This window comes from Bidens hawaiensis, unplaced genomic scaffold, assembly GCF_021521415.1.
Source record: "Bidens hawaiensis isolate Kalapana, Puna unplaced genomic scaffold, B.hawaiensis_p1.1 tig00008375_1, whole genome shotgun sequence".
NCBI classification, from domain to species: Eukaryota; Viridiplantae; Streptophyta; class Magnoliopsida; order Asterales; family Asteraceae; genus Bidens; species Bidens hawaiensis.
This window is the reverse complement of record NW_027491593.1, coordinates 251,293-322,679: the sequence shown is the minus strand read 5'-3', so window position 1 is coordinate 322,679 and position 71,387 is coordinate 251,293. Positions and strand designations below refer to the sequence as shown.

The window sequence follows — 71,387 nt, the reverse complement described above, 5'->3', positions numbered from 1 at the left end:
ATTAGAAAGGAAATTATAACTCATTTGTCAATATGGTTTTGCTCCATAACCCATGGAAGATAGGATGAATAAGAAGAGAGATTATGCCTAAAATGAATGTGGGATTGCCACATCATCTCATTATTTTCTTTTATTAGTATAGTTAAATTAGATTAGATATATATTTGTGTGTATTTCAATTACGTGCATAATTGTTGGTCAAAGAGTTTTCCTACAAGCAATTATATCTTTGAATAAACATGTATAGGTGACATTATGTGATCTTTTGCTTTAATGTAGGCCATGTTGGTCTGTCTTACTTAAGCTTGTAAAAAGACTTGTAATTTATTAATTTTTTGTGGGTATGGATTCGCTCTTTTTCCAAACCAAATTAGAACCAACTTTTTTAGGGTTTCAATCAACAATTAACCCAATAGATTTTAAAAGCATTGTGTTTTATTAAAATGAGGATTAATAAAGTGAGCTCTTAAGATATATAGTAATCTTAGTGAACAAGATACCTAATACAATTAGACAATTGATAATAATTATAAAAATTAATAATAATAATAATAATAATACGTGCCTTAGGTGAATGGCGTAGTCATACACAGGATATTGGTTGAAAACTTTAAAATCTATCCGCCGACATGACTGCTTGTACATATGTACGTCTTCACCTCACAATATGATGTAATGCAAGAACAATTGCAACAAGCGAATGAAAAGTGGCAACAACAACAAGCAATAAACGAATAGAATCGACAATAAAATCAACATACGCAACAACTATGATTAAATGAACTACTTTCACCGTTAAATTATTAAAAATATGCACGGTCGAGACATGAAAGTGATTAGGTAGTCCGGTTTAACTTGTATTTATGAAATGTATTTCAACAATTTTACAATCATTTTAATTATTTTAATAATATGTTATGGTAATTTGCATTAGATTCGAACTTATTTTGTATTCATTTTTATAGTTTTGTTATTTAAAATGGTCCACATGAAAAAAAAAGAAAAAAATTGCATTGAATTTCCTGAGACTTGTTGTCACCATAGCTTGACCTAAGGCGAAGACTTTTCCACCAACAATGACAATGCTATGTCGAGGACATGCCGTTGGGACACCCTGTAGCGACGACTTATGTCGTCACCATATTAGATTCTTGTAGTGACCTATGAACACTTTGGTATTCATGTCTCGTCGTCACTACTAATTCTTCTTCTATTGTAGGTACCACATATGAAACATATAATTTGGTTTATAAGATCGATTTGGGGCCGTGAAACGATGAAATCCGCAAGAGAAACGAGGTTGGTTAATTGGCGTAGTATGCTATGAGTAATATTCACATATAAAATCACAACCCCAAAATCGATCTAATAAATCAAAGTTTGACAGGATTATACTCTTGTTTACAATAAAATCAAATAAATGAAGTTACACCCCTAAATTACTCTATTGCTCAGGTTTAAATATGAGACCTCCCGTCTAAGAGGCATGCGACTTTACCAAGTAGGTTAGACTCTGACAAATAAATTTCAATTTATAACCCTTTCTTAACATATCAAACATGCATTTCTATGTGGAATTAAATTCAATTCTAATGAATACCATGAGTGAAATAGGAAGTTTTCTTTAAAATTACATATTTAGTTTTAACAAGGCTTAGACTTGGGTCTCGAGTTAGGGTTGGAAAAAGTACAATAACTCGAAACGAAAACTATAGCCTTTTTTATGTTCATCCAACTATCTAAGCATGTTGATTTACCCAGATTAGAGGATTTTTTTATTGGATCAATCACGTATTACTAAAATACAAATAACCTAAAAAAACTTTTAATTGGCTAAAGAAATCAGATGTGAAGACAGAATTACATATACACTAGACCAACTGCTTCGAACCCTTCGATAATTCATTCTCTCCCATTAATCTCAAGCATGTGATTGAAATCAATCCTGTAAGATAAAATTCAATCCGGTAAGATAGAGCATTGTGAGCATGTGAGAATCAACACTTGTATCATTCTTTTCCATTAAATAAAGACGAGAATAATTGTACAATTGAGAATGAAAGCCTGCCTAAGTTCCCTAACTTTTGTGCTACTTATAGTAGTAGATAACAGGGTAATGTTATTGATCGTGTCGATAATCCCCACATGAAGGAATGGCCTAACGAAATATGACAATGACTTCTTGTATTTCCTATTAGTCGATAGGAAGCATTCTTTTTTTCCTTTGGGGAACCACAAGATCGTACATTTAATTTCATGTCAGGTCCAGGTTTACCCATGAATCGAGTGATATCTATTCAACAATGTTATGAAATGAAGTATAAATTACACAATGGTAAATTTAGTGATTTAAGAATGAAGGGAAGGGCATGACGGGAAAATGAAAGCCTTAAAAGAAGCTACACCTTAAACTCCACGATATATCCATCTTTAGAATCTCAACCCAACGTTGCAAACAAAATTCCTTAGATGCCCCTTTAGTCCTTTTTCTTTTTAACGGTGTTAAGAACCACCCTCAATATCTGAGTGAGTCTTCCTAACAAGTGATGTTAACCATTCATACTGATTTTGATGATGCGTGCCTGACTCATTCAAGAACACCATGAAAACTCCCCTTTGAGTCAGTTCTCAAACCTGAGATTTCAGGAATCCCAAACCTTAACCAATTTAACACAATAGATTACCTACTTGTTTTGGGTATAATATTTAAAGCAACATGAACAAATAAAGTATACGACTACTCCTGACATATTATTGGTTTTGAAATAAAAGTCCGTCCCTCAGTGTATAAAATATAAAAGATAATTAGTTAAATGTGCTTCTCTTAAAATAAAAATTTAGGTTATAAGATTTAGTAATAATTAAAGTGGCATTGTTGAAGCTAGGGAAGAATATTAAAAAGAAAAAGGTGGCTTGGCTTGTGCTTGAACTACGTCTACAGCTAGCAGCCCGAATCTCCTCGAATTTCGAGGCCTTTTTGCATGTATATATATATATATATACCCACAATCCCTCAACACACACACACACTCACTATCTTCCTCAAGGTTACACTCAAAACCCTAAATTTAATCACACACACACAGTGTACATATATATATATATATATATATATATATATATATATATATGCACCTTACTTAATATATAACTAACATTTAGTTTTCTTTTTGCAGAAGTACTTAATTAAGATGAGCAGACCAGGAGATTGGAACTGCAGGTCATGCCAGCATTTGAACTTCCAGAGGAGGGAGTCTTGCCAGCGCTGCGGGGAGACGAAGCAAGGCGGCGGAGGTTTTGGCGTTACTAGAGGAAGCATGATCACTGCTTCTGCATTTAGCTTCAGTACCGGGCCTGATGTCAGGCCCGGTGACTGGTACTGCAATGTGGGCAACTGTGGGGCCCACAACTTTGCTAGCCGCTCCAGCTGCTTCAAGTGCGGTGCCTTCAAGGATGACTTGGTCTCTAGCGGCGGCGGCAGTGGTGGTGGCGGTTTTGATGGTGGGAGGGGTTTCGGCTTTGGTGGCGGAAGTACTGGTGGCAGTGGCGGTGGCGGTGGCCGCTCAGGGTGGAAGTCCGGTGACTGGATATGCACCAGGTAATTAATTAATTATTTAACTTTGATCTGTCTACTTCATGCACAATATAATAAAGTACGTACATGCATGAAAATTAACATCCTTATATATTATATATAAGTTTGTATAATTATTAATTAATTATTTAGCATATATATTTGAGTGTGGATCATATACAAATTAAATTAACGTGATAACTGTGTATACAACATAGTGTAATGACACTACGTTGTAATTACATATGATTCGCACAATTATCACGTTTTTTTTTAGTTTGTACGGTAATTTTCCCCAATATATTTATGTCTTGATTTTTGTAGGCCCGGGTGTAACGAGCACAACTTTGCTAGCAGAATGGAATGCTTTAGATGCAATGCACCTAGGGACTCTGGCAGCCATTCTTCCTTTTAAGCCTGCAGGTAACACTCTATATTTGTTTTCTCATTGATTAATACTAAATATTAATAGTTAATCTACAGATTTAATTAAATTATTCATGTGATGTTATAACTTAATTTCAGGTATTGTTAGATTTGCTATCTACTACATAATGAGAGATTGATCAGACATAATGAAGAAAGAAAGAGTATCTTATTTGCATCCAGTTGATAGGATCCATATTCTAAACCAACCCGTTTTTCCCTTATTATATGCAATCCTATCTTCAATTTAATTATCTTTGTTTGTTTTCGTTCGTTTTTTATTTTTATTTTTATTTTAATAGTAACGGTCTTTCGATTTGCTAGGTAGGTGAATTATGGTTAATTTGATTAGTAAGACTCATGTTTGATTTTATGGCTGATTAATCCCTCATTTTGTGAGGTTCTTCCTTAATATTATGTGTTCCTTTTGTTCTTTAATTATCTGCTATCACTTAAAATAAAGTTACACAAATGTTACAAAATAAGTAAAATAATAATACCCTTTTCAAATATCACAAGCTAACAAATTATATTAATTTCAGATGGTTCATGAGCAAGAACATATATACATGACAACATAGGATTCCAAATTAAGCTTTTGAGTTTAACATCTTTTTTGCACCTAGAAATCTGCAATGCTGGTCAAAAAGCTAAAACACACATTTTTATTAATTAGTGATCTCCTGCTAGCCATTATTGTTTAGCTTTAACAAGATTCTTACAAAAAAGAAGCTTTATAATTTACCTTAATATGCTACTTGGTCAAGCACTAATAATATGTCATTATCATTTTAGTCTCCACAGCAAAATTCTTTTCCCCTAATAAATATCTCATTTTCAGCCTCACAATCTTGTAATCTACTGGCTGAGTCACTCACCACTTTGAAACTTTATGTATTATTTAAAATAATGTTTCAATCTAAGGTTACTATTACATTGCAATTGTATTTGTATACACAACCAAGTAACAATGTGAGAAAACCAATAAGTTGATGGATGCAATCATATAAGATCATGAAAGGAATACAAGACAAGCTTTTTTTTCTTTTTTTGTTGTAAAAGAAAAACCAGAGAAACTTTAATCATGATATGAAATGGTGATATTTCAAGAACTGATGGTCCATTCATTGCCATTAGTTGCTTTATGGGGTGAAATTATTAAAGGAAGTACTGAAGCATAAAATAACAAAGGTAAAGTAAATAATCATATGGAATCTAAATTGCATGAAAGTTAAAAAAAAGCTACGCATTCATAGTTTTCAAATTCCACTTCCCGAGTTCCAATAGTACATGGAAAAAAGCCTTTGTGTTAGTTAAGTTTTGCTCAAAGCCTATCAATCTATATATTTTACTGCTTGCCAGTTGGTTAAATATTTTATCACTTTGTCATATAATATAAGTACTTGTATATTTATTTATACAATTTATGTATTACTTAAATCACGTTTGTGTTTGGTGCACTTTGTAAAGTTTTGCATAACAAACAAATAAACGTATCTAGTAAAATCACACACGTAGCCAAAGCTATTAGTAGAGTCCAGGGAGAGTGTGATAAAAGCAGAGTGTTCCGCTATCTCAAGGGGTAGAGAAACTATTTCCAATATGAACAGTTGTTAAATGGTAACCACTAAATCATAGTTTTCGATACTCTGTCAAGCTTTACTCTACTCCAAGTTTTTTCTCTCGAAAGTAACATTTCCGCTAGAAAGGCAAGTAAAGATCACTAATCTAATATTCAAATTACCCTCGGTATTCAATATGTTATAGCAATGACATCATTTTTGCGAGACATTCAAATCTTGATAATTGTCTAAAACTTAAAGATATGATTGTCATATTGATATCATAATATAGTTTGAAATAAGCTTGTAATGCAATAATCTTTATTTCAACATTTGGTTTAAGAATATAATGAAATCTTTATGATATAATTGACCAAATTGTTCATCGTTTTATGTAGGAAAGCAACATGCATTAGTATGTGTTTAAAACATGTCTCCTGGTTAAGTCCTAGTGTAGCTTTATCAAATGGTGGAAAAGAAAACGCATGTCTTTATAATAGAATCTTTCCTAATATATATTATAAATAAATGGATCTTCAAATAAAATATATAATTCTTAAATAAACAATTACCTTATAGAAGAATACATTTCTATGTAACGCCTTCGGTTACACCCTTCATTAAAGACTGATTTCATGAACAAAGAACTTGTGTCCTCTATAAGTGAGCGATAGACTCTCCGACCGGCCTGTGCACCACAGATGACCCTGAAACTCCAAAACCTCTTTCATTCTCGCATCATGAACAAATTTAACCACCCCAACGGCCCTATCCATTTTGCAGGGCCTTGATCTGGGAACACAAAAATATAATCAACTTCAAGTTTCAAATACTATGTTTATAAGCTTTTGATTCAAATTCAACTTCTCTAAAGATTTGGTGACCGAATGTTCAGCTTCATTTCGATAATATAAATGGTAAAACTGTAATTTAGCAGAGATGTGTTGACAGATGCACATGGGTCGTATATGGGTCAATTGTATTGCAGCCTCTGAAATCTGGATCGCATATAAATAGTTGCTGCACATTAAATACTTACACTTTGGCTACATTTTAACAGTAGGCATTAATTTTGTTCAGTTGGCTGCATATAATAGTTCAGTTTTCATGCATTTTTGTCAAGTCCAAAATGCATATGGCTGCATATTAACAGTTCAACTGCCAAATTAGTCTTAATCGTTCATCACAAACAAGTTGCCAAATTAACTGTGGGGACTAAATGGGAAATTTTCAAAAAGTTTTCATTAGAAACTATTTGGGATTAATGGTATGGGCTAAACGTATAATCCTCTCATAAATGTTAGGATAATTTTGCAATTTTTAAAATCTAAGAGCCAAACTCTTAAAATGTCACATCACATGGAATATTTATGGAATTGTCTCTAATATTTATATACCGATGTTTGCATAAACGATTCTCAGAATTATTAATGAAGGTGATCAGTAATTATAATCTTTCTTCAAAAAATCATTTCTAAGAAGGCTAGCGAGGCTGCCTGTTTATTGGCCCGTTTAGTTACTAATTTACACAAACCACTAACTTGCCTCCTGCTTATTTTAAGATTAAGCTCTCATCTGTAAATACATTTTTCTTTAATTATTTTTTCTCATCAATTGAGTTATTGAAACGAAAACGTAGACCCCTGCTAATTTGTGGCTGAAGACATTGAAAGTGAGCTGCTGGCAATGATGATCATTAACAAGCGTCAAGCTCGACTTAAGGTTTCGAACCATTTACTGATTGCTTATTTAATGGCCCACGTTTACCCTTCACAAGTGATTGTGTCATAGTAAGTGTGTTATGGTTCGTGGTTTACTATGATTCAGGAGATGAAGTTCCCTTCTCGCTTTAGATGAGTAGAATAACTTTTTTCTAAGGAAAAACCAAATATTTATCTTAAGTTTGGGGAGTCGTTTTAGAACTTCAAGTACTATGAAAAATCCAACAAGTATTTTCTGTTCATTAAAAATAAATTATGTGTTGAAACATTATTTTTGCAGCCTTGTTTTTTTGGTTTGGAACATCGCACCAAACCTAAAAGTTTTGCAGCCTAAATAAGTAATTCAATCCATGTAATACTCGGGTTTCTAACCTAGTATATATTATATATAAATAGATCTTCAAATAGAAATATATAATTTTTAAATAAACAATTACCTTTACAGAAGAATACATTTCTATGTAACGCCTTAGATTCACCCTTCATCAAAGACTAATTCCATGAACAAAGAACTTGTGTCCTCTATAAGTGAGTGATCTACTCTCCGAGCCCACATACCACAGATGACCCTGAAACTCCAAAACCTCTTTCATTCCCGCCAATTCATGAACAAATTTTACCACCCCAAGGGCTCGATCCAACTGCTTAACCACATGCATTAACATTTTATCTCCATCCGATGTCATAATCTTGCCAACACACAAACAGACTTTATCCCCGCCGACAACATCCTCGGACAACCAGCAACAAACATCAATCTCAATATCATCAACACTTCCATAAAGATAATATAATAAAAGCGTAAGCAAACATTGTGACGAATGACCCAAAAATTTAGTCAGCTTCTTCTGAACCAAACTTTGTTGGTGTCGAGCCTCTTTGTACCCAATATTCTTATCTACCAAACCATCTTTTATCTGCGCTAACCCTTCTTTCATTATCTCAATCTTTGTAACATAAAAGAGAAACTTATGATCATACTTTAAAAAGGCAACTAAATCATTAAACATCTCAAGCAAATCAGCCCATTTGACAGAAGGAGGTGAGTCAGCGTCCTTCTTAGGCGCAAGCCGCATCCACGACGTTGAGTCAGGGTCATACGACATTGCATCGTCTAACAGCCTAAGACAATTAACCACTATTTGCAGAGCCATGTCAGCCCGATAACCCATGACACTCATTTCGATTTTTAACTGATTCAGTATCTCAAGAAGGGTACTGATCCATATTTGGTGCTGCGTAACCTGTGGGCATATTGCAAGACGGACCAACTTTCTATCTTGAGCCGATACGGTTAACACGTCACATACTTTCTTTAGAGAGTTTAAAGCAAATGGTTCCTTGTAAACCGGCTTGTTGGCACAAGTATGCATGTTCGGTGTAACAAAAGCCGCACCGATTGACTTGAAAGCATGCATACTTTGCATAAAAAACTCATTGTTAACAACGGCACATTCATCCTGGACATTAACTAATCTTCCATTGATCAAATCCAAACCCTTAAGAAAATGACTCAGCTTGATTAGTTTCGAAAAGGCTCGTTCGCGCCACTCGGAAGATACGGGATTAGATATTGCATCTGTATTCACAAACCCAGTTAAGTTTTTGGCTCTTAGAAGACTTGGGGCATAGCAACAGTTAGATAAATGTCTAAATGCCTTCATTATAATGAAATAAGTTAACTACTGTAATTGAGGCATTTCGTCGAACACTTGGTGGGCAACTTCTGAATGGAGTCTAATGTGAATTGTATTTGTGGGTTGATTGATAAAGAAACATGGGGTTTCATGAGGGTATGGAGTTTAGTCAACGGTGAGCAGTGTAATTGCCGGAGAACGGTGTTGAGATGCGCGGTGGCGACTGGCAAATGAAGGCGGGTGAACCCGAGAATTATGACCCGTGTATACTACGGGTGTGGGTGAGTCCACGAAACTTTGTGCCCCTGTTTTTTTGGTTGGAAAGCCCGAGTCAATTACAACAAGTTGTGGGCTTATTGCCTTATTGGTCATGAATAGTGGTGCACAAACCAGTTAGTTGAACATCGGTTGATTTCAAAATTGGTTAGTAGTCGACGGTCAAAATACGGGGCGACGTGGGGGATGGAGGTGATATATTTATATATAAAAAAAGCCCTACATTAGATATACCTACTTTACATAAAATACGTAAGATTATTCGTGGTGGGACGACACCCAAGCCACCCCACTATTATAATCGACGACAGAGCATTACGACTTATGAAGGAGCGCCAAGGAGAGCGTGAGCGCCCATTCTCCGTTATTAGCATCACGTGTATAGCCCTAGGCCTAACACTCAATGTTAGACCATCCGCTTGGGGCTTCATGGGGGTAATTTAGGGATGGAACACCGTCGAGGGGCGATTTGGGTAGGGGCGGTGGGCCGAATAAGGGGCGACGTGGGGGATGGAGGTGGTTTAGGGTTTAGATCATATGCAAATTAAATTAACATGCTAATTGTGAAAATTGAGCAGTGTAATTATATATAAAACATAGTGTAATTACAACATAATTTAATTAAACTACGATATAATTACATAATTACACTACTTGTGGTTCGAAGCCCTAACCAATTTTTTTCCTACTAAGAAGTAAGAACCACTTCGATGCACGCTTTTGGGGCATTTTTCATCTTACCTCGAGGAGAGAGGTGGGAGATGGTGTTGATGTGGATAGAGAGAGTATATGTGTTCTTGCTAGAAAAATGTGTGTAACGGATTATATGAAGGGAAGAAAAGGAGATGCACGTATTTGTCTTTATAGGTTTTTTTTACTGTGTGGGAACAAGCTCGGGAGAGGGTGGGTAAAGGTGACATGGTGTCGTTTTTAAAGCTTCACATATTGGGCAACAGACACACTAAGGAGGTGTTTGGGATTGCTTATTTCCAACAAACTTATAACTTATTAACTTTTTGAAAAATAATAAGGTGTTTGAGATTGCTTATATTGTGAGAGAAAAAGTTACATAAGTTACAATGTTGTAACTTATTAAGTTAATAAAAAATTATAAGGAAGTACAATAAGGAATCCCAAACACCCCCTAAACACAACCTTAACAAGAATAATAACATGTGGTATTATGTAAATACACCATGAAGGTTTGTGGCTATACCATTCATATTATGGTCTCTTTTACACTTAGCAACACCATTGTGAGAAATTTATTGACATAGAAGGTAATATTTTGTTTCAATAGGCCTGTAAACGAAACAAACAAATACATACGTGGCATGCTCGTATTCGTTCGTTTAGCTTTATTTTAACAAACAATCAAATACATAAAAGAACACGGTTTTTTTTGTCTGTGTTCAGTCATGAAGAAAACAAACAAATTCATGTTTATTTATGTTTGTTTGATGACACTATGAACGAACGGTTCGTGAATGTAAACGGACACAAATAAACAAATTCATGTTTATTTATGTTCGTTCGATGACACTATGAACGAACGGTTCACGAACATAAACGAACGGTACGCGAGCGTAAACGAACAAATATAAAGAAATGGAAACGAACATATATAACTGAAAGAACACGTAAAAGAAAACGTACTTTGTTTGTGCTACTTCATTCATTAAGAAAATAAACGTGTTCATGTGTTTTTATGTTCACTTGATGACAATATAAACAAACGGTTCGCAAACGAAAACCAATGCTTCATGAGCATAAAGAAACATAAATGAATGAACATAACTACGATAGATGAACACATATAAAGGAATATAAATGTACCTGAACATAGATGAACGAATATATACGACATAACTGAGCAAACATCCACTAAAAGTATAAAATAAACGTGAACATTAATTTTGGGTCTAAAGATATATTGTGGAAAGATCAGATATGAAGCCATCAGACATGAACGGGTGATCTTTCCAAATTTTTTCCACATACATGAACGGGTGACTTGATAACATACAATTATAATAGTGTTATGGTTGTGATTTTGTCATATTTATTGGTACATTTCTCTCCATTTAATTTTTATTATTCATCATTTATATATAATTTTAAGTCTTTTTTATAGGTGTATAAGGATGCATTAACGAGTGCACATGTATATTCAATATGTCAAGGAAACTATTCATGTAAAAACAGTTCCTAGTTTGTTATATAGGGTTGCGTTATAATAAGAAGATTATTTTTCTTATGAATGATAGGAAATAATCTTGTCCATTCATTTGAGAATTGAATGGTTGAGATTAGATTAGAGAGATCATCAAGTGTAAAACAAGGGTAAGAGCATAATAGGGATAACACATTTGTTGACTTTCTCTCTCCACATGCAATGCACATGTCAAATTCCCCCATAATTTTAAAACGTCCATAACTTTTTATACGACATTTTTTTCAAAACAATTTCACCATAAAAACGAGTGTCTTTTATCTTTTATATGAGTACCATATTGCGTTATAAAAATAAAAAAAATTTCGTGGGTTTTTACAAGGTGTGTTTTATCATAATTGTGTTTTACAAAAGAGAAATCTGCATTTTGTCTCCCTGGTTTATATCCACATTCGATGGGTTTACCCCTGAAAAAGATTTACGAAGTTTGGGCCCTTGTGTTTCTCCGGCGGGTTCCTCTGACTCCTAAAGTCAGTTGACCCGTCGTTGACCCGTTAAAAAAAGAAAATTACTTTATACCCCTGATTCGTTTATAACTACTCGATCTACCTTCTTTCCCTTTATGTTACCATCTCCGGCGATTCTCTCAACCTGTAATTGAACGGCATTATCGGGCGACCCGATTGACGGATGTATCAATCCAAGTCAAGTCAATTCTCCTCGGGTTCACCTTCCAAGCCTTGCCGTGCAGATGAGGTTTATGTGAGATGTTCATGTGGTGTCGCGACATGTTACCGGATATCCAGGACCGATGCAAACCCGGGGCGCCGATTCTTGTGCTGTGTAAGTTTGAATTACTCACGAATTAGGGTTCTAGTCTGTTAATCGATGATGATTTGGTATGTCGTGTTGCTTAGGTCAATTTTAGGGGTAATCTGTGAATTGTGAATCGAATTAGGGTTGTTTGTTTGTTGATATATTTAGTCCGTTACAGAAGGGGAGTTGTGGATGGCTAAAATGGGCTGATGATCCCACATGCCCTAGTTGTGAAAAGGTAATTCAAGCAATGGTGAAGATGATGAACAAGAAAGATGATTTTGCAAGAATGAAAACCAAAGAAGTAACAAGCTTGAAGATGTTGCTAGGAATTAGTTGGTTTTTGTTCTTCGTTTATGTGTGTTTTTATTGATTAGCTGTTAACATTGTCTTTGTAGTATGAGATAATGTAATCTTTGTTGTTGTTATTTTAGTTTATGTTAAATTTTAGAGCTTCTTGTTTCATCTATTTACTTTAAATTTGTGTTCCACATTATCAGTCATGTTGCAGCCATGATGAAACAGAGAATGTTGAGTTAGGGAACGATGAAATTGAGAAAGTGCAGTTTGACCAAGACAAAAGTCAAATGGAAGACAAGGAATATCAATTGGGTGAAGATGAGTTGATGGCTTATTTAGTGCAAGAAGATGACTTATTTAGACCAAGTGAAGAACATGAAATGGATACTGGTGATGATTATGACCCTGAGGTTGTGAAAGCAGCTTTCAAGTACACCAATGAGCCGGAAGAAGTTTACTTTCATGATCCATATGAAGACGATCTAGTGTGGGACTCTGACTGGTCAAATGATGATTGTCATTGGAAGTAACGTTGTAGTTGGTTTCTAGTATTGTTTGCATTTGAATTGTACTTTAATTTGGCATGATTAAATCTATTGTAATGTTTGCATTATTTGCCTACATGCAACTAGTTTTAAAGGCATTAAACAAAATACTGTCAAAATAACATACAAACCATCATGTCCCAAATCAAACATAGCATACAAACCATCATGTCCCAAAACAAACACACATGCTACAAGTCTTAAATTGTTTCAAACACAAACCATGACATGGTACCAGAAAGTTCAAAACAAAAGTCTTAAATAGTCTCAAACACACACCATCAATTAACTCAAACACAACTTTATGGTTGACATCATTATTGTTGAATTGGTGCCCTGCAAGTTCTGATGTTGTGTCCGTAACCTCCACATCTTCCACAACTTTTTTCATGCCCCAACCTGGTAAGTCTTCCTCCTGCAGAAAACACATCCTGAACCTCTTCAATCTTCCTCTTTCTCTTCTTGCTAGCTGCCAATTTCTTCTTCTCACATAGTGCCTTCTTTCTGCTCTTCTTCGGTCTGCCAATCTGAGTATGATGTTTAGGAGGAGTTATTATTGTTGGGAAATTTGAGAGTGTCCACATATCAGGGTCTGTTATGGGCCTGATTTGGTGATTATACACCTTCTTCCAAGTGTCTAACCAGTAAGCTTCATCAACCCACTTCTCCAATGGACCGACATACATGTTGTTTTCTATCATGTTATATAGGGCTGCCACAACATGTTTGCATGGCATACCTGTCAAGTCCCATCTCCTGCACGTGCAAGTTCTATCCCCCACATTCACCACACATTGGCTTCTCAGACTTTTAACCTATGAACATATTTGCATATTAACAAAAGATTGATTGTAATATCATAGTCATGCAAATTTTCATACCTGGTAAGTCACATCATCAACCATCATAACCGTCAATTTGCTTGCTTCAGTTTGGATTTCATCCCATGCTTTTGTTGCTTGCGGTGTTAATGGGCCCTTGCAGTGGCTTGCATCTTCTTCACAGTCACAATCCTCATGGTCAAATACTCTCTAATATACTCCAAGCATGTAATGATTGGCTTGTCTCTTGCTCCAACAAGTTGCTTGTTGAAAGATTCACAAAGGTTGTTCAGCAACATATCACTTTTTGCCCTTCCTGAAAAATGTGATATTGACCATCTTGCTGCTGGGATCTCACTAATCTAGAGAAACATATCAAGATTTGTTTTCTTAATCTCCTCCATTGCCATGTTGAAGTAGGGGACAAAAGTGGCCGATGCCGCCCTATAAAACAAGCCTTTATACAAATCTCCCCTCCAGGTTTGCCTCAAATTATCATGGATGTGTCTACAACAAAACCGATGCTCTGCCCTAGGGAAAACACTCTCAACTGCTTGAATAAGTCCCTACAACAGTCAAATAACCATAATTAGTGTACATGAGTTAGCCTATTACAAATATATCCTACGTGTACATACCTTTTGTCGGTCACTTATGAAAGTAAAATTGGCATCATGAGGCTAGTCAAGATCATCTCCAAGGAGATCTAAGAACCATTTCCATGAGTCTGTGCATTCGGCTTCCACTATTGCAAAGGCAACAGGATACAAGCAATTGTTACCGTCCGTCCCGACAGCAGTCAAAATCTGTCCGGGGTATTTCCGTTTCATAAAACAACCATCCAACCCAAGAAGTTCTCTACCAAACAATTTAAATCCTTTAACCAAAGCAGCATAACACACATATATCCTTCTAAATTGCCTTGTTTTAAGATTAGGGTTAGCACATGGTTCAACATCTAATTTAATGGTACTACCTGGGTTTGCTTTAAGAAGCTCATCAATATAGGATCTGAGGTGGGTGTATTGTTTGGTGTGGTCACCATCCTTCCTTTGCAAAGCTATTGTCTTTGCTCTTCTCATCTTGGATTCAGAAAGTTGTACTTGATGCATCTGCTGGAATTTGGCCTTCAATTCCTTGGCAGATAAGTTGGGGGTGGTTTGTAGCTCAACCTCAATCTCTTTGGCAATAGTAGACATTGTGTACAAACCAATTGTTCTACTTCTGAGACAGTCGTGTTTTCTAGGAATGGCCTTCACACACCAATTATCCTCAACAGATTGTCTTGAGATGTGCAGCGTCCAAGGGCAAGTGGGTTTCATTTCCCTTTTTTTTACCTTCAACTTTTCCTGACTTGACACATTTGACCCCTCACCAGCAACCAAATTAGGATTGGTCCCCAAACAAATCACCCTAAACCTTAAAGGATCATTCTTCTTGATATACAAATCTCTTCTAGCATGAATAACATAACTCTTAACCATTTCATTCAATGTTTCCTTTAATGGTATTAACTGACCAACATAAAATGGACACTCATCATCATTATTCCTTTCCTTACCCTTGAACTTTCTTAGCATACTATTCAAGACAATCAAGCGCTCATCATCAGAGCTCTCATAGGTATCCATGCAAGGATTTAAACCATCATCATCACCAATATGATCAGCTGTTGCTTCTACCACATCAAAATCTACAATAGCTTTATACAACCTCATGTCAACTTCTACATCCTCCAAGGGTGTTTGAAAGGCAGCCGTATACTCAGGATCACTTTCATCTGATCAATCACTATCATAACGGTCATCATCTTCCTCACTAGAACTATTTTCAGCACTCTCTTCATCAACACTTTCACCAACCACTTCATCAACACTTTCACCACCCACTTCATGGACACTTTCACCACTCACTTCATTGAAACTTTGACCACTCACTTCATTAACACTTTCAAAACCAAAACCAGGTACAAATCCAGAATCATAGACCACAATTTCAGTACCACTAGTCCTGCCATGTTCTACAAAAATCTCAACAATGTGAGTACCTATACCATCACTACCTCTAATCATATCACAAACATCTTGAAAATGATAATCTTCAACCAACGGCTTTAAACCCAAGTCCAAACTAATTTGCGGATGTTTGTAATGAAAACAACAAGCTGTACCACAACCATATTGTAACTTACAAAGTATTCCAAGCAACAAACTTTTACGAAATTCAGAAACTTGAACTTCATCAACGTAAGTTATCTTCTCCCCTTCGTATCTTCGCTGCCCCTCGGTAGAGAAATACCCTCCATGAAAAAGTTTTATGGTGAACGCATGTGAATAATTTTCACCTATAACAACCGTTCATTCAACCAGTTAACAACACACAAGTAAATAAGCAGAAAGTTTGAACACACAGTAACACCTTACCATATAGGTCGTATGGGTCACAATACTCACTGTCCGGCCTAATAGAATACAAGGTCGACATTGCGATGTGTGCAGATGACGTTTGATTTTAACGGTGATCGGAAAAATTAGGGGTTCAATGTTCGAACGGTTGGTTTGTATTTGGGTGTTTGGGAAAAAAAACCCTAAATCGGGGGTTTTATTGAATCAGGGGTGTGTAAATAGGTAAAAGACTATATTACCATTCGACATTAACGGTCAACGACGGGTCAACTGACGTTAGGAGTCAGAGGAACCCGCCGGAGAAACACAGGGGCCCAAACTTTGCAAAATCTTTTTAGGGGTAAACCATCGAATGTGGATATAAACCAGGGAGACAAAATGCAGATTTCTCTTTACAAAATTGTGTTATGCAATTGTCTTTTATTTTTTCATAGTGTTTTTTGCATTGTGTTTTTTACATTGTGTTATTTAATTGTGTTTTCATTGTGTTTTTGTCATTGTGTTTTTATTTTCATAGTGTTTATTCCATTGTGTTTTTTACATTGTCTTTTTCATTGTGTTTTATTTTCCGGCGAAATTTCCGAAGACTTTTCCGGCAAGGTGGTGGCGGTGGGTGGCGGTGGTAGTTGTAGGAGATGAGTGAAAATTTAGGTGGGTTTTAATTAAGTGTGTTTTAATTAAGTGAGTTTTTTAAATTAAATTAAGTGGGTTTCAATATTAAGGTAGTAGACTAAAATATCCTCCTTCCTAGCCTTTTTAGGAAAACCAAACTTCGTATTTGATCCTTTCTCATGTTATATAAGCAGTTTTTATTATAGAAGCAACCTTTTATTATATAAGCATTTTTCTGCGTGTTTTTATCAAGATTATATGCTAAGTGGATTATTGAGTTGCCATTGCTAATGGGTTACAGTTACGGGGGCATAATGGGTTACGGGCTATAGAACAGAATAGGTTATGGGTTAACGGGTTCAAGGTTTTAACTTTCATTCTACTAATGTAATGCTATCTTTTAGGTTATGGGATAGAACGAGTTTGAAAATGGGAAGAGAGAGCGTGCGTATCATAGTGCGGGCTAAAGGTTGATTTCAAGTCATTCGGTGCAGTTTTGGAATAATCTGTTTCGGTTAATTCAGATTAGAACACGGGTCAACTTTGCTTTTGATACGTGTCAATATTTGGTTATATGGCTACAACTCTACAAGGGTATTTTGATTAGTGTAGATTCAGATAAGCTTAGGAGTGCATTCTGGGTGATTTTTAAATTTAGGAAGATACAAATTCATGTTTGAATATTGTTTAAGTCAATTTGTATTTATAAAATTATAAAAAGTCAGTTTATATTAATACAATTATGGTAGGATGTTAGAAAATTTATATTAATAGCAATTTATAATTTATAGAATTCTGGAATTTATATTTATAGCAATACCGTTATCTTTTAAAATGCAAAGAAAGTAGTTATGACATTAATCCATTATAACATCAAACGGCCGGGTATAAAGCTGTTCATGGAGTAGTAATGGTAGCACACGCAGTCGAATTCTCGGACTTTTGATACAATCAAGCATTTCCTCCTCACTATCAAAAGATATCCAATCTTCATCTTCATCAAGGTACTTGAGGCTAAAAGTCCCAACAATCAACCTCAACTTCATACTGATTTCTTTCTCAAGAGTTGCAAAGGTTGCTTGCGAGAAAGGGAGATTGAAATTGAGCATACCATGTCCATAGTCCGCTTCTATCGTCAAGATCCGGGCATTTTTGTGTAGGCTGCTGGTTGATGGGTCTCCAACTGCTCCATTATTCTCTTCATATGTGTTAATAATGGATGAATCATTTACCTTGCTCCTCTTTGAATTTGTGGGGTACGCGGATTCGGGACCTTTATCACAATATCAAAAAAGGAAATCAAATGAAACAATTCAAATATGAAAGTGTAGTAAAGATTATAATTACTACCATGAAGGTTTTCTACAGCTTCTGCGAGCATAGGTGATGATCTTTTTTTAAAAAACCAGCTTAACCGGATAATAATTCCAAGTTTGAACTAATCTACTGATCTCATAATACAAGTAAGAGTCAAGTCGTCGCATAGTTCTGCACCAGAAGCAAACTTGAATCTTGGCAAACACTCTTTTAAAGTTAAGAGTATGCCCTTCACAAAGTCAACATAGTTTGAATCTGTGTATTGGGACCATATGAATTCAAGTGCATAATCAAAATCACCGGTGTCCTTACTCCTCAAGCATATTGCAAGTGCCCTACTTTTGGGCAAAAACGTAGCATTCCAACCGATTAGCGCCTCAGCGTAAAGGAGAGGAGCACAGCGTGACTATGATCTTGAAGTGTCGCGAGAGCAAGATCCGAGGGAATTGGATCGTACAATGTTTGTAGAGTTTTGTATCCATGGCTTGTTACATCAAAAAGACAACCCGTCAATTTGAGCGCCTGTTGAGATAAAAATGGCACGCGTACATCTTGACGAGCGATCCAAGCATTAGCTAGAGCTGCGTTAAGTGATCGACAAACGACCTTTAACGCGTTGTTGATCTCGTCCTTGGCATGTTGGAGGCCGTTTATATTCTGTTTTAATTAATTGGTTACAAAGAATGGAAAAGAAGATTTATTTTTGTGAGCGCGCGGTAGGTACCTTGTAGGGTATTCGGTCTTGTGGTACAGGGAACACATCCAGACCGGCTTTCTGCAAAGACAATAATAAGTAGCAAAAATACATGTACAAAAACTTGTTAAAAAGGACATAATTAATACCTTTAGGCTATTAATCACATCTACAAGGGAATCAGCAAAATTAGTATTGGCGGCGAACTCGAGCAGACCGATACAAGTGCCTGCGAAACAAATAGGAAGCAAAACCGAACGGTTGAGTGCAGCATCAACCTCGGAAGGAATCCATTGCAGATAATCCACACGCGGCATAGGAAACAAGATTGCAGTGGTGGGTACTCCGGTCATGGTATCCAGATAATATATTTGTTTCTGAGAAAACTGCCTGTACATTGCAAGCTGGTTGGTAAGATAACCGACGGCAAATGGATAACCAGAAGTTGAAAGTAGCCGCCTGCCGTTACTTTTACAGTTACCCAGAACTGACATTTGTAACCAGAAGTTGAAGCTGCCTTCAGTCTGATTGTCGAAAAAGAAGATACCAACTTCTCGTGAATCGCTGCTGCTGTTATTTCTATGTATATATACATACACGGTACAAATATAAGAATTTAGAATTATATATAAAGAGAGAATGAAAAACATAATAATATAATAAAGAGAAGAAACAAACCACCACCAACTAACTTACCTGAAGAAGAAGAAGAAGAAGAAGATGATGATGAATTAGTATTATTACTACAATGAGATCCTGTCCAAAAAACCCATGGTGTAGAATCAGATGGAGGTTGTTTGTGATGAAGAGGAGGAGTGTTGGTTGGAAAGAGTTGAAGGAAGTCTGAGATGGTTATTCCGACGGCGGGTGTGATGGTGGTGTTGGCGCCGGGAGTGGGTATTGGGATCTGGCACCGTGTTGGTGCCATGACGGTGGTGGTGGTGGTGGTGGTGTGTCTTTAATCTACCCGTCTGCCACTTTTTATACAAGTTATTACTATTATTGTTAACAAAACAATATTGTTACATTTTTTGTTTTTTACCTCTTAAATTTTATATTTCGCCCCCCTCAAATTTACCTACCATTTTGAGAAAATTCCTATTTGAGTCCATGTAGTTATAAAGTGAGTGCATGTTGCTACGCCAAAAGTTAAAATAACTCAATCGTTTCCTGTACTTTAAAAACAAGCAAAATAGAGTTCATATGGTTTCATTTTTTGCAAAAAAAAAAATTTGAGATGACATCTATGCCATTGTATTAAGTTATACTGAGTTGCTATGGTTTTGAGGATTCGGTTTATTATCGTCCACCTCCATTTTCATCTTCAACACTTTCACCTCCACCATCATCTCCACTAGGGGTGTTCAAGAAATCCGAAATTCGAATAAAACCGAAATCCGAACCGAAACCGAAACCCAAATAAACCGATCCGAATTCTTATTCGGATATTCGGATCAGATCAATCCGAATATCCGAATAATTAATTCGGATTCGGATCAGATTCAGATATGGAATTTTAAAAAATTCGGATTGTTTGGGTTATTCGGATATCCGTTCAATCCGAATAAAAAACATGTTATTAGCCATATTTTCTTGTTTGGTATATTAATTAGACTATTATTTGAAGTTTAAACTTTAAATTTGTGTTAAGAGTAATTCGTATATTTCGGTTTGTATTTATATTGTGATTCTAAATTATTAAATGCTATGAACAAAAAATTCGCTAAATTTTTTAGGCTTATTTCGGATTATTCGGATAATTTCGGATTTTTCGGATATTATCCGAATCCGATCCGAATTGAATTCGGATAGATTCGGATCGGATAGGAATATTCCTAATTCGGATCGGATTTCGGATAAGGTTCAAAAATTCTCAAATCCGAATAACCCGAACCGAATAACCCGAATAATCCGTTATCCGATCCGATGAACACCCCTAATCTCCACCACAACCGTCTACCGTTTAAAATAAAGGTGACCCGAACTAACTGGTTATGTACAAAAGACCACCACGGATGCCCTCTGAGGCTCTCAAAAAAGAAAATCCTAAATCATTCCCTTACGCACCAAAAAGAGCGATTAGACTTTCGAGTCCTACCTCCTACACATGAAGCTCCACAACATAGAGCTTTTTAGAAGTCAAATGTATAGTGTGAATTATCTATATTACAATATTAAGCAAGAGCGATTAGCAATTAGGGTAATTTCGTAATTACATGATGATGACAAAAATGACATTTTGTAATTGGGTAGAAAAAGTAACTTTTTGATACATCTATTTGTTATTAAAACATTTGGTGCAACTTCATAAAACTTAATTTTTTCAGACTTGATTCATTTGAAGTTGAAGAGGTATGTACCCGCCTCAACACCGAGCAAGGCGGGTCAACCCACAAGATAAACACATTATGAAGACACAAAGCCAAAACCTATGCGCATGGCGCATACAAAACATGCTCAGGCATCATATGCCCAGGCACACATATGCTCGCGCATCACATATGCGCGCGGCACATATCACATGCTCGTGCATATCACATCTGCCCAGGCACACATATGCTCGCGCATCACATATGCGCGCGGCGCACCAGCGCGCGGCGCATATCACATGCTCGTGCATATCACATCTGCGCATGAAATATCTGCGCGTGAGAATAAAGAGAAGACCTCGCGCATCCTCAGGATTGGCGCATATCACACATGCACATAATCGACCTCGTCCTTATCCAAATCAGGATTAGGGCAACCTTGGTTGTGCACGTCAGACAACCTTCCAGAAGGCATCTTTTTAAGGAGTAAGAATATGCTGATGTTGACAGCTGCCAAATGAAAGGTCGACAACTTAGCATGACACATGTGCTACCACGTGATTACAACCAACGAGAAAGCGCCAGGTGTCCCAGAGGACACGTGGCGCAGTGCGATTGGAGGAGGCCAACGAGGTTGAGCCCAACCAGTGGAAACCCTAGCACTATAAATACAGCATCAACTCCACTTTGATGGACAGATTCATACTCAATCATTGACAGTTACAGGCAGTGATATCACATTCAATCATATTGAATTACATTCACTCACAGTCAGTTACATACAAACACACAGTCACACAATCATACAGTATTCAGCTATTAAGCAATACTCTTGAGATTCTCTTACCCACACATTATTATCTTCTCCTACACATACTTATTCTCACGCCGGAGGGTTACCCCAAAGAGGACCCCTCTGTCCCTTTCTGAGGGGTAAGTTAACGGCGTTGTTCATTTTGTAGGTGGAAGAACACAGATCCAGAAGAACCATCGGTGAAATAGTACAATCAAAACCCGAGGAAAGTAGATCTGCTACCAGTGAGTAGATCCACGTTTCTTCATTGGCGCCATCCACTGTTACAAACGGCAATCAGATCTCATCAGATCTACATAAAAAAAAAATCAATCACCATGGTTTCTGGCATTCGTAACGCTGATCAAGCTCTGGAGGATATTGAACGTGAGGGTGTCAATGAGGGACAACAGTTTCTGAGGGTGCCGCGTGATTCTACGCGCACCACCAGTAACCGTCCCTTCATCACAACCCCTCACGGCCAGACTGAAACTCCTCCAGACGATCTCACGTTACAAAATCTTGCCGGCGCGAAACTGAAAGGACCAATGGGTCCAGAAGAAGAAACGAATGATCCGAATGAATGGCTCATAAACGAGCAGCGGCGTCTACTGGAAAAGTACAATGAAATGGTCAAACAGAAAAAGCTAGCCGACCAAACACAAAGGCAAGCGTTTGATAAGCAGACTACAAAAAGGCCGCGCGCGCCGGAAGAAGGACATTATGTTCACACTGCACACACTGAGTTCAGTGATGAAGAAGTGCATAGCATGAGGAAGACGCGAGATACTCATGCAGGAGGCTCACAACTCCGCGCGCCTGTGAACATGGCGCCTGGAGCCAGAGCAGATCTGGATCTGCACATGCCGTACAGCCCGCCAGTGAGGGGGCAAGTGGACGTAACCACGCCGTACAGGCCGGCCATCTTAGTGAAGCACTCAAAATTTACTGAGCGCATCGCTAAGGCCCCCATCCAGCACAAGACCAAGATGCCAAGTGGTCTGGGCAAATATGATGGTACAACAGATCCAGATGACTTTTTGCAAGGTTTCTATAACACGGGAAACCTAGAGAGCTGGACGATGCCAACATGGTGTCACATGTTTGCCCGCTGCCTTACGGGCGCGGCGCGGGTCTGGTTCGAGAGCTTGCCGACTGGGCAAATTGATGGGTTCGAGGAACTATTGGAAAAGTTCCAAGCCCACTTCGTACAGCAGCGCAGACACACGCGCGATCCTGATGACATCATGCACTGCGTGCGCAGGAATGATGAAACGATTGAGGACTACATCACTCGTTTCAATCAGGAGTCTCTGGCAATCGGGGGTATAACAAAGCAACTCCTGCGCGTGGCTTTTATACAAGGCGCGCGCAGTGATCAACTCCGCCGAGCTCTCGTAAGCAGAGATGGTATGCCCACCACTTGGGCAAAACTAATGGAAGCATCGCGAGTCTTCGCGAGAAATGAAAAGCAGATTGCCCAAGATAGGGCAAGAGAAAGAGCGCATCAGGCTGAATCACCGCGCAGCAAAGAGAAGAAGGCCAAACAGAACTCTGTATGGTCCAGGTTGCAACCAACAAGTTTTTCTTCCGCAGAAAAGCAAACGCAACCAAGCTCACCCCAGCCCCAAAAAGATGTTCGCAATCGCGGGGAGGGTGACAAGAGGGAGGGCGGCAGAGATCCTAGCAGACCTCTGCCAAGATTATGGACTCCCATCACTAAAACACCTTCACAGGTGTTAAGTACTGAGAATGTCCAATTCAAGCCCCCCAAGCAACTACACTACAAGGGACCGCAAAACAGTGGCAAATATTGTGAATTTCACAGGTCCCCGGGCCACAACACCGACGCATGCCATCATTTAAAGGATGCGATCGAGAAGGATGTAAAATCAGGCAGGCTGGCTCACTTGGTGAAAAACCCAAGAATAGAGGATGAGCAACCGGAAGGAGCCTCTGCCAGCAAGAAATACAAAAGAATCTGTGTGGCTGAGGGGGGACGGCAAGGGCAGACGTCAAAAAAGAGAAGCGCGCAAATCCACGGAGATTGGCGCGAGCAGCAAGTTATCTTCCCAAGAATCAGGGGAGGCCCTTCAATCAGCAGCCCTCTCGTCATCACCACACACATTGCTCATTACGAAGTGTCAAAGGTCCTGGTGGACACTGGAAGCGAATCTGACATTATGTATGAGCAATGTTTCAGAAAGTTAGACCCGGCAGACCAAGCGCGGCTCGAGATGGTGAACGCACCAATTTGTGGTGTTTCAAATGAAATCATCCATCCCCTAGGTCAAATTCAGTTTGAACTAACTATGGGGGATGATGAGCACAAGCGAGCCGAAGTTGTCAACTTCTTGGTCTTGCCCACCACGTCATGCCACAATATGATCCTGGGTAGCGGAACGATCGCCCAATTTAATGCTATACCGTCGCCAGCGCACGGCGCATTGGGGTTCCCTACACCAACGGGCGTAACATTTGTTTACCGCGATCATTTGTGCGCAGTGACAAGTACCCCGCGGGAAGGGAGAATGAAACTTCCAATGGCGGACAATGCGCCAGAGAAGTGGATTTTAAACCCAAAATTCCCAGAGCAAACGGTCACAATTGGCGCTACCATTTCAGACGAAACGAGATTGAGAATGAAAAGTTTGCTCACAAAATACACGTCGGTCTTCGCGTGGCAACACTCCGATATGACTGGGGTCCCGCGAGACTTGGCGCAACATTCTCTTAACACGTTCAAATCGGTGGAGCCAATTGCTCAGAAAAAGAGAATCATGGGGGATGAAAAGGCGAAGGCCATGAATGAGCAAGTTGAGGACCTGTTGCGCGCAAACATCATCCGCCCGATCCGATACCAGACGTGGGTAGCCAATCCTGTGATGGTAAAGAAAAGCAACGGGTCATGGAGGATGTGTATTGACTTCAAGGACCTCAACAAAGCATGTCCGAAAGACTGTTACCCCCTCCCAAACATCGACGCAAAGGTGGACTCCGTGGCGCCATTCAAGCTCAAATATTTCCTGGATGCCTACAAAGGCTATCACCAGATTCAAATGGCACCACAAGACGAAGACAAGACTGCCTTCAGAACCGACAAGGGTGTTTTTTGTTACACAAAAATGCCCTTTGGTTTAAAGAATGCGGGCGCCACTTATCAGAGACTTATGGATTCGGTTTTCAGTGAACAAATCGGAAGAAATCTAGAAGTCTACGTTGATGATTTGGTGATCAAGAGCAGGGAGGAGAGACAAATGCACAAAGACATCGAGGAAACTCTTCAGCGCTTAACGGAAGTCAACATGAAGCTCAACCCGAGCAAATGTACTTTCGGCGCGGAAGAGGGGAAATTTCTTGGTGTAATGGTCACTAAGGATGGTTTCAAGGTGAACCCTGAAAAGGTGGAAGCCATCCTTGACATGCCTTCACCATCCACCATGAAAGAGGTTCAGAAGCTGAATGGTAGATTGGTGTCAATCAACAGGTTCCTAGCGAACCACGCCAGCAAATCTACTCCATTCGTTAACACTTTGAGGAACTGCTTGAAGAAGAGCCAATTCAAGTGGACGCCTGAGGCTGAGCAAGCTTTCAGTGAGATAAAAGAATGTCTCATAAAGCTGCCCGCGCTCACAGCTCCACTTCCTGGCGAAACCCTTACATTGTACTTGTCAGCTGGAGACCGCGCCATCGGCGCAGTATTATTGGTGGATCGCAAGGGGATCCAAACGCCAATATACTATGTGAGTCGGGTGCTGACAGACCCTGAGACGAGCTATTCCATCATGGAAAAGTTAGTTTTGTCACTAACACACGCGTCGCGCAAGCTTCACAGATACTTCAATGGTCATCCGATTGAAGTTCTGACAGGTTACAACATCCAGCAAGTCTTGCGACGCCCCGCGCTCTCCGGAAGGCTGACAAAGTGGGCGCTGGAATTGGGTGAACACACGATCACTTATAAGCCCCGTCCAGCAATAAAGGGTCAAGTTTTAGCGGATTTCATCACGGAAATCCCAGAGGGAAAGATTGAAGAAGCTCAGCGCGAGGTAGACCCTCCGCGAGCAAATGATGAAGAAGATGTTTGGAGGCTATTCACTGATGGAGCCTCCAACAGCGAAGGGTCCGGCGCAGGCCTCAAACTGGTGGACCCTGATAATCATGAATATACTTATGCTATTAGGTTGGACTTCAAGAGTACCAACAATGAGGCTGAGTATGAAGCCCTGCTGGCTGGTCTGCGCATTGCGCGCAAGTTTGGAGTTAAAAGGCTAGAGGCCCATGTTGATTCTTACTTGGTAGCTGCACAGGTCAATGGCCTTTATGATGCCAAGGAGAACACCATGCCTCTATATCTAGAGCAGGCAAAAAAGCTCGTTGAGCAGTTTGACTTCTTCAAAATCATACACATCTCGCGCAGCGAAAACAAGTCCGCTGACGCGTTGAGTAAGATGGCATCAACTAATTTTGATCACTTTGGCAAAGATGTCAGGGTGGAAGTGATGAGCAACCCGTCAGTGCAAACGCAATCTGTCCTTGTAATTCATACAACCCCTTCATCCTGGATAACTCCAATAATGGAATTCCTGAAGGAGGGGAAGTTACCGGACGAACGCGCACAGGCGAGAAAGATAAGACACAAGGCGCAGAACTATGAACTACTTGATGGTACATTATATCGACGCTCTTATCTTGGACCGCTCATGAAATGCCTGGATGCTGAAGAAGCAAGCTATGTGATTAGGGAGATTCACGAAGGAATCTGCGGAATACACGCTGGCCCACGCATGGTGGTTGCCAAGGCAATGAGCTCGGGCTACTATTGGCCAGGCATGTACTTGGATGCGCTAAAAGAAATACAAAAATGCAAGGCATGTCAGAGCTACGCGCCAAACACCATGCGGCCAAAGAACAACTTGATTCCAGTGACCTCCGCATGGCCTTTCCACAAATGGGCCATTGATATTGTGGGGCCCCTGCCGCAAGCGCAAGGGCGAGTGAAATTTTTGGTAGTGGCGGTAGACTATTTCACTAAATGGGTTGAGGCCAAGCCACTAGCAAAAATCACAGCTGAGGCGATGAAGCAATTTATCTGGAGCCACATCATTTGCCGTTTTGGCCTTCCTATGGAAATTGTGAGCGACAATGGCAAACAATTCACTGACAGGAAGATATCCAGCTGGCTCAAAGAATTGCACATCAACCAAATCTTCACTTCGGTCTACCACCCTCAGGGGAATGGCCAAGTGGAGCGCGCGAATCAAAGTTTGTTAAATGGGCTGAAGAAAAGGTTGGAGGGAGAATCCCATTCTTGGGTCGAAGAGTTACCTAATGTCCTGTGGGCGCACAGGACATTAAGCAAAACTAGCAATGGCGAATCCCCGTTCAGCCTAACCTATGGGACAGAGGCTATGATCCCAGCAGAAATTGGATGCCCATCCCATAGGGTACTCATGATGAGCAAGACTGATAACGAGCGCGAAAGAAGATTGGACCTTAACTTGCTTGAAGGGCGCAGAGAAGCGGCTATCATCAATGAAGCCAAATACAAGAAAAAGCTGGAAAAATATTATAATCAGCGCGTTAAAGAGTGCCACTTCAAGAAAAATGATTTTGTCCTTCGAAACAATGAAGCTAGCCGCGCAATACCCCCAGGAAAAATGTCCCCCAATTGGGAAGGACCTTATCAAATCTCAGAAGAATTGGGGAAAGGCGCGTACACTTTAAAAGATTTGAATGGAAAAAAGATACCGCGCGCGTGGAACGCAGCACAGCTTAGAAAATGCTTCATGTAAAAATTCAAATATATAATCAAGGCTTTTAAGCCATCATGAATGATGATTCGCGCTATCTTTCAATATTTGTTCTATTACCTTTGCATACATGTTTCACACTTCCTTTATTAATTTGGAGCAATATGACAACACTATATTGACTTCAAAACAAAATAAAACGAAGTAAAACATACATGCGCGAGCCTTAGCTTAAACGCGTTAACGAGTTTTAACTCTAAAACGTCAGGGCCTTAGCCCAAACCTACGAGCCTTAGCTCAAACACGTTAACGAGTCTTAACTCTAAAAACGTCAGGGCCTTAGCCCAAAACAAAGAGCCTTAGCTCAAAACACTCACAAACATCCATCTTACATCCCGCGCAGCCTGATCATAAAAATCCCTAAACACAACTAAGGCAAAGTACATGCCAAATCATAGTTGTTAAGGTCTCAGGTCGAGGTCGCACGCGGAATAAAAGTGGATATCTGAGTAACACATGCTGACATTTAATGGCTAAAACTCATATAAAAGACGCGCGACAACGACGCGCAAAAAAGGAGTAGTGAAAAGTCATCGCGCATGTCAGCATAAACAAGATACTGCGAAACCACTTACAAAATAGGACTATGGTTAAGTAAATAATTTCCTTACAACCTTGTTCTTATTTTAACGTGCAAGCATATCTTATATCTATACAAGCAAACACGAAGAGATGAATGGAAATGCGCAAGATGTGAAAAAGGGAAAACAAATTTCATTCCATAGCATTGAAATTTACAAGTATGATGAGTTACAAATTACAAGTATAAAAAAAACAAAAAAAAATTAGAAAGATGAAGGGCTTCTCAAGTCTCCACGTCGACGTCAGCCACTTCATCACCCTCATCATCTCCCGCAGCATCTGGCGCGGCCCGCTCCTCATCTCCGAACTGACCATAGTCAAGTTCTTCCTCCTCAATGGAGTCTTCTATCACGACGGTGTCAGGAGCAGATTCTTTCGCCGCGCCAGAGCCGCTGGCAGGGGCAACATCCCCCGCGCCACCATCATCGCCACCAGACCCCTCGCATTCATCGAGCAACTTCTTTAGCGCGCCGAGGTCGGGCTGGTCAGCAAGCGCAGCTATCTGCAAATAATTAGAAAAGGATTGAGTACAAAAAACTTGGAAAATTAATCAAGAAAAATTCATTAAGGTCAAGGTACCTGCACAAGGATGGGGATGGGAGTATTCATATACTTCTCCCCCACCGCGGCCATGTCCGCGCAGGCCGCGTCGCTCTTGTAAGGGTACTCGGATGGGTTCTTCTTCAACATCCCATATTCATACCCATCCGTAAACCCTTCAGCTCGACCCACAAGGCGCGCGGCAGCATTGCAGTCCATCACAAGGGCCTGAAACTCGGCAGAATATTTCATCGCCAAAGCGCAACGAGTCATGCCCTGTGACACCAGCCATTGGCGATCCTGCGCGAGGCCAGCAACAGACGTCTCGAGGGCAGGAACCTGGGACTTTAATAACTCAACAGTTTCCTTGGTCTTTTTTAGCTCCTCTTTATCAGACGCTGCTGCCGCCAAAATTTTTTCTTTCTCCGCCTGCGCAGCATCAAGTGCTTCCTGGCTAGACGCTGCCGTCGCCAAGGCCTCATCCCTATCGGCCTGCGCGGCCACCAACTCCTTCTTCAGGCGCGCAACCTCGCTTTCCAGTGATGATTTCTCAGTGATACTCTGGACGATAGCTTGGTCACGCGCCTCCGCCTGCTGTTCCAAGACACGCACTCTCCGCGCGTACTTGGCAACTTCGGCCTCCGCCACCTGCTGCTTCTCCCGCGCAGCTTGGAGCTCATGCCCGCGCTTAATAAAGGCGGTGTTGGCACTTGCTCGGTTTTCGCTGAGCTCCGCCTGGAGTTTCTTAGCTCGTGCGCGAGCATCAGAAAGGTTCCAGGTTGCCACCTTAGCCTCTTGCTGGGCTGCCACAAGAGCATCGCGTACTTTAATATAATCACGATGAAGCTCTTGGGAGGCAGCAAAGAAAGCTGACCCAGCGAAAATGTGATCGTTGAGCAAGTCAGCGCGGGTGCGCTCCTCCTGATACCTCCTTTCAGTAGGAGGCACGGCATGAGCCCAGAAGTCCTCGCATACGCCCATGGATTGGAAGGAACTGTCTTCATTAATATTCCATCTCGGGCGGTAAACGTGGTCACCTTCCTGCAAAACACAAGAAATGTTCTAAGTCATAAAACATACTTATATGGAGGTACGCGCAGCGGAGCAACAAATTAAAACATACCTGCGGGGATGAAGCAGAAAAGTCAGCGCCAGCCCCACCAGAAGTCTGCGCTGCGAAGTCTTGTGGCATCGCAGGGCTGGCGCGGTCTCCCAAGGAGTCTTCAGCGTGAGCCCCCTCATCCTCCTCATCTTCTTCAATAGGCCTCTTCTCCTGCGACCTGGAGGGCTCCAAACCAGCCTCGCGGAGAGGGCTGCGCGTAGGAGGAGGCGAGGGAGGTCTCGACGCCGCCAGTTCGGCGCGCAATACGGCTTCCTGCTCCTTTGTAATCCCAATAAGGGGAGACTCAGCACTAGCAGGAGCAGGACCAGAACCAGCGGCGCCGGCAACGGCGCCAGGAGTGTCACCAGCAGCTTGTACGCCAGCTACAACTCCTATGAACAAATCAACAACAAAAAAGGGTTTATGATTTGATCAAAACAAAAAATTCAGAAGACAATGGCGCAAAACATACCTTCGCGCAATTCTGTTCGCGCGTTGAACATCGCCATAAAGTTCATTCTACCCTTTTCTGAGGGTAGAACAGGGGACTTCGAAGCAGCCCCCGGCGCAACCTCAGCACCTTGTTGCGCCTGAGGCTGATCTGCTACCGTCGCCGGTCCTGCAAACATTCAAATGCGAAAATATGTAATAAAAGTTCAATCAGAATTATGGGTAAGCAAAGTATACCTTTCGCAGGCGCGGCACTGCTTCTCTCTTCAGCCGCGCGAAGGGAGGAGGTCACGCCACCATACCTCAAGTGGACAGGAGGTCTGCCCACTTTCACAGGCAGGGAAGCTAAAGAAACTTTGGTGGTAAACACCTGGGTTTCCTCAGGTACCTTCGTTTGAGCATGGGGATGAGCGACAGGGGTGTCGTCTTTCTTCTGTCTCTTACTGCCCCCTGCGCCGGATTTCCCCTTAGCTTTGCGCTTTAGTAGGGGCGCCTCCTCTTCCTCATCCTCCTCTTCCGCGAGCTCCAGCTCGTAGTTCTCCAGCGCATCTAAAATACATGCAACACAAGTGTTAGCAAAATTTGGTATTCTAAAGGAATAAGCATAAGTGCGAAGGCTTACCAGGCGCGTCGCTATCAAAGTCAAATGCCAGATCGACAGGGATGAACATGTCATCGAAGCGATCTGGGAAGCCCACCTCCCCAGCGCCAAGCGCGACGGAGCCACCCTCCACTTGATCATCATAAGCGGCGTGGATATAATCCTTGGTGACTGCGCAAAAACAAGTCAAGTGATATCAGCAAAAAGAATTATGTTCGCGCAGAAAAAGAAATAAAGCAATGAAATAAACTTACACAACCCGTCGACTTGGATAACGGGCTCAAGCGCGCTGTCGGTCCACAGCTTACTCATGCCGACCCCCACCAGCGCCTCCTCGCGAATTTTCTTGGCGGGGGATGGTTCGGCGGTCAGTTTCTTAACCCAGGCGCCGGTTGGGTTCTTAATAACATCCGCATCCGCGGGCGCAGAATCGATCGCGCGCATCGTCATGCGGATGGGGATTACACCAGCCCTGATGTAGAAGAACCTCTCAGACCAGTCATGAAGGCTCTTGAATGACACGGTGCTGCACTTAACCTTCTGACTGCGAGGAATAAAGGAGATCCAAGAATCTTGGATCTTGGGCTTGTAAAAAAATTGAAAGCGCCGAGGGGTGGGCTCCTCGCGCTGTGATTTGCACATGAACTCGAAATGAGTCATGCGCACAAGTCCAAACGGATGGACTTGGGATATATGAATCCCGAAAAAACGTAACACCGCGCCTACAAACCTTGTCATCGGAAGACGAAGGTTGCAGTGGGTGAAAAAATGGGTGTACAGTGAAATATAGCCGGGAGGCGGGTCCGCCGCCGTCTGCCCGGCCACAGGCAACATGCAGCCAAACACAGGGGGGAAACCCTGTGACGAGATGAGGCTGTCGAGATCGGCCTGCCTCAACTTGCAGGGGATTTCATTCCACCTTTTCGTGGCCTTGGTCCTCCCTACTTCCTCCGATGTGGTCTCAACAACCCTCTTCCCCTTGCCCTTTTGCTTTAACGTCGACATCACCACAGATTTCACACGGCGTCTTCGAGAGGCAATAGAGGTGATTGAGGGGTTAGAGGAGTCTGAACTATCAGACATACAACTGCAGCAGCAGATAATCGAAGATTCGAAACGATGAATACACTCAACTCAGAATATGAAAGGCAGAAATTCGAAAATTAGCAACAATGAAGATGAAGATAAAAAATTTTTTCCTAAGGGCCTGCTTTTATAGGCCCAGGAGAGAGAAAAGTGGTAACTGATCGGATTTCACGCGCCCCCACTCGCAGGTGTAAGCCAACGAGGGCGCGGCACGTGTCCCTAACACTGTTGAGGGGACATAAAAACGTAACGGACCTGCCACGGAGCAGAGACGCGCCCCCACTCGCAGGTGCAAACCAATGAGAGCGCGACACGTGTTCCAGACAGCTGTGCGAGGGGACATGAAAGGCAACTGTAGCACCTCGAGCACACGAAACGTCTGACACGTTTACGGCGCACGACACCACCAACCAACCACGTGTTTGGACCCTTCGTTTCAAACAAATGGATAGAACTTCGCGCAACGATGGAAACAACCAAGAAAACGACAAAACCCCATCAGTAAGTCTAATATCTATCTTACCGCGCTAGCGCGAGATAAGACACACATTAGACTGGGGGGGCTTGAAGAGGTATGTACCCGCCTCAACACCGAGCAAGGCGGGTCAACCCACAAGATAAACACATTATGAAGACACAAAGCCAAAACCTATGTGCATGGCGCATACAAAACATGCTCAGGCATCATATGCCCAGGCACACATATGCTCGCGCATCACATATGCGCGCGGCGCATATCACATGCTCGTGCATATCACATCTGCCCAGGCACACATATGCTCGCGCATCACATATGCGCGCGGCGCACCAGCGCGCGGCGCATATCACATGCTCGTGCATATCACATCTGCGCATGAAATATCTGCGCGTGAGAATAAAGAGAAGACCTAGCGCATCCTCAGGATTGGCGCATATCACACATGCACATAATCGACCTCGTCCTTATCCAAATCAGGATTAGGGCAACCTTGGTTGTGCACGTCAGACAACCTTCCAGAAGGCATCTTTTTAAGGAGTAAGAATATGCTGATGTTGACAGCTGCCAAATGAAAGGTCGACAACTTAGCATGACACATGTGCTACCACGTGATTACAACCAACGAGAAAGCGCCAGGTGTCCCAGAGGACACGTGGCGCAGTGCGATTGGAGGAGGCCAACGAGGTTGAGCCCAACCAGTGGAAACCCTAGCACTATAAATACAGCATCAACTCCACTTTAATGGACAGATTCATACTCAATCATTGACAGTTACAGGCAGTGATATCACATTCAATCATATTGAATTACATTCACTCACAGTCAGTTACATACAAACACACAGTCACACAATCATACAGTATTCAGCTATTAAGCAATACTCTTGAGATTCCCTTACCCACACATTATTATCTTCTCCTACACATACTTATTCTCACGCCGGAGGGTTACCCCAAAGAGGACCCCTCTGTCCCTTTCTGAGGGGTAAGTTAACGGCGTTGTTCATTTTGTAGGTGGAAGAACACAGATCCAGAAGAACCATCGGTGAAATAGTACAATCAAAACTCGAGGAAAGTAGATCTGCTACCAGTGAGTAGATCCACGTTTCTTCAGAAGTTATGAAGCCCATAAAACCAGAGTGAAGTATCATAACAAGCCAAACACTTTAGACAAATCGCCATGCCTATCGAAATTCTTTGGAACGATGTGTCTGTATGGAGTGCAAAGTAAGTAATCAAAATGCTACATGCTTTTGTTACTTTGACCCATTTGATTTATCTAAACCTTTTGTCATAATGTATCTTTCTATGTTACTGTATTGCATGATATGCGGCGGGCTATACTTATGTCCTCTTATCAACTTATTGAGTATGGTGTATACTAGATAATTTCGAAGGCTTATATACAATGATAGATAATTGTGAATTTGAGTCATGTTTTGTGGTAGGGAAAATTTCCTGAATAGCTCTTTTTAGAGCATTCCTAACCCAACCCCCATAATTATGTGAGGAGAATTGGTAAATTATAGGGTGGAGTTTTGAATGTTTGTGAGTGTAAATTATAGGGTGGTGAGAGGAATGTAGTGATTTTTTGTAAATTTGGGGAAACAAAGTTTGCCCATATTTATTTTTTATTATTTGTTGAATTGGTTGTGAGTAGATGAGAGAGAAAACTGTAATGATAAAAGTATAAAAAGTATTATTTAATTAAACTGTAAAAGAAAAATATAGTGTTTTGTAGTGTAATTATAGGGATAGAGATGGGGAACGGGCTGTGAATGCTCTTAGGAGAGAGAAATGAGAAAATAGCCCTAAATCCTCCAATATTTTCAAAATATCCCACAAAATTTGGACTGATGTGACACATTGGGAAAAGATCCAACCAGATTTCTAAACCAATAGTTTTTTGACACGTATAAAGATTTCTAAAAATCCAACCATTTTTTTGAAAATACTGAGGGGCCCGTTCATATTTCTCACTAAATCTTCTTCTCAAAAGTCGTTTTGTCATACGGTTTTATAATGTTTCCTTCCTGATCCCTTCAAATTCTAAAGACATGGACAAATGTGTCTTTAAATTTAGTATTCCAAAACGCATTTTAGATGAATTTGTACCAAGCAGACGAGCTTTTGGCTAATTTCTTATGAGTTGAAATCTCGTCCACACCTACAATATTAATTTTTAATCCGTCCACACCGACAAGATTTAAGTTGATTTCGTCACACCGACAAGATTTAAGTTAATGTTGTCCACTTCGACATGATCGTCTAATGAAATATATATGGGAATTATATTCAATGGACGAACATGTCGGTGTGGACGAATTAAAATTATATCCTGTCGGTGTGGACGAGATTTCAACTTATAATAACAAAACAAATATATCGTCTCTTTGGTACAAATTCATCTAAAATGCGTCTTGGAATGCAAAATTTAAAGACACATTTTTCTATGTTTTTAAAATGAGCAAATTACCAAAATAGCCCATTTCATGAGAGAGAAAATGCAAAATAGCACGTGAGATTTCAAATTCCCAAAATAGCCCTTCAAATCTCACGTACACGTGAGTTTGCTAGATTCCCCGTGAATTTTCGTGGTCCAATCAGATTCTGCCAAGTGTGTTCCACTCCCACCTACCCTGATATTTTTCATCCCAAATCTGTCGGAAACGTAACTTTTGACACCAAATATAACCTGAAAAAAAACCAACTGTGACATGATGTTTCAAGCTGTTTTTATCGGCAACGTGGGTTTTCAAATAAGATGGATTTGAAAAGTTTTTAGAAATTATCTCCTTAGATGAATTTCAAATGAATTCATCCTGCAAATGGGTTCAATTCACGGGCTTTCTTCGTATATGAACTGGGTTTCCATTAATAAACACCCTAATCACAAACCCCCAAATTATACACCTTAGTTTCCATCAATTTATTCAATACCCGTTCTAGGGTTTCAATTACGACCCGAAACCCTAATTCCAATTCCAAATTCAAGATTCTTAAAGTTGTGGAATTGAACGCGGTGGTAACCAGCGACGACGAGGATGAAATGAGTGAAGGGTTTTTCGAGGCAATTGAGGAATTATAACGTATGACACGCGAACCATCCGATGTTCTTGAGGAAATGAATTCTAGGTTATCCACTAGAGAGTTGCAGCTTGTGTTGGTTTATTTTTCTTAAGAAGGTAGAGACTCGTGGTGTGCTTTGGAAGTGTTTGAGTGGTTAAAGAAAGAGAATAAAGTTGATGAGGAAACAATGGAGTTGATGGTGTCTTTAATGTGTGGTTGGATCAAGAAGTTGATTGAGGAGAAACATGAAGTTGATGATGTTGTTGGGCTTGTTGTCGATATGGAGTGTGTCGGGTTGAAGCCGAATTTTAGTATGATTGAAAATGTGGTTTCTTTGTATTGGGAGTTAGGTGAGAAAGATGAGTGTGTTTTTCTTCAGGTTGAAATTCATTTAAAATTCATCTAAGGAGATGAATTTCAAAAAACCTTTCAAATATATCTTTTTTGAAAACTCACGTTGCCGATAAAAACAGCTTGAAACATCACGTTACAGTTGGTTTTTTTCAAGTTATATTTGGTGTTAAAAGTTACGTTTCCGACAGATTTGAGATGAAAAATATCGGGGTAGGTAGGAGTGGAACACACTTGACAGAATCTGATTCGTCCACGAAAAGTCACGGGGAATCTCACAAACTCACGTGTACGTGAGATTTGAAGGGTTATTTTGGGAATTTGAAATCTCACATGCTATTTGATGTTTTTGCTCTCATAAAATGGGCTATTTTGGTAATTTGCTCTTTTAAAATTTGTAGGGATTAGGTAAAAAACATTACAAAAATCATATGGCAAAATTGTTTTTGAGAAGAAGATTTAGTGAGAAATATGGACGGGTCTCTCAATATTTTCAAAAATTTGGTCAGATTTTCAGAAATCTTTACACCTTTCAAAACACTATTGGTTTAGAAATACGGTCGGATTTTTCCCAATGCATCGCCTTAGTCCAAATTATGTGGGCTATTTTGTGAATATTGGAGGATTTAGGGCTATTACACACTATCTCTCTTTTAAAAAGAGCTATTTTAGGAATTACCAATGTGTAAATGTAATTTATGAAGTTTGTAAAATTAAGTATGTAACGATATATTTAGAAAAAAAAAGCCTACATTTGATGTACCTACTTTACATAAAATACATTAGATTGTTTGTAGCGAGATTGCACGCAACCCACCTCACCATTATAATTGACGACAGAGCATTACGACTTATGGAGGAGCGCCAAGGAGAGTGTGAGCGCCCATTCCCCGTTATCAACATCACGTGTATAGCCGTAGGCCTAACACTCACTGTTTGATCATCCGCTATGGGCTTCATGGGAGGGGGGCGATTTAGGGATGGAACACCGCCGATGGGCGTCTTGGAGGGGCGATTTGGGCTGGGCGGGGGCCGAAGAAAGGGCAACATGGGGGATGGAGGTGGTTTAGGGTTCGGATCAGTAACTAATTAAATTAACGTGTTAGTTGTGAAAATCAAGTAGTGTAATTATATATAAAACATAGTATAATTACAGCATAGTGTAACTACACTACGATATAATTACATAATTACACTACTTGTATATATATAATTACACTATTTAATTCTCACAATTAACATATTAATTTAATTTGTACGTTAGTTTTCCGTATATGTATATACATATATAATGTGAGCAATAAAAATGTTTTAAATCATAACAGGATGTTATGAAAAATGAATTTAATACCCTATTTCTTACGTGGTAATAACGTGAAAGGGCTACAAAACCCTTCAAATAGGATGTTCATTATGAAACCTCAATTTTAACTTACGTACAAATATTATTTCTTTATAATATTCTTTTTCTAGTTTTTTCTTGTTCCGCATCATCTTCTTTCCCACCAATTGTAAATGAGTGGTGGATAATGCTTCCCCAACCAAAACTCCAAAACCAGATAAAATCACAAACACATTATCCCAACAAAAACTTCAGCAAACAAGAGTAACCAAACCAACCAATCCTAAATCATTCAACAATGGCTACCATCTCATCATCTTTCCTACAAACACCAACTCTACAATCTCCTCACTTATTTAAACCCCACCAAATTCCCACAAAAAGATCCATCTCCTTCAAGATTCAAGCTGCCAAACTTCCTGCCGGGGTACATATTAATATTTAACGTGTTATGAGGTTGCGGCACAACTTGTTGTCCGTTTACCTGCCACTTTACTGTAATCGTTAATTTGGAATTTATGAATTCTTTTACTAAAAGACAAAAAATAATATTCAGGTGGAATTGCCAAAATCACAGCCTAAGTTTCAAGCACCGTTTCTTGGATTCACAAAAACTGCTGAGGTTTGGAACTCTAGAGCTTGTATGATTGGTCTCATTGGTACTTTCATTGTTGAACTGGTATGTTTTGTAATTATATATGTATGACATTAGCGGTTGATTCATACATGTGTTGTTAACTGTTTGATTTAATTTGTTCAGATTTTGAACAAAGGCATACTTGAGATCATTGGAGTTGAGATTGGGAAAGGACTTGATATTCCACTTTGAGAAGATAATATTAATCATTTTTCTTTGATTGTATTTTTTTTTCTTTTTTGGATGTTGTAAGGTGTGTTAGTTGTATTTAGTTATAATTAGGGTTTAGCCCATGTAGTTGGTTAAAGCCCATGGGTCTTTTATGGGTTGAAAGCTAGGGTTTGTTTATGTATAAATAGATGTAGTTGTCTTTGTATTATTCACACATTCAAGTAATTAACATTACTTTCACTACAACCATCTCCTTCTTTACATGGTATCAGAGCTACGGCTCTCGATCCAAACCCTAGCCGCGATCTGACCCGAACCCGAGTCTGACCAGCCGTCACCAGCAGCCTTTAGATCTGAAACAAGCTCCTGCCTTGTTGTTCTGTCCTGTCACGAAATCCTTTTTTTCGACCGTGAAAGTACTGTTCACCGACGAGCACTGTTCACGTTGGAATCACTGTTCACGCCGGAATCACTGTTCACAGGAGTACTGTTCATCGTCGGAATTACTGTTCACGCCGGAAGTTACTTTTCAGACCGGAAATTACTGTTCACGCCGGAAGTCATTGTTCACTGCCGGAAGTCACTGTTCGTTTGCCGGAATTTCTGTTCACTGCCGGAAAGTTACTGTTCGCAGCCGGAATTACTGTTCGCTGCCGGGATTTACTGTTCACGACGAGTAACTGTTTACGCCGGAATCTGTTCTCGCCCTCCACCCGCACTTGTTACTGTTCACAGTCAATTTTCAGTTTCGTGTATCACTATGGGCGAAAATAAATACATGTATACATTTACTAAAGAGGAGCATGATCTTATTCAACGGTTTCTTACCTCCCAGTTGCCTCATCCTCAAACCAGCTCGGCACATTCAGGTAAACCTTCTAGCCTTGACTTATCATGGGTGATTGATTCTGGAGCTACACATCACATGACTGGGAATCGGGGTATTTTTTCTAGTCTTCAAAATGTTTCCCATGCACCGGTACGTCTTACCGATTGATCTTCATGTCCCGTTCTCGGCATAGGATCCATCAGTAACCCGGAAAACCTAAAACTGTCTTCTATCCTATTTGTTCCTAAATTTCCTACCAGTCTTTGTTCAGTGAGTCAGATTACCAAACAAAACAACTGTTCTGCGACATTTTACCCAACTCACTGCGTTTTTCATGAACTAGGAACAAACCGGGTAATTGGTACTGGTTTTGAATCAGGAGGTCTCTATCGTATATCCCCGTTTTCGCATCATGTAGCAAACTTATGTGATTTCGCTGTCAGGGAGGCTCACTGTCGGTTAGGTCATCCCTCTACAGCGGTTCTGAGGCAAATGCGACCAGATTTACCACTTTCGTCTTTTAATTTTCATTGTGAGTCGTGTCAACTTGGTAAACATACCAGGCGTCCCTATCCCCTAGGGTGCCCAATCGAGTCAGTTCTTGTTTTGAACTGTTGCATTTGGATGTATGGGGTCCTTGCCCTATCAAATCTACGTTGGGTTTTGAATATTTTATTACCTTTATTGATGACTATTCTCGCACTACTTGGGTTTATTTGTTGAAATATCGTAGTGAGGTATTTTCCATATTTCGAGAATTTAATGCTTATGTTCAAAACCAATTTAACACCACCATTAAAACTTTACGATCTGATAATGCTAAAGAATATTTTTCCACCGACTTTTCTTCATACTTAAAAACCAACGGCATTATTCATGAATCATCGTGTGCTTATACATCTCAACAAAATGGTGTGTCCGAACGCAAAAATCGTCACATATTGGATGTTGCTCGCACAATCATGATCCAATCACGTGTTCCTCATCGTTTTTGGGGAGATGCCGTTCTCACTGCCACATATCTGATTAACCGCATGCCCTCAACCGTTCTTTATGGTAAAACACCGTTTTCTGTACTATTTCCCAACGATGATCCATTTCCTGTTGCACCTAAAGTATTTGGTTGCGTCGCCTATGTTCATGACCATCGTCCGAAAACCATCAAACTTGATCCCCGAGCCATTCGTTGTGTCTTTCTTGGTTACTCACGGGTTCAAAAAGGGTATCGATGCTATAGCCCATCACTTCACCGATACTTTACTAGTGCCGATGTCACTTTTCACGAGTCTCCTTACTTTCCCGAGTGTTCCACTCCTGTTTCTGACCCGTTTCCCGACCTCGATATACCCACATCTCCCTTCCTCCCCACCATTCCTGTGTCGATTCCCTCTACCGATCCAATCTCTGCTGATTATGACCCACCGACAGAACCTCCGCCACTACTTTTCACATATGCTAGGCGAGGTAAGGGTCAAATATCAGAGACACTTGATTCACATTCAGGCCACAACCCCAAAATACCTTCAGATCCTCCGTCTGCATCTGAACAATCTACACCTCTCATTGATACATCCTTACCCGATCCGACACCTTTACCAGAAGCTACCCCTGATACACCCGTTTATGATCCTCCTAGTGCACCACTACCAGATATACCTATTTCTTTTCGCAAAGAACCCCGGAAATGCACTCGTTACCCAATTTAGGACTATGTTGCCTACACCCACCTATCTCCTGAATCTCATGCGTACACCACTACTCTTGATTCCTACCCGATTCCCAAAAATGTAACGAGGGTTAGTTGTATTTAGTTATAATTAGGGTTTTAGCCCATGTAGTTGGTTAAAGCCCATGGGCCTTTTATGGGTTGAAAGCTAGGGTTTGTTTGTGTATAAATAGATGTAGTTGTCTTTGTATTATTCACACATTCAAGTAATAAACATTACTTTCACTACAACCATCTTCTTCTTTACAAGGTGCAATCTGTTTTCGGATTCAATATTACATGGACTTGAAATATATTAATTACAGGCTTTTCTAATAATAATATACAAGTTTTTTTTTATTTCTAAAATGGCGTAGTTAAGAAAAGTATTTACTGAAATGTGTAGTTTTTGAAAAGTTAATTGTTTCTCTCTGAATTTAACTGGATAAAATTTAATTTAATAATAACTAAATAAAATAAATATGTCTATTTAATTACTCTAACAACTAGTAATGAAACTTTGTTAAAGTGCTATAAGGTATATTCACCGAAAGGAATAATAAAAGTAAAACTTACATTTATTAGAAATAATAAAAAAAATTCGAAACTAATGATTGGAAAAAAAATTAAAGATGGTTTTAGACTAGGTGTAGTGATTGATATTAAAAAGACATATTAAACTGTCAAGTCAAAGTCAAGTAGGTGCGCGACGGCTTTAACGACTCCACCATTTAACAATGGTATAATTGTGTTAACTAAAATATAAATCAATTAGAAAAGATATAATAAAAAAACGTGTGATTGATTGGTTTTGAGTTAGCCATGGCCACCTCTTTAGCATCACAATCTTCTTTCGTTAAAACTTTAACGAATTAACCTTTGGTGCATATGTCACGAGGCAGATGTGACGCCCTCTTAAATCTGAACCCATAACTCTCTCCTAAACATACTCTTTAAAACATGTTGTAATAATTAATTAATTAATTAATGTTTTCTCCGGATAGGTCTATAGATTAAGATGCATACTACATCATGAAAATAAAAGAACCAAAAATTCATATTATTTATAAGTAACCGATTAAAGTTAACAAGGCCATCGACATCTGCAAACAAAGAAACTCGCGCAAAGTCCAGATGCTCCAAAGCCAAATTTATCTTTGCAGGTGTTATTACATTTATCGTCCACACAAAATCCTGGAATTATTGTGAGGCGCTTTTCACATGCCGGCTCATATCCATTTAATGCAGTTGCACTTGATATCTTAGGCCCTGTAATTTTGCAAACACTAACTCAGCATATATATAAATTTGTTATTGTTATTTCATATTTTCATTTAGGGTATGCCCGATAATTTAAATATCTTGGCCGAGTCGAAATAAAAAGAGGCCATAGACTCTAACGAGAAATGAAATATATAAGCTGATTTTTTTAGTCAACAATATACGTTAATTATTTTTTTTTGTTTTAAATTTAGTTTGGGATCAACAGATTAAATTAATTATATATTATAAATATTTTGGACACAATATATTAAAGATGATTAAGATCAATACGTTGTTTATATATAAAAAAATGAATAAGTTTTGAACACAATATATTAACTATATATTATTACCGGCCTCGGCGCCTCGCACTACCTCGGCTTTGTTTTCATTTTTATAAGAAAAACGAAAACATAGAGAATAATCACTACATATAATTTGCATGACATATATTTGGAAAACTGTTTAGAAATGATTTTATATTGAAGTTTTGAACTTAGGATATAAAAGTTTTGAAGCAGAAAGAAAATTTACCGAAAACAAGAAAGCTAAAGAGCATAAAGATAACAAGATAGGAGAAGCTTTTCATGGTTGATTTCTGATTTGCTAGATGCATGTAAGTAAACATTACTAAACCAAGGTTGAATTTATACACCCAACTAAGTAATGGTATTGTGTGAATCTTGTTTTTTCTATTTCAACAAAACAAAAAACATAATTTAACTTCGAAATAATTATATCACTAAAAGTATTATTTTAGTTCAAAATCAATAAATTACCATTAATGTCGGATAATGTAACCCCCATTCCATTAATGCAATGTAATAAATAAAAACTAATTATATTACTCTCTTCCCATTCCATTAATGCAATGTCCATGTATTATTTATTATTTATTTCATTATAAATATCAATTTTCAAAATTTATTAGTCAATTTCTAAGTTTACCACTAAATACACACAACTAACATTAATAAACAATATTGATGGACTCAATTTTCAATGACATCATTGTCATTTGGTAAACAAAGAAAACAATAATTTAATCTATCTGAAACTTTGTGTTTTTCCAAATTCCAACTAAGACACTTTGACCGAGACATACGGAGTAGTTCATTTATAGTGTTGTGTTTAGCTTGTATGTAACATCCGGCCCCTCGCACCACCAATATTGTCCGTTCTGCCCACGAAGAGCTCACAGATATGTTTTTGGTTGCCTAGATGGAGACTTCCCAGGAGGTTACCCATCCTAGTACTACTTCCACCTAAGCACGCTTAACCGTGGAGTTTTCATGTGCTCCACAGCCAACTAAGGCCAAAACGCGTTGGTGATTGAAGAGGCAGGACATTTACTTATGAACCAATGATCTCTCTTGACCACGACCGATGTGGGATTTGCCTAAGATTGGGACGATGTTGTGTTTGCCAAGGGTGTTACAAACAACCCCCCTTGGACTCATCGTCCTCGATGAGGCGTGTTCCATCATCCCGAACGACACAAGAGTGGATCGATACCACCTGTAACATCCGACCACTCGCACCACCAATATTGTCCCCTCTGTCCACGAATAGCTCACAGATTTGTTTTTGGTTGCCCAGATGGAGACTTCCCAGGAGGTTACCCATCCTAGTACTACTTCCACCTAAGCACGCTTAACCGTGGAGTTTTCATGTGCTCCACAGCCAACTAAGCCCAAAACGCGTTGATTGAAGAGGCATGACATTTACTTATGAACCAATGATCTCTCTTGTCCACGACCGATGTGGGATTTGCCTAAGATTGGGACGATGTTGTGTTTGCCAAGGGTGTTACATTGTATATGAGGTCAAGTTATTTTATAATGAAAACAAAGATGAGAATTATTTAGTGACAAAAAAAACTTAAAAATAATGAAAAATTAATTTAAAAAAGTTATAAATCAAATTATAATAAAAAAACGAAAAATGTAAAATACGAAAATGTTTTCACCGTCTTCCTTGTTCTTAAAAAAAACTCGAAAAAGACACAATGTTAAGTGAAAAAGTTCATTGTGTCTTTTTGTTTATCATTGTGTTTTATGTTTATTTTTGTCATTAACTGTGTCTTTTTTTTTTCTATACACTGTGTCTTTTTTCTTGATATTGTGTTATACTACTCAACATTGTGTTATATTTTGCGATTTATCGTGTCTTTCTTTGTTTATCATTGTGTTGTTTGTTCATTTTCAGCATTGTGTCTTTTTTCTCAGCATTGTGTCTTTTCGTCGGCCTTTTTTTTTGGAACAAGAATGACGAGGGGAAACTTTTGGTTTTTAAATTTTTTTTGTTTTTTATTTATATATAGTGTTATGGTTTTTTTTATTATTTTTTTAAAGGTTTTTTGTGTGGTCATAAATCCTTCTCATACTTCTCATTTTTGTCTCCCTTTGTATTTTAACTTTACCTACTTTGGGTAAAGTTAAAAGAGAGACAAAAATAAAAAGTGTGAGAAAGATTTGTGACCACACATCCATTAAAAATAATAAAAAAAATCATAACTTAGAATATAAATAAAAAACGAATTTTTTTTTGAAAAAAAGCAAAAATGTTACCCCGTCATTGCTGTTAAAAAAATCGACGAAAAGACACAATGCCGAGTTTAAAGACACAATGACGAAAATGAACAAAAGACGCAATTATAACTAAAGAAGACACAATAGATCGCAAAATATAAAACAATGTCGAACAAATATAACACAATGTTGAGTAATATAACACAATGTCAAAGAAAAAAACACAATCGATGACGAAAATAAACAAAACATAATGATTAACAAAAAGACATAATGATCTTTTTCGCTCACAATTGTGTATTTTTTTAGAACGAGAAAGACGGTGGAAACATTTTTGTGTTTTTACTTTTTTCGTTTTTTTATTAAATTTTGAGTTATACGAGTGGTTTTTTATGTGACTATAAATCATTTTCATTCTTATCATTTTTGTTCTCTTTATAGAATACTTTGACCCTAAAACTTTACGTAAAGATACTTTTAATCTTGTATGTTACAAAGTTTTAAGTTAGTAATAAAATATATTTAAATAAATATTTTTTTCTTAGCCGTTCAATAAAAATAAAATAAAGAAATAAAGTTAATGCTTTTAAATGCTCATGTAAAGTGACTAGGATATTCTTGAGTATTTTTTTGATATTAAATGCTCTCATACTTCAAATTTAATATTTTGATATCCTTAAAAAATTTTAAATATCTTTCTCATTAATAATTTATTTTTTTAATATTTTTTTTATTACATTTGCGTTTAACTTAATCTACCTTTTAGTTATATGTAATCACTGAATTATTATCGTGATCAAGTTCATGCGTGAGTTATTATACAATAATCCCTTATCATACAACGTGTGCGTGACCTTCAGAATGCTATATATCAATTTAAAAATCAAGCACAAGATTGCGGAATTCCAAATAACCCAAAAACTAATTTCGCAAATTCAGATTGAACAGATGTCGAGCGTAGTCAAACTTAATTGACTTGCCGAATTCTAATTGAATATGTTACTCTCTGATTCCTATTGATTTTTGTAGTAATTTGTCAACGTGATCACATCAATAGTAATATATTAAAGTTTTACCTTTTATTCAATTAAATAACTCTAAATTAAATCTCACACTTTGAATGAATTGAATTGATAAATTCATGCTTTATTCACCTAATTTGTAACATCCTTAAAATTTCGGTTCAAAATTATCAACTAGGTAGGGATAAGGGACTTAAATGTTTGATGAGCACGGTCAAGAAGTCGGGTAAGCCTGATATAACGCCGTCTATAGCAATGAATCTTGTGAACATGCAGGGCCGGTTCAACCCACCATTACCGCCAACATCTTTCGGTAACTTTGTCGGATCGCTTCTGGTCGAGAAACAATTTGACGACGAGAATGAAATCGAGTTGTGTCGTTTGATTAGTCAACTAAGAACGAATTCAAAGAGTTTTGTGATGTTTATATGAAAAGCGTTCAAGATCCCAAAGATGAGATCTTTACGATCTTGAATTACACTAAAATGATTGGTGAAAAATTGCAGAGAAACGATACTGAAGTGTTTACGTTTAGTAGATGTGGATTTCCATCGTATGAGATTGACTTTGGATTGTGGAACCAAGGTGGATTAGTTTTACAAATACATCATTCAAGAATGTGATTATGATCGATGATGGATACTAAAGTAGGGAATGTAATTGAAGTATGGGTTAATTTGGAGGAAGACGTGATGGCTATATTTGAACAAGACCATGACTTATTGGCTTATTGTTCTACAACCACATGTGACTATGGAGACTAAAATGTTTCTGGGAAATTAAACTTGCTGAAATTAAACTTGTTTTATTTCTTCCTAATCGTTTTTTGAATGAAAAAATTAAGGCGTGTTTGGTGATCTCTTGTTACGAGAGAACCGTTAATAACGCGGTTTGAAAATGGCGGTGGAAGAGAAAGAATTTGAACCGATGTGAATCGAGTGAACTCTCGAGTTGTTTAAATTTGTTGCAACATCTCTCTTTAAGTAACAACCCGGACCGTTGGATTTGGCATAGCGAACCTTCCGGAATTTTCTCGGTATCCTCCATGAAAAAGATTTTGTTCAATAACTCAAATTTGGGTGCTTCGTTTATTTTAAGTGGAATAGTTGGGTGCCTAAAATAGTAAACATTCATGCTTGGAATGCGGAAATGAAGAGACTATCGACCCTCGTGGCTTTATCCAAAAGAAACATTGAGGTGGGTTCGTTGACTTGTAGATTATGTGGAGAATACGAAGAAATGAGTGATCATCTCCTCACTTCTTGTTGTTTTGCCACATTAGTTTGGCTTTTTCGATGCGCGACTTGCTGCGTTATTATGAAACTACTAATTTGGGGACTAAAAAAACAAGGTTCTATACGGGATCATTCTGACAGCGTGTTGGTGTATTTGGAAGACTAGAAACAATGTCATCTTCTCAAATAAGACGGCTCGTTTCGCCAAAACTGTGGACTGTGGAAGACATTAAATCGTTGGGATTTCTTTTGATAACAAATCGTTCGTTTTTCAAAAATTTGTTGTGGAAATATTGGTGTAATTTTATGTTATAATCTTGTTTTCTTTTGTTCGGTTTCTAGCTTCTTGCTAGTTGTGTTAATAAAATTTGCCGTTCAAAAAAAATCGGGGATTGTTTGAAAAAATGTAATGATCTTGTCACACCCGCACTCAGGGCCTAGGCGTGTGACCAATAGTTGGTACATATTTTGAAAATATATCAGAGTTACGGTTATTTAGCGGAAGTCTTTATTTTAAAAATAAAATATAAACTTATCTTTTTGAAACATTTAGTTTATTATAAACCTTTAAATAAAATATTAACTTATTTGAAAGATTTCTCGGATAATCGTTACCCGAGACTTTGATTTATAAATCTTAGTTGAATTTTACAAATAAATATTGTTTGCAATATTTTAATGATTCAAAAACTGAGCCATCTCTACCTTGCGAGCGTCTATCTCCTTGAGTGGCTCTAATTCCTTGCTACCTGTACTACCTTTTATTTCCTGTAATCATGGGGGGAAAATACGTCAGCGATATGCTGGTGAATCGTTGACTCTAAAAACAGTTTTATAAATCTTTCTTTAACTGACAAGATAGTTTTCATGAAACAATCTCAGCAGAAACGTCTATCATTTCTGGGATTGTGCCACTGCCATACACACACAATTACGGTTCTCCGGGAGTTGATACCCTTTGGAGAACTTTTATTTTGACCTCTAGTCTGCGGTCACGTAGCCTTGACTGATAGACTAGATTGATTATGTTTGGATCCAGACACATGTGTACTCGGTCTGAGTTGCTTTTATTTTCTATCTTGTATTTTAATAGGGATCACGTAATCCCATAAATCTCTTTTTGACTGTCTTTGTTTAAGATAAACAACCCGTTTATCTTGACTGATTGAAAAAGGTTTAACGTATTCACCTGTGAGTGTCTGTTCTGAATGATGTGGTGATCTCGTTTGAAAACCTTTGTGAATAAATGAATGAATGATGGATTGATTGATTGAATGATTGACCTATAATAAAATAGGTTTATGTAAATACCCGGATCGTCTCTTAATCCGGCTATAGACCTTTAGTCTAGTTTGATAACTTAAACCTTGATTGATCTTTTGTTTGAATGAAATATTTTTGATATGAAATCTTTCTCTATATTTGCTAACCATGTGCTACGTTTCTTCTTCAAGAAGAAATGTCTATGATATGTTTCTTCTTCAAGAAGAAACGCCATTATCTATAACCCTTGTATGTTAAATCTTATGTTTCTTAATCATAAAGAAACACTATTTTAACTATAACCTTCGTATATAAACTTTTACATTCCTTAAACATTTCAACTATACACTTTGTATGAAAAATTTAGTTTTCTTAATCATGAAGAAACAATATTTTTGCTATCACCTTTATTTATAGAATTTTATATAAAGAAATCTTTATTTAATTGTTATCTTTAATTTTTTATCAAGGTCTAGGCTATACCCTCGACTAGGGTCTAAGCCTTTGGAATAATAATATTTTATTTTGGCAGAACCCATACCTTGCTTAGGTTGTTATTTTTCTAGATTCTCGGGCAGCACTTCGACGCTTGCACGTACTTTGAGAATCTTGATCAACAACTCTTTAGCACGTAATCGAGGCAACGTTCGGGAGTCACGGGGTCACGTACTTCGAGGCAGAATGTCGGGTCGTCTCGGGTCGACACGATTTACGAGGTCGTCATGCTTACGAGGTCGGCACGCAAAACGAGGTGCGCCGATTGTCGAGATTGTCAGTACGAACTTCGAGGTGTCGTCGGTATATGGTTCGGATTATGAGATTACGATTGTCGGATCGGTGGCACGGAAATCGAGGTAGAGAGAGAAAGTATTATAGAGAGAGAGTGGAGTTGTGTGAATGAAATGAGCCATGAGACATCCTATTTATAGCTGAAATTTGGTCCCATCGCGGTACGCGATGGAACCTTTCCTTTTTGGTCATCGCGTATCGCGATGACACGTGTTATTCAGAGTGTGCCACGTGTCACATTCTTAAACACCCTCTGCCACGTGTTGACATGTGGCGTGCACATGTCATTTTCTAAGGCACGTTCTGCCACGTGTCGCTATGTCTGCCACGTGTCACCTCCGGGTGACACGTGTTGATGTGTCATCAAGGACCATCGCGTATCGCGATGGCCTCTTTGGCTATGCCCATCGCATATCGCGATGGGTCAATAAATCAGGATTTTTATTTTTTAAACCCCTTTAGTTTTACTTACTTGTTATTTTTTGATTGAAATTTTGGGGATGTTACAGATCTATTAGATTGTTTTACTCCCGTAGCAACCTTTTTATTCTTCGGGATAGATGTATGACTTGTCTACATCTCACTCTTTTCAGACATTGTTAATAGTTGTGTTGTTGATGAGATTTTACTAAGTATGATTATTGTTGTAGAATGTTTTAATATTGTTCAAATATTATTGAAGTGGCTAGCATAAAATGGAAAAGCTAATGTTGTTACAAAATTTCATAATTATTTGGTACTTGGTGTAATCAAATTTGTGTTTAGTGTAACCTTAAGGAATATAAAACCTAGTTTATTGTTTTTGTCTATTTAAAACATCGTTTAAATTTTTAATAGAGAATACGATACGTAGTCCAACGAGATTGTGGTGGATAATGGGTTGGGATTTGATCTACAATATTTTTACATTATCCTCTTTCCGATCAAAGACCTTAAATAATCAGTTTGAAAATCCGATAATACTAAATGAAGTGAAGTTTTTCTTAACGAGTTTCAATAGAAAAAAATTAAAATTAATGTAACGTGTTAACAACGCCCGAACAAGATCCATTTATGTAAATTTGTTTACATTTTGTATCTGAAATCCATTATGTCAAACCCGAACAAATTCGATAATTAATTAATTAATAAAGTTGAGTGGGTTAAAAGTGCATAGTGGAATAATAATAGGTTGAAAGTGAAGATATAAATAATAATAATAATAATAATAATAATAATAATGAAAGAGAAGAGACTAAAATTAACCACTAATCATATCATGTTCTACGGTATGTATGTATGTATGTATGCACTATGTTTCTCTCTCTTTCATCTCCTTTTAATTTTCCAAATCAAATTCCAATTATATATATATTATTATTTTCACATCTGCTTTCGATTTATGCAGGTGAAGATTTGATAAGCAGGCGATCGGTTTTGTAGTTATAGATGCAAATTCTCAGATCAATTTCCAGTTGCATCCTCAAAATCATCGAATTCATGGGGTCAGTTGTCTTCTTTCAGACTCCATATATCATTCTTTATTTATTATTTATTCATGGTATTATAATATTAGTCTTAGAAGCTAGCTAGCTTCTTGATTATATATATGTATCAATCTCTTTTCAAATTGTTCAACAATATATATGGTGTGATGTATTCAGATCACATGTGATGTCACCTTAGGTGTTGTAACAATTCTTTTTATACTCTTACATCTGTTATGCCTTTTCCATTAGAATTTAAGGTCTTTTTTTTTGCATCAAGAAAATGGAATATAATCTGAAAGTTGCAGACTTTAGCAATATTTTTTCAATATATAAACTAGACTATCTAAAGAGGTATGATTTAGTTGTAGTTTCAGTTTATTGGCTTCTGAAGGTACAAAGTGCATACTAAGGATGTTGTTTAGCTAGAGTCTTAATTGATATTGCAATATGGAGTTTACTTCTAATTTCAAAATATTAATAATAATAATAAGTAAATCAATAAATATAGTCATTATCCTTTCTAGGAAAAATTCTTTCTTTATGTTGTTATAGAAGAGGGATGAAGAGAGCCTCTTTTGGTTTAACTTTAATTATGAAATCCAAAAATAATGGCACTTTTAATTTACTTGTATTAGGCCTTGTATTGCGTGACGGGTCAATACATGTTTTGAGCAAAATGAGTTATGGTCGAAACAAGTTGCTTTAAAAAAGTTTCAATTTGGTTCGGGTCAAACAAGTCGTTTTAAAAACAAGTATGCTGGTTTTTTTATGCAAAATATTTTAAGGAACTTTTATCAGTTTATGAGAAACAACAAAAGTATGTTAGTATTCTTATGGTATGTGCCCTATTTAAAAATATAATAAACATGTCTTAAAAGTAAGAAGCTTGAATCTCAACGTCTTAGCTGACAAATAATAAATTTGATAATTAATCTTTATAAATAACAGAACAAAGTTAAGCATTTGCATTTTTTCCATAAATTATTACTAGGTGAAGAAAATAAAATGATTCCTAGTTCCGGTTACTGTAAGTTAATCTAGCTACGGTTCAGACGAAAACTACTAAACAAGTTGATTAGCCCATTACGGACCCGTTGACTAATATTAGTAGGACCCAAATTGACCTTAACATTTGGTACATAATTACTTGTTTTTGTTACCATGAATCTGATCTGTGGCATTTGTTCTAATCAAGTTTACGGTTGTAAACCTTATTTGCAACAGAGCAGAGGGTGTCTTGGATGTTGTACTAAGACTCCATTTATAACCACTGATAACAAGCCGACAGGAAACTTAGAAAAACCCCAAATCACTAACCGACATAGTATTCTAGAAGATTTTTGTAGCAGCAGCACATATGAAATGGATAATAGTTTGCCTCAGTCTCAGATAAGTGCTTCATCAACTAGTGTTGCAGAATGTAGTTCTGGCACCAATCCTTCAGAATTTGTTAACCGAGGTATGTTGTTCAGTTATTCATAATTATGAAATATCATTATTAACTTTTTGTAATATCAATAGTGACATTTTCTTGCTTCCAGGTCTTTTACTTTGGAACCAAACAAGACAACAATGGATTGGAAATAAGGCGGCTGACCATAATAAAAAACCCCGCCCGTCTGTTATAAGGTAAATAATTTGTTTAAACATACTCTAGTAATATGATTAATATGATGACTAAATGGTAATTTTGTTTAGTTGGAATGCAACTTATGATAATTTGCTCGGGACAAATAAGCCCTTTTCACGGCCCATCGCTCTACCAGTAAGTATTCATATCTGATTTACATCTGGAGCTTAAATATGAACTATTTTAATAAAAGTTTTTGATGAGAAAAATGACATTATTATCTCAGGAAATGGTAAATTTTCTTGTGGATATTTGGGAACAAGAGGGATTGTATGACTGAGTTGCTGCCAAACACAAGGTATGTTGCTTTCTTAATTATAATGCAACTATAATCGACATCTTATTTGTTATTATGTTCATATTATATGACCGTGAAATGTTGATTATGTATGTATGTATGTTTAGATTGGTGGGAGAGGTACGAGGTTGGGGTCGGAACTTTTGGTATTTGATGTTTTAAGGTGAGCATAAATTGTATTGAGAGTGTAGTGGTACAAATATATTGGCCTTTTGGTTGAGAACACCTTCAAGTTTTTGTGTATAATTTTACTTAAATATCACTTGGAAGGTTCTTGATCCAGTTAACAGAATGAAGCAACTATGCAGCATCTCATATATACCTTGTATTTCATGGTGCAAAACTCAATTGAATTTACTAACTTATCAAGGATTTTACTTTAACTCAATTGAAAAACGCATTTGTTTCTATATACCTTATAATAATATTTGTTTTTTGAGTTTGGGATGGTAAAGGGTTTGTGAATTTGGGTTTTTATTGTCTGGTTTTGCTGGTTTGATTTGACATGATTAGTCTGTAGTACTTTTAAGTATATTTGTTGGATTGCTATGTCACAAGCAGGCAGTCACATCTCATTAATTACATTTGTTGTTATAATTGTTATACATTGAAATATTTCTCTCTAAGGACAAACTCAATCAATGCATTTATCCTTGGCTATTTTTTTTTGGCAAGTCTTATTTTTTATAACTTATTAATTTAAAAGAAAACAAGTTTATTACTAAAAGGACTATAGTGTCACAAAGATTCATAAAGCATCATGGGTGCAAAAGTATAGACACAAATGAAGAAGACACAAATGACAGAAATTTAACAAATATCATTTCAAGGAATCTTGACAACCAACACTTTGTCAAATTAACATCACTTCCCACCAGTTTCTTCATAATTAACTAGTAAACTAAACCACATTCAGTCCTCAAATAAGGGCAAATTGGTCACACCACCCATACTTGAAAAACGCTCTTTGTATTCTCGGCAGCTGACTATGAACAACGATGGCTCCATTTACGTACTTCTCGCCATTTCAATTAACTGATTCCTCAACAGCATGTGAATCTTCCTCTTGGACATGTGAATCTGATGAATCTTTATTTAGTTCAGGTTCATTTGTTTCGTTGGATGACGATATTGTAACTTCACAGGAGTCGGAGGGCAATTTGGTCTTTTGAGAAGGGAGTTTAGGAAGCGATTTCTTTATCGGTTTCTTTGCAGGACCATTAGAAGGATCTTTAGTGACTGCTTTGTTGTTTAATGACTTCTTTGCATCCAAACTTAGCCGTGGTCTAAAAGTATTACCGCCATTTGCTTCCATTTCAGACGGTGATTGTGAATCCTTTTTCCTTCCAAGTTTTGGAGATTTGGGACGCGTGGTCGGTATCTACATAAATAAAAATCAACTTGTTTAGATTTAGACTTCTGGGATTGAAAGCAGTATGTTTGACTTTATAGAGTCAATCTTACCTTCTTTAACTCGGTTTTAGGAGGAGTTTCACGGTAAAAACTAGGCATAGGTGTTGCTTTGAACTTAAGGCTCTTCCGTAACATTTTAATTTCGGCTTCTTGATGTTCCTAGTACAAATTATACGCAATTTCTTGTTACAAGCTATTCACCTTTAAATATGTAGCAAAAAGTCAAATTTACCTTGGTTTTTGCTTCTAATGTGATCTTTTCTTCTTCTTGTTCGTGGATCTTTTCCTCGAGCTTAGAATAAAACTGCCAAAAGCAATAAATAAGTTTTTAGGGTGAGAATAAGCTACACCGATAAAGTCAAGTCAACATTTCTAACCTCTTTCCGTTTTTCGGCTCTTTCGTTACACCTAAAACTAAAATTATAAGCTGGCAGGGTTCCATGTCTTTGTGGTTTCTCGTCTCCTGTTGTTGAGCTTCTAATCAAGTAATTAAGGATAATCTGAGCATCATATTGTCCTACTTTGACTTTGGAAATCAAACAAAGTATATTTCATTTTGAATTTCATGTGAATGCGATTATCTTTTTCAGAAATTATTGGTAGCAAGATACAAGAATATATCAATCAATCAATCAATCAATCATGCCCAGTAAAATCCCACCGACAGCAAAGCTATAAGTAGGGTCTGGGGAGGGTGGGATGTAGGCACACCGTACCTCCATCCAAAGGAATGAAGAGGTGGCTTCCAGAGAGACCCTCGGCTCTAAGTACATGTGTATGAAGCAAAATAAAGGAAATCAAAGTTTAACAGTTATATACAAACTACTACTAATTATAATAATATTAATAATAAGATCACAGTTTAACAGCTATATAAAAGCTAATAATAATTATAATAATAATAATAATAATATATGTAAGGGAAATCCCATTATGGTATGCGACCTAAATAAGTTAAGTCTAAGCCCTAAGGTATTCAATTCTCTCTAAAAATCCTTAACTTTAATTCTACTTCTCCACGAATTCCTATCCTCAACCATGTCCTCGGAGAGGTTTAGGTCTATCAAATCATGCCTAATCCTCTCATCCCAAGTCAATTTCGGTCGTCCTCTACCCCTCCTCCCCTCTATAGTAATGTTTTCTACGGATCTAACAGGATTCGTCGTCTGTCTTCTCTTTACATGTCCAAACCATCTCAATCTCCACTCTCTTATCTTGTCTGCTATGTAAGGATTATAATTCTGAAAAAGAATCAAAGTTACAAGTATTATTAGAGTTTCGGTAAAAACAAGTTTGACATTCAAAGTCAAAGCATGACAATTGGTAGATAGCCAAAAGAAGCAGCTATTTTCTTCAAGATTAGCAAGAAATATTCATGTGGATGGTGATGCATTTGCTTCAGAATCATATCAATGTTGACCATCAAAATGATTTACACTTGACCACAAAAGTCAGCCCGTAAAAATCAAGACAAAAAGGATACTCAGAAGAATGTGTTCTTCCTTCATTTGTACTTCCGTCAACTGTTTTCACTGACTTTCCGGGCTGCCAAAGTAAACAAATAACCATATATCCAAAATAATGTTTTACTATCAAGATGCATTAACAACAATATTAAAAAAAATGACATATAATAAAGAATATGTACCTTAGAAAGACGGGCCTTAACTTGAACCATTGCAGGCTTTGAATCACCACTATTCTTCTCACTATGAACCGGGCCACCTTTAACCGAATTAGTTTTCTTTGCATTATTAATATTTATTTTCTTTTTTGTACCCGTTTTATGATCGAAACCGTTGCCCGTATCAGTTTGGCATTTGGGTTGAGTTGATGAATCATTGGTATCTTTCACTTGAAGCTCCTGATAGTAAAACAACCCTTTTAGATTTAACGGAAAAAAAAACATGTATTGTATAAAAAAAATGGTAAATTTCTAGCCAGAAAACAAAGATAGTTAACAAAGTTGTCAATCTTTTATTTCAAAGTCGATAAAAAAACATTCCAGATGCCAAATTGCTTTTTCTTTGGCAACCATGAGTAGAATGTATGCTTAATGTTTAAATTAAAATTTTCAGTTGTGTATGCTAAAACCGTTAACAAGAAAATAAACATGAATACATTTGTCAAATTAATTAAAACTATATTACATAGTTGAATTAGTAAATGAGTTAAAAGTAAACCCTTTAGTACCTTTAAAGCATCATTGTTTACTTCAACTTGCTCAGTCAACGACTCGGTAAAACTCCCATTTCCTTCTTTAGTTTCAGAATTATAATCAGGAATTCTCGCTACGATATCCATCGAGTCATCTTCCTCATTGTGATCAGAAAATTGATCATGATCTTCATCATGAGTAGTCCCATTTCCAGAAACAACCATCATATCATCGACATCCGCCATAGCTACAAAATTCAAGATTTTCATTAAAAAAAAACAACCTCATTCTAACTAACTCTCATGTGGGAAAACTATACAAACATATTAAGCATATACCCTTTTCACATTCAGTCAAAGAAAAACAATACAAATGAATACAAACCCTAATTCACATTTCTTGATTTCCCACAAATATCAACCAGTCTTGATAAAGATTCAAACTTTATAACACTATAACATTACACAACCACTTCACAGCCTAAATCTGAACTAAAAACACAAATTCATAACTAGATCTTTAATCCTATGAACAGATCCACTGTTGTATCAGTAAGATTAACATGAACCCATTAATAAAAATACCACATTTCAAGATTAGTAGTACCAAAAAGAGCCAAAGAAGCTCACCTAGAGTAGCAGAGAAAGATCAAAAGGCCAGGGGGGGGGGGTTTAAAGAAGCATAAAGATCGGATCTTTGAATCTTTATAGTGTGAAATGAAAAAGGTATTTTGTAATGTAATGTTTTAGGCTTTTAGCAGGTTGAGAGAGTAGAAAATAGAGTGAAGAAGAGGAGATTGAGATTGAAAGAATCTGATGGAGCGTCGGTGATAAATGCTCATCTATTAATCCAACGGTTAATAATATCTCTTCAATATTGGTCAGCATATTCCTCCTTTTCACAGTTTAATTTTTAAGTCAAGTGCACGACTTTATTATCTTTTCTTGTGAATTACGATTATTGTTATTTAAGTTTATAATTATATGGACCGATTTCATTTAAAATTTATAGCATTAGCTCAAAGGGAAAGATTGCAATATAGTGGTAAGTATGTGTATTGTTCCTACAACGAATATAGCAAACAATGATCGTATAGCAGTTCAAGAGTATATACCTATCGAAGCTTCTTATTCATGTAAAGATCAAAGAAAAGCACGACTGATTAGTCTCACCGCAGGAGAGAGTCTCATGCGATCAACCTCCGGCGTGAGAATAAGTAATCTAATTTGTAGGCTGATAAGTATGAAAAGAGAGTACACAGAGAATAGAGTGAATGAGAATGATAATACCTTTGATGAAATTCTATTTATAGGCAGTCCGAATCTTCTATGGGGAAGCTAAAGCTTCTTAAGTAGAAAATGTCAGCGATTAATGTACTTGTTCGAATACCTTAACTCCTTGTTAATTGTTTGTGCTAAATGTTATTTGGTGTTATTGCTAACTTGTAGCGTGTAATATGATACAGTGAAGTTTTACTCTTTGTTACACTTTCTTATAGATGATAGGACTTTTGAACTTATATGATTTGATTTTAGTTAGCATTTGGTGGTTGGAATGTCCCTGATATTTTAGCGTGCGTTTTGTTACCTAAGCATGTTCCTATTTGTGGGATGGCCGACGTGACAATGAGATCATGATGTGTGCATACAATACTCTAGAAGTACATTGATCACGTTATTATATTAAATCAATTCACTATTTTATTATTGAAAGCGCATGAGTCGATCTAAGAATAAAGTAAGAGATAAAAAGTCAAAAAGGATTAGTTAAATGCATGCATGTCATCCCACAACTTAACGACTATTATATGTTCGTGAATTCGGCTGTGCTTTCATGTGTGATACAATTGTATACTTGTTTGTGTGGTAGCGTCACACTGTCACCTACTTACTATTAGATGCCATATACTATGCTACAAAATTATTTAATGATATTTGTGTAGACATTTTAGGTATCATGGTTAAAAGTTTATATCAGTATTTATGTAGTTATCATACCTCAAACTTTGGCTCGACTTTTTAGCAAATTATTATTGTTTCATTTATCATATCACCACTGATGGATCCAGGAAATTTTCTCGCAGGGGTCGGAAAAATTTTTAGTCGGTATTCAGTTGACCATCGCTACATAATTTTTTTCCGATCCTGTCCGGCCGGTCATGTCAAATAATCGGTATATAATTTTTTTGGTCCAGTTGGGCCCATCCGGTCGGCTAGAATTGGGTCAGCTCGAGTAATATAGAAAAAAGATAATCAAACAAATAAAAATACGTGAAACTTCATTAGAAATGCATAAATAAAATGTCATATGTCTAAAATTGTTTCTTACGGGGTTTCATTTTATGAAGCTTAACAAAAACCTCATATAGTACACATGTCTTTTTCAATAAAAATAAATACAAATATCGTTTAAATTCTCATCACCCATTTGATTACGCAAAGCAGACTTCACGTAAAAGTATTTCCAACGTTTGCGGTTGCGACGGGTAATACGAGAGCTAACCTCAATAGACGATAAACTAATACAAATGAAGTTGGTGAGCAAACCAACGTATGTAGAAAGTCAAAACATTTTCTTTGAAAATTAACTCTCTTATAATCCGTTGAACTCACATAACAAATTACTTGCGCCATTGTAACTTTTTTTAATAAGTTAAATGTATATTGGGTTGGGAGTTTTGGGTTTGGACTTAAAACTTAGGAATAAGATTGATTGAGCATTTGAGCTAAAATTTGTATTAAATCCGTTTCAATTAAACTCAAATTTATTTATTTTTATACATTTATATAATTATAAATGTAAATTTATTGTTTATTATGGCTAGTCTCGAAATTTCATGGGGTCGTTCTCGAATTTTCACAGGGTCTTTTTGTCGTTTTCAAAATTCCACAGGGGTCGGTATCAAAATTTCTTAGGTGTCGGTCGAGATTTTAACTCATATATATCATTACAAATTTTTTTCTCACATGGTTCGGGTAGGTTAGCCACCGCATATCACTCACAATTGGCTATGCGTTTGTTTTTCTTTGTGCACAAAAACTTTTTAGGCTACATGTTTTAAGGAGAGCTTATGGAGATAATTATTTAAGTTGTTTAAAACAATGTTCGGACGCTTTAATTTTCGGACATTGAATCTTTGCTTTCAACATCATAGACAACTTATTTTATTTCTGTTCATTTTGAAAATAGCATGTTCGGGTTGGGGCATTACACACTTCACTGATTTGTTATATTTAGGGTCTTCTATGAATGACTGTTGTTCCATTGAAGGGCAAGCGGTTCCGCAGGTAACGAAGTTTTAGTATCTAGGATCATTTGTTCAGAGTGATGGAGAATTAAACTGTGATGTGACCCAGCGAGTTCAGGTAAGATGGTGTAGATGGAAAGCAGCCACAAGTATATTATGCGACAAGAGTTTCCCAATTAAACTAAAAGAAAAATTTTATAGGGTAGCAGTTATACCTGCAATACTATATGGAACAGATTGTTGGGCCATCAAGAAGGCACAAGTGCGGAAGATGGAGGTAGCAGAGATGAGAATGCTACGCTGGATGTGTGGGCACACAAGGTTAGACCGAATAAGAAATGTTGTTTTTCGAGATAGATTAGGGGTAGCTAACATATCAGACAAGATAAGAGAGTGGAGATTGAGATGGTTTGGACATGTGAAGAGAAGACAGACGACGAACCCGGTTAGATCCGTAGAAAATATTACTATAGAGGGGAGGAGGGGTAGAGGACGACCTAAATTGACGTGGGATGAGAGGATTATGCATGATTTGATAGACCTAAATCTCTCAGAGGACATGGTTAGGGATAGAAATTCTTGGAGAAGTAGAATTAAAGTTAAAGATTTTTAGAGAGAAATGAATACCTTAGGGGCCCTTATTTACCTTATTTTGGTCACACACCATTATGATATTTTCTTTTCATATATATATATATATATAGATAGTATTATCATTCTTACTACGTGCTACTATCAATGATACTATAGCTGAACTTTGATTTCCTTTTATATTGCCGCAAACATATGTAGCTAAGAGCTGAGGGTCTCCCTGAAAGCCACATCTCTATCCCATTGGATAGAGGTATGGTGTGCCTACATCCCACCCTTCCCAGACCCTACTTATAGCTTTGCTATTGGTGGGACTCCATTGAGTATGATTGATTAATTGACTGATTTTAGGGTGGAGGGGGCACTCGTAGCTTGAATTTTGAATTTTCGGCATTTATAATTTTCGCTTTTAGGACGTGGCTTTTTTATGTGTCCCTTCATTTGAATAATTCTTTTAGAAGTGTAGAAATATAATAGTAAAAAGTAAAAGAGAACGGTGAGAAGTGTAACAAATGTGTAATATAATTATTATGCATTTGTGTAAAAAAGGGGGTTAAAAATGCATATTTTTAAAATACTCCAAGGGTCTACCCTCCTCCGGGTTTTACAACCCGCTCAAATCCAATTCCCTAACTCGCATGGGTTGCGATGGTGTACCCAACCACCGCAACCCGCTACAACCTCCACCCTTACCAATACTAACGACCCCTCCACCCTAGTGCTTCATTTCTTTAACTTGGCTAGTTGGTTTAACTATTTTAAGTGGACTCTACTTTCAAGTGTTTTAGTGGGTAACAAGCCGGCCTCCCTCTTGTTCATTTTCTTCATGTTTTTTAAGTCTTTAAATTGGCCTCAGTGGCTTGATTATATATAAAATGAAGCAGTAGAAACTGTAATCTTGTTCCTGTTCCTCTCTCTATATTGCTTGGGAGACTATACATCTCGAATCGGTCTCTATTGACCCCTGATTCGAAAACTTGTTTTTCATCTAACATGTACCTGGGAGTCTGTTTGTGAGGACCATAGACAAGGGAGATGTGATGGATTCGGTCCAGTCTGGTCCGGGAAATGAAAAGACCAACTGAGCCGGAGACGACAAGCTAGCTTTACGAAACACAACGCCAAACACGTCTAGTTCATTAATTAACACAACTTCAAAGACACCCAAAACAAAATGCCAAGTTGCCAACCACCCCTGATTCATGGGCTTTAAGGAAACAAGCATCTAATGCTATTTCATTTTTAACTAAAAGCATGAAGCAATACCAATATACAAAGACCCAAAACAGAATAAAGCTTACTTCCAAGTGAAACAAATAACGGTTTGATTTTATAGCAAATAATAATTACAAATAATTGGTTATTCATGTGTTCTATCATAAAAACAAAAATGCCAACAAGAGGAGAATCAATTAAGTAAACAATACAATATATGATAAAAGAGCAAGTAAATACACATCACACATGTATTATTCAGTAAGTAGGATAGTAGTGCCCATACCCATTTACAGGCGGCGGACCACCATAAGGCATCATTGGCGGTTGTCCAGGAGCAACATAACCGCCACCATTAATTCGGGTCAAACCGACTTGACCTTGCATCCCACCCTGAGCATACTGTTGCCAAACCATCTGCTCTTGAACTAGCAACCGCTGTTTGTTCTCTACATCTGCCATTTGGACATAAGCAGGCGGTGGGACGCTTAACGAGGCGGCAAATGGATCACCACCCACGGGTTGAACCGACCCGTCAGGAGCAGGGAGTGCCAAAACAGGTGTTGCGGTCTTCCCTGGCAACGCCACGCTGCTGGCACTGCCGCCAGTTAACTGACTAGTGCTCACATGTTGTCTCACCATTCCTTGGTCATACATTCCGTTTAGCAGCAACGGATCAAGCCCACCGCCCATTGCCGCCTTCTGTTTTTCAAGATTACTGGAGGTCTCCACCAATGCAAGTTCCCAATCAGCTTTCCCAGCCTCGGCAGCTGGATTCTGCCAGGCGGATGTCGCTTCCGACCCATCTGACCCAAACGCTTCCCATTTCCCGTTGTTTGCTGCAGGACCTGCAAACAACGCCAAAGCAAACCGATTCCCTTGATCATCAGCCGTCCCTGCCTCCTCCCTTAGGTCCATTAAATCACCCTGTGGTTTAGGTGGCGAAGGCGGTGTCTCAACCACTGGCGGTGGCGGCGGAGGTGGTGGTGGGGCGGTTTCTGGTGCCGGCAAAGCCTTAATTTCATTCATATCAGGAACCGGCTCCTCTTTAACCTCAGGTTTCTTCTCGGGGCTTTTCGTAGCTTTTGCTCTATCTCTCACAAAATCCTCCAGTGTCTCCAATAACTTCCCAGTTATTTTCTGAACTTCTGGATAATCAGATGACCTCGCAATCCCCATATCCTTACACCAATTATAAAAACCTACAAGCTCATCAATCTGTTTTGCAGCACTAGCATACGCATCAAACGCCTTCACACAATCATTATGTTCCATATCAAAGAACCGATCGAGCAACACAGCCAAAACCTCAGATATATCAGCATAAAGCTTAAAACTTTCTTGCACAACAGGGTATAACGAAACCAAAACCAACCTACTGTTTCTTGCAAGACCCGTAGGCCTGCACGATAACACCCGATCTAACAGCCTCTGCAAATGCCCCATCTTCCCAAATATACTCTCGAATTTCATTTCCCGTATCGGAGTAGCATCTTTCTTTTCAGATCCTTCTCTCACATCCCCAGAAGATCTTGATTTCCTCATATTATTACTACCGTACGAATATTCATCACGAGACTCATTGTAATCATAATCATATCCACGGTTTTGTGGCGATCTAAAACGGTCTTCACTAAAACGGTCTTCACGAGGTTTATCAAGATCTCCACCGCTTTGTTTTCTCTCATACGCGATCAAATCCAGCCTCTGGTCTAAATAAAACCCGTAAGTCCTCACGAAAGCCGAGTGATCCCACGAATTATTATGCGCCTCATCACGAAAATCCGCCATATTAAGCAACCTCGTTCCTCTTCTAGTAGCATACATTATCTCCTGCTGGAAAACCATATCCCCATCGTTCAACAACCGGTGGACTAAAGCTAAACACTTTAGCGCAACAATCCAATCGCGAGTCTTGCTCAAACGCTTCGACACGGCGTGAACACACGCGCTCACGTAGCCTCGCGAGTACGAGGTAAGCTGCAGGATCTCGCGTATGTTCTTCTCGCTTGCGGGATCATCGTCATGACTGGTGGCTTTGACTATTGCGACTTCTAGCTCGGGTGCCATACTGCTAGCAACCTTAGCTATTCCAATGCTTGTTTGATCCTTCACGGCTCCAATCGCCTTCCGAAGAGTTGTCGGTGCCATCACTAATTCTTCTTCAGAAGAAGAAGAAACCCTAAAAATCAAAATCAGATCTATACAATTATATAAATATATAGATCTCAGAATTTGATGAAATGAAAATTCATATTTAATATTAAGCACGCGTAGCAATATTAATACTAATTAATAATTGATTAGCTTGTCATAAAAACAGAATTAATTATCGAAACTAAGTAATTAAGCACCGTGATCATTTGCAATAATTCAACAATTTGATAACAATGAATATGAATTCAAATAGCTAATTATTAATCACAAATGCAGTTGACAATAATTGTAATAAAGTTTAATTAAAACATAAAGCGTACCGTGTGTTATGTATGATCTGCAACGAGTAGATGAGATCAGATCTGGAGTTGACTCGGATGCGTCTGTAGGTGTATGTGAACAGCTGGAATTTGTGCGGAGAAAAATGAGGAATTGAATTAAGATAAATAAGCAGGTGAGATCTAGAGAGAGAAAGTGGGTTTAGTGTTAGAGAGAGAGAGAGAGAGAGAGAGAGTTAGGCGGTGTCGGAATTAATATGATGTGTTTGTGTGAGTTGACGGTGCCGGTGATGATGGTGAGACCGCGTACGGTTTAAGGTGATTGGGAATATTTTGGGTAAGTTGTTGCAAGATGATAACCATGGTCAAATTTAGACTATATCTATATATATTGCTTGCCATTCAGATATACTCGGATACAAAGTATCAAAGGGTTTATAGTGTTTATACTTTATCGACCAGCTGTAGCGTATTAAACATTCTAGAAACGAACGACAAGGTTTGATGACTAAAACGATTAGTGATATTGTCGAAGCATGAAATGAATCTGACCTGATCCATGACGATGTTTCCACGGATTTTCGAGATGAACGAACCACGCCTTGATCTTCTTCTCCGGTTGCTTGAGACCTGCAATGGTTTTTCGGGGGTGTGGAGGTGACTGCTAAGAAATCTAAAAGATCTCTTGTTTACAGACACAAAAAAGTGGTGGTGGCTCTTATTGAGCATGACCCGCTAATAAGGAGGTGGAGACCTCCTTATATAGAGAGCCTCATGGCCACCATCATAATACCCTAATGGGCCTAGCCCAGTTAGGGTTACCTCCACAAAACCCCCTCAGCCCAATAACATTGTATTAGTGCATATAATAAAATAAGCCAAAACATAATAAATTTAGGGTCGTAAAACCGGGTTTAGTACCATACCCCTACAAGCCCCCCAAGTCCAGCGTTGCTCCTGGGCGCGCAAGCGTCTAGGTGGAGCGCTGGACTTTATGAGGTGTGTTAGGCCATGAGGCGGTTTTTTCCCTTTTCTTCGGCCTTGTCTTTATTGTCTTTGAGTTTTGGGAGGTTTTCCTCATGATGGTGACATGTTGCGGTCCTTGTGATAATGATGGTGCCCTGGCATAAATAAGATATAGCACGCATCATAGTGGCGCGAGGCCTGATAAAAGATGGAGTGCGCATCTCGATAATAATGTAACATAACTTGCGCGCGAGGCAGCTTACGAGTTATGAGAATAATAAAGCCTGCGCGCGAGGCGACTTACGGATCTGAGAATAATAAAGCCTGCGCGCGAGGCGACTTACGGATCTATAAGAATAATAAAAAACTGCGCGCGAGGCGACTTACGAGCTATAAGAATAATAAGGCCTGCGCGCATGGCGACTTACGAGCTATAAGAATAATAAAGCTGGCGCGCGAGGCGACTTATGAGCTATAAGAATAATGGAGCTTGCGCGAGTTGCGGCTTACGAGCTATGAGAATAATAAAGCTTGCGCGTGAGGCGACTTACGAGCTATAAGAATAATAAAGCTTGCGCGAGTTGCGGCTTACGAGCTATAATAATAATGAAGCTTGCGCGTGATGCGACTTACGAGCTATAAGAATAATAAAGCCTGCGCGTGAGGCGACTTACGAGCTATAAGAATAATAAAGCTGGCGCGCGAGGCGACTTATGAGCTATAAGAATAATAAAGCTTGCGCGTGAGGCGACTTACGAGCTATAATAATAATGGAGCTTGCGCGAGTTGCGGCTTACGAGCTGAGAATAATAATGAAGCTTGCGCGATCGCGTAGACTGTGCGTCATGCGACGCGCGCAGATGTTGCATGCGCGTGCGCATAGGCTCTGGCTTGTGTTATGCGCCACGCGCAGATATTGCATGCGCATGTGCGTAGACTTTATGTCCCGCGCCACGCGCAGATGTTGCATGCGCGTGCGCGTAGACTTTGTGTCATGCGCCATGCGCAGATGTTGCGTGCGCGTAGACTTTGTGATATGTGTGAGCATGTGATGCGTAAGCATATGTAATATGCATGAGCATATGTGATGCGTGAGCATATGATATGCGACTGCGCTCAAGCATCATGGTGGTGTGCATGTTGAACGGAGCGGAGCCGCGTTCGGTCTTGTGTTCGGCGCGAAGCCGTATGGGTTTATGAGGATTCCCAACCTTTAAGTATGGCGCGTAGCCATATGGGATATTATGAGGATTCCCAGCCTTAAAGTATGGCGTGTAGCTATATGGGATATTATGAGGATTCCCAACTGAAGAAACACTAAGTGACCCTAGGCAGATTACGGATAATCTGGGGGTTAAGTAATGTTTCCCACGAGGATGAGGTCCAGCAAAGAAGGTTGTTCTTCAGGTGACCTGCAAAACAGACACCGTAAGCTCGTCACTGAGAAGGGGGGGGGTTCCTCCTTGTGACCACCCTCCGGCGTGAGAATCAGACTAGATTGCTCTGAATATAAGTGTATATTAAGAGATTGCTAGAGAAGATAAGATAATGAGATATCAGATGATGTCCTTACCATTCCAAGGTGTTGGAGTATTTATAGCCGAAGGTAGGTTTCCTAGAAGGTACAGCCGGCTGAATAGTATTCCTGTTCTACCAACAGTGGGCTACGCACAAGCCATGCTGGTTGGTGGATAGGTTGCGGCCGACAGTGACAAGGTAGGCTGTATACTGTTCCTTTACTGCCGGCTATGCATTGTTCCACCAACTGTAGGCTGCGCACGTCCCATAGTAAGGGTTGGTGAGTAGGCAGCGGCTAATAGTGAAACAGTACTAGAGGGTGCTCCTCCTCGTACTGTTGTCGGTGAGCTGTCATCCTGTGATTGGTTCATGGGTTGTTCTGGTCAGATCGTCTGTTTTGCCCATACCTTGGCAGGTATAGTACAAAAGATCTTCCAGAAGCATACGGACTGGCTCATTTGGGCGGGAGTATTCCCGCCTTGCTCATTCCTTCAGGTGACTACTGAAGTAGCAAGAGTTAGTGCCTTGTGCGTGTAGCCTTGCTATTAGTGCGGGTAGCCTTCCCTGATGGCTTGTATCCGCAACTGCGGGAACAAGCGGGGTACTTCACCATTGGGAGGCTTTCCCTGCGGGTACAGCTGGCGTACTGCGCGTAAGGTCTTCTCTGAGCATGGTGGGTCCTGCGGAAGCAGTTGGTCGTTGCGCAGACGTCCCTCTTCAAGGTGAGTCTTGCGGGTCCAACTGGGCTCTGCTGGGACCTACCTCTTCAAGTCCCCCCAGTCCAATGTTCTTCTCATGGATTATTAATAAGTGAGGGGAACTTTTGGACTAGCAAGGGGTTTTGAAAAGGGGTTTTTAGTTTTAAGGTTTTCCGTGGGGATTCTTCCCCCGGTTTTCCTAATGTCACGCAGAAATTCCCGACTTTTCTGCTTGATCTTTGGGTATGAAGCGGGTAGGTCTGTAACCTCCTCACAAGTCAGGAGCGTTGAGTCCCACTTGTGTGGATTCTCCATGGGGTTTTGGTAGTTTTCAACATAGTGATCAATTATGTTAAAACCACCAATTCCATCTTGGAGTTTCAAACAATATAGTTCTCGACGTTCCCGCCATGCGGGGATGTTATTCCTGTTTCCGCAAGCATGGCCCAGAAGATCCTTCTTGGTTTGAATTCCCTGCGGAGCGCTAAGTATGTGAAGGGTTTTGCCTTGACACTGTACCCGCACTCGTCTTACGGTTACTTTACTTCCAAGGTATTCCTGGCGTCAATTCCCTGCGGGTGCTAAGTATGTGAAGGGTTTTGCCTTAACACTTTACTCGCACTCACTTGTCTTATAGTTACTTGGTTGCCAAGGTAAGGGGTATTTCCCGCTTTTGAATCTTTTTGAAATTTTGAAATTCGAAGAGTTGGTGAAAGGATAAGAACAGTCCAAACTATTGAAACGTCGTCCGACGGTTTCTTCTGACAGTGTCAGGACGTGCAGGAAGTTATGGCGACGTGACAGTATATGGTCATTCCAGGCGCTTTTTCAGGCGCGTGGGAGCGACTTTTCGGGCGCGTGGCCGCGAAATTACTGGCACGCGTCCTTTCAACAGCTTTTGCCAGCTTGCTTTTTGCCACGTGTCATAGTTTCATTGCACCTGCGATTTCTCTCTCTTCCGCATTAAATTCATCGCATTAATTGCGATTAGTATATAAAAGGGGAGAGGGTCCTTTGTAATCCACACTTTCACTTTTCTCTTCATCTTCAAAACGATTTCCGGCGAATACTCACCTTTTCAGTCGAGCATTCTCTTGAAATCGTTCTCTTTTTCATACCTGCAAGATGTCTTCTGCTCACGATCTTGAGGCTACAGCCCAGGAGGCTGGGGTGTACGCCGAGCACCCGTCATCCACGTCCGACAAGGATGACAAGAGTACTGCTGGCGAGTGCCAGTGTGCTCTGCTTGTCGATCTATATCAGTACATCGTCAGGAAGTTCATTCTCGAGTCTCTCGAGCCTGAGTTTCCTGAACCTCATCAAACGGTGTATGATGCCCCCAGAGGCAAGATCGGGGTATATGCCGCATTCTTTGTCTATGGGAATCTTAGGTTCCCTTTGACAAAGTTTGTGTACCGTGTCCTAGAGAGGCACGGTGTACACCTGACTGAGGTGCACCCGATGGCGATCGCGAAGATTCGCCACTTCGAGTGGGTGTGCCGGATTCTGGGCGTTGAGCCCTTCGTCGACCGCCTGATGACCTTCTACTCTTGGAGGTGCATCCAGGGGTGGTATACTCTGATAACCCGGATCAAGGGTTTGAAGATTTGCGCAACCGAGCGCAGTCTTCGTTCATGGAAGCGGGAGTTCTTTTTTTATCTCCGCTCGCGCCATCCCCCTTGCCATGAAGTTCAAGAATGGGCAAGCACTCCCCAGCCTTCACGCCTCCAACTACCAGGAGGCGGAATGGTTCTCAAAGATATCCCGAGTCCAATCTCCGGTTTACCGCTTTGCGGAGTCCGGGATGGTGATGCTCGGGATGAGCCGGGTGTGGAAGGATGCGGAGGCGCAAAAGATCTCGATCGTCCTTGAATACGGTTTGAACTCTGTCCCTTACGGTTTGCTCTGTCTTCTTTGTTTATATAGGTTTGTCTTCTAACTGTTTTTCTTCTATTTCAGAGGGGAACGACTTGCAGTCGCTCCTGTATCCGCGGGAGGCTGATAGTCCCGCTCGGATGGGTACTCGTGCTTTAGATGAGAACGAGTTGCCCATCCTTGAACAGACGGCGGAACGGTTCGTGGAGGTCTACCCGCCAGGCCACGAGATCCTGAGCGCCAGGCGGCCAGGTAAGGCGTTATTCAACCCTCTACCCCTCAATGCTGAAACCTCTGCAGGAATTCCTCTAATCTTGTGTTCTGATGAGGAATCCGCAGATGGTCCTCCGTTGGTGCGGAAGAAGAAGGCTGCCGGCGGGAAGGGAAAGGCGAAGGTAGCCTCCACTGCCGATCCGGTGCCTCGGTCTGATTCAGAGACCGAGAGCGAGGAGGTGGCGGGGAACCCTGGTGGTGATAAGACCACTGCACCGGAGGCTGCGACGTCTGTCACCTCCGGAGAGCCCAGGATGACGACGGTGAGCGGCGCAAAGAGGCCGGCTCCATCGGGTTCGTCCCCGCCTGTCCTCACTTTTAGCCTCAAGAAAACCCGTAAGTACAAACTTTATTTTTAACTTCATAGCTTTCCATCATTAATACTTATCTTCCTTGTGCAGGCGTGGATGCTACCGCATTCCAGGGTGGAGCGGGGAGGAGTACCTCCGGACCCATGACGGTAGGCTTGGTCAGCCTACCTGAGGCGACGACTCAGGCGGCTGCGCCTGTTTCAGTTGGTTCAGTTGCTCACCCAGTTGAGCCAACTGTTCCAACTGTGATGACATCACCGCCGGCTGTCAGTGCCATATTTACCGCATCTTTCACTGAGCCGGCGGTTACTTTTTCTGCGGACTCCGCAGCGGCGACCACGGTTGTGAGTTCACCTACGGTGAGTTCACCTCCGTTGGTTTCTACTACCGCGGCGGCCTTCACCATGCCTCCTCCGTCATCGGCAACGACAGCCGATCCTTCAGGTATGCATGGGGCTTCTCGCCAACCTCTGCCTCCTTCCCATCTACCTGACCTCTTGGACGGATTTCCCTTGGGTTCAGGTGATGGGTTTGGCGGCTATCGGCCTGTTGTTGACCCTACAGGTGCGTAGGGTTCTTTTGGCCTCTTTTTTTTTTTTTATATATCATCTTTTCTTAACTGCTTTTTGTTTTTTGCAGTGTCGGATTTCAATGAAGTGTATGTTCCACGATGGAACATCCGCCGAGGAACAACCCTTCGCACACCTGTGGAGTGCGTGGAGTGGGCTCGTCACGCAGCTCCCAGTGGTGCGTTGGGGGAAGCCATGGCTAGCTACCAGGAGGGTAGGCTAACCAATGAGCTTCGGGTTCTCCTGGCCCGGATGCAGCCGCGCGTCGAGCTGCTTTGTCGTGAAAACGACAAGTTAAAAGCAGCTCGCATTCAAGAAGTAGATCAGGCGCGGGCTGTCCGGGAGGAGAATAGGAGGCTCTCTGCCGCTGCTGCGGAGAAGGAGAAGGCGTTCAAGGCCCTTGAAGTTGAAGTTCAGGCCCGTCTCGAGGCCCGTTCCAAGGCTGCCCAAGCTGTTAACGAACAGCTTCGGCTGGCTAAGGAAACTGCTCGGAACGCAACTGAAAGGGCCACCAAGGCTGAAGCTGTTGCTGAGCCTCTACGCCTCGAGAATGAGGAACTTAAAGCCAAACTAGAGGCGCTCCAACAGGCTCATGATGCCTTGGTGATGGAAGACGCGAAGAAGCTCCAAGAGATCCTGGACCAGAGGGGGGTGCTTGACCAGACTGAGCGGAAGCTAAAGGGCGTTGAAGAGGCTGCGGCTAAAGAAGTGTTGCTTGCCAACCTCAACAAAAGTGAAGCCGAACACGCCCGTACCCAAGCTCAAGCTGCCCTCCAGGAAGCTCTGGTTACCAAGGAATGGCTTCTTCGAGAAGCGTTGTCTCAGGTAAGCTTAACTTCATAATGTCTTTACGCTTTTCTTTGTAAATAGAAAAGGTTTTGATACTTGTATTTTTTCTTGTAGGTTGTGCATCGAGTCTTCACGGACACATCATACGACGATGCCATGAGCGCAGCCCTCAACGCTTCTCATGAGGATGGGGAAAAGGCCGGCTTCCTGCTTGGTCTAGGGTTCGTTGAGAAAGGCGTCCCGCCTTCCAACTTCCATTTGTACGATGTGGATACTGAAGCTGTTTATGACCAAGCAGTGAACCAGTATGCCGCCTTCCCGCATCCGGTGGTGGAGAAGGTGAACGAAGTTGCTGCTGCTGATGATGGGCTAGCTATCCTTAAAGCTTTCCTTGAACCGCCACGCTCTATTGATGGTGCGTGTCCAAGTGGAAGTGGTCCTGAAGCTTGATCCTGAAGATCCCTTTCCACCATTAGCGTAGATTTTTTTTTTGTATGCGGGTATGTACCCAGCAATCTTTGTAATATTTGAATTTTGATGGAATAAAGATTGTGTTAATTCTTTGCCTTGTTTATTTTACGCATGTTTTGATTTAACTTAGCAATTTCTTTAGTACTTAGATAAGTTAACTTTTTAACGTGGCAAATTATAAGTTTGTTTCGCTTCCTCTTTCATGATTGTGCGGGTATGACCGTCACTTACACTTAGTAGGATGGCTTAACTTTACTTATATCTGACCTGCGTGGAAGTTTTCCTCATCTTTTCCTTCGAAATTTTCTAAGTGTTTAGAATAAGTTAACCTTTGAACGTGGTAGAAAATAGGTTGAAGTTTTGCCTCCTTGTTCGTGATTGTGCGGGTAAGACCGTCACTTGCACTTAGTAGGATGGCTAAACTTTGCCCACATCTGATCTGCGTGGAGGTTTTTCTTAAAACTTTTGAAATTTTTACCGTTTTGTGTTTATGCGGGTTTTGCCGCCTTCCACACGTAACGACTTACTTCTTCCCATATTTATGCGGTGAATACCGGCACATCAGTGTGGGAAGTTCATAAGTATAAAGATAAGGCTATCAACACATTGTGAAAGGAGAATC

The 71,387-nt window shown here is 39.4% G+C and overlaps 6 protein-coding genes and 1 pseudogene across 10 annotated transcripts; 3 read left to right on the top strand and 4 right to left on the bottom strand.

The window, feature by feature from the left end:
• The first annotated feature begins 3,037 nt into the window (after window positions 1-3,037).
• On the top strand, window positions 3,038-4,412 carry LOC143637652 (RNA-binding protein involved in heterochromatin assembly dri1-like). The gene is made up of 4 exons (XM_077104991.1): window positions 3,038-3,047; window positions 3,180-3,598; window positions 3,899-3,997; window positions 4,100-4,412. The coding sequence occupies exons 2-3, from the start codon at window positions 3,192-3,194 to the stop codon at window positions 3,987-3,989; spliced, it is 498 nt and encodes a 165-aa protein (XP_076961106.1). The 5' UTR covers window positions 3,038-3,047; window positions 3,180-3,191; the 3' UTR covers window positions 3,990-3,997; window positions 4,100-4,412.
• Window positions 4,413-7,768: 3,356 nt separating this feature from the next.
• Window positions 7,769-8,947, bottom strand: LOC143637637 (uncharacterized). Its single transcript, XM_077104974.1, has one exon. The coding sequence runs from the start codon at window positions 8,945-8,947 to the stop codon at window positions 7,769-7,771; it is 1,179 nt and encodes a 392-aa protein (XP_076961089.1).
• A 5,403-nt stretch (window positions 8,948-14,350) lies between these two features.
• On the bottom strand, window positions 14,351-15,810 carry LOC143637650 (uncharacterized). Its single transcript, XM_077104990.1, has 2 exons — window positions 14,490-15,810; window positions 14,351-14,417 (listed from the first exon to the last, which is right to left on the bottom strand). The coding sequence occupies exon 1, from the start codon at window positions 15,567-15,569 to the stop codon at window positions 14,532-14,534; it is 1,038 nt and encodes a 345-aa protein (XP_076961105.1). The 5' UTR covers window positions 15,570-15,810; the 3' UTR covers window positions 14,351-14,417; window positions 14,490-14,531.
• Window positions 15,811-37,526: 21,716 nt separating this feature from the next.
• On the top strand, window positions 37,527-41,093 carry LOC143637649 (light-harvesting complex-like protein OHP1, chloroplastic). Its single transcript, XM_077104989.1, has 4 exons — window positions 37,527-37,821; window positions 37,951-38,073; window positions 38,155-38,284; window positions 41,008-41,093. Exons 1-3 carry the CDS (start codon window positions 37,693-37,695, stop codon window positions 38,221-38,223), a joined length of 321 nt encoding a protein of 106 aa, XP_076961104.1. The 5' UTR covers window positions 37,527-37,692; the 3' UTR covers window positions 38,224-38,284; window positions 41,008-41,093.
• Window positions 41,094-50,212: 9,119 nt separating this feature from the next.
• On the top strand, window positions 50,213-52,459 carry LOC143637648 (uncharacterized). Of its 4 annotated transcripts, none has more exons than XM_077104987.1 (5): window positions 50,213-50,323; window positions 51,533-51,767; window positions 51,850-51,937; window positions 52,007-52,073; window positions 52,165-52,459. In XM_077104987.1, the coding sequence occupies exons 2-5, from the start codon at window positions 51,671-51,673 to the stop codon at window positions 52,216-52,218; spliced, it is 306 nt and encodes a 101-aa protein (XP_076961102.1). In that variant the 5' UTR covers window positions 50,213-50,323; window positions 51,533-51,670; the 3' UTR covers window positions 52,219-52,459. The 4 variants fall into 4 exon arrangements, with proteins under 4 accessions (XP_076961102.1, XP_076961100.1, XP_076961103.1 ...); XM_077104985.1 differs by having other exon boundaries at window positions 50,226-50,323; window positions 51,538-51,767; XM_077104988.1 differs by having other exon boundaries at window positions 50,232-50,327; window positions 51,538-51,767.
• A 667-nt stretch (window positions 52,460-53,126) lies between these two features.
• LOC143637677 (uncharacterized) lies at window positions 53,127-56,696 on the bottom strand. 2 transcript variants are annotated; one of them, XM_077105009.1, is made up of 9 exons: window positions 56,437-56,696; window positions 55,843-56,054; window positions 55,298-55,513; window positions 55,133-55,194; window positions 54,027-54,126; window positions 53,882-53,953; window positions 53,701-53,808; window positions 53,386-53,617; window positions 53,127-53,355 (listed from the first exon to the last, which is right to left on the bottom strand). In XM_077105009.1, the coding sequence occupies exons 2-9, from the start codon at window positions 56,050-56,052 to the stop codon at window positions 53,264-53,266; spliced, it is 1,092 nt and encodes a 363-aa protein (XP_076961124.1). In that variant the 5' UTR covers window positions 56,053-56,054; window positions 56,437-56,696; the 3' UTR covers window positions 53,127-53,263. The 2 variants fall into 2 exon arrangements, with proteins under 2 accessions (XP_076961124.1, XP_076961123.1); XM_077105008.1 differs by having other exon boundaries at window positions 53,127-53,617.
• A 4,260-nt stretch (window positions 56,697-60,956) lies between these two features.
• LOC143637676 (putative clathrin assembly protein At2g25430 pseudogene) lies at window positions 60,957-63,050 on the bottom strand (annotated as a pseudogene).
• Window positions 63,051-71,387: the final 8,337 nt, after the last annotated feature.

Bases quoted from the DNA above. Each gene is read 5' to 3' on its own strand.
- LOC143637652 (XM_077104991.1), top strand. From the start codon at position 3,192: ATGAGCAGACCAGGAGATTGGAACTGCAGGTCATGCCAGCATTTGAAC. The intron at 3,599-3,898 runs GTAATTAATTAA...TGATTTTTGTAG, and splicing joins GGTGACTGGATATGCACCAG to GCCCGGGTGTAACGAGCACA.
- LOC143637637 (XM_077104974.1), bottom strand. From the start codon at position 8,947: ATGAAGGCATTTAGACATTTATCTAACTGTTGCTATGCCCCAAGTCTT.
- LOC143637650 (XM_077104990.1), bottom strand. From the start codon at position 15,569: ATGAGGTTGTATAAAGCTATTGTAGATTTTGATGTGGTAGAAGCAACA.
- LOC143637649 (XM_077104989.1), top strand. From the start codon at position 37,693: ATGGCTACCATCTCATCATCTTTCCTACAAACACCAACTCTACAATCT. The intron at 37,822-37,950 runs GTACATATTAAT...AATAATATTCAG, and splicing joins CTGCCAAACTTCCTGCCGGG to GTGGAATTGCCAAAATCACA. The intron at 38,074-38,154 runs GTATGTTTTGTA...TAATTTGTTCAG, and splicing joins GTACTTTCATTGTTGAACTG to ATTTTGAACAAAGGCATACT.
- LOC143637648 (XM_077104984.1), top strand. From the start codon at position 50,268: ATGCAAATTCTCAGATCAATTTCCAGTTGCATCCTCAAAATCATCGAA. The intron at 51,768-51,849 runs GTATGTTGTTCA...TCTTGCTTCCAG, and splicing joins TTCAGAATTTGTTAACCGAG to GTCTTTTACTTTGGAACCAA. The intron at 52,074-52,164 runs GTAAGTATTCAT...TTATTATCTCAG, and splicing joins CACGGCCCATCGCTCTACCA to GAAATGGTAAATTTTCTTGT.
- LOC143637677 (XM_077105008.1), bottom strand. From the start codon at position 56,052: ATGGCGGATGTCGATGATATGATGGTTGTTTCTGGAAATGGGACTACT. The intron at 55,195-55,297 runs GTACATATTCTT...TTACTTTGGCAG, and splicing joins TTAAGGCCCGTCTTTCTAAG to CCCGGAAAGTCAGTGAAAAC. The intron at 53,618-53,700 runs GTAAGATTGACT...TTATTTATGTAG, and splicing joins CTAAAACCGAGTTAAAGAAG to ATACCGACCACGCGTCCCAA.